Genomic DNA, 72089 nt, shown 5'->3' with positions numbered 1-72089 from the left:
TGTGTAGAGGGCGGAAATGTGAACATAACAATACTATTTCTTTTTGCTATATCCAAAGTCCTGAGTGAAATGTGGGCCTGATGGTTATCAAGGATTAGCAGTGGCTGGTCGGGGGAGCACTCGGTGTGCTGAACTAGATGCTCAGCAAAAGGTCTTCATTGTTCCAGCCAGATCTGGTGGAGGTATCAATTGATTCTGTAGGTGCTCCTATAATAAAATGGTTCTAGTGCTGTATCTAACCCATTGGCAAGGGAAAAGGTTTGATGTCAACATTAGTAGGGACACAACAATTCACCCCATATGCCCCACATAGGGGTAGACTGTGGTTACATTACACGTAGATTGGTCATTTAATAGAAAATGTTGAGTCACAGTACTACTTTAGGACTTCATCTTCCAGCTGCTTTTCCCTTAACCTGCTCTACACAATTGTCACTTGAATTCTGAATTTCCTATGCATAGTTAAATGATACATTAAAGAAAAGGTTCATATAAACATTTGGTTCAACTTAGGGCCTCATTTGTTGTATTTGTAAAACCAACTTCTTCTGATGTAATGTTTTTCAAAATAAACTCATGACCCGATGTGTTGACTTCCAAAGGTTATATTTGTTAAACATCAAAAGAACAACTTCAATTCTGATGCTTCTTTAATTTTAAACTATAAATCATAATTCGGCCCTCAACTGAAAGGCTGAAGATGCACCTGTGTCTTCATTAGTCTCCTCCACTTCTCTGGCCTCCTGCTGTGTTTCCTGAATACAAAACAAAATTAATGGTGACATTAACTTTCAGACAGAAATTTTACTGTACTCATTTTCAGTTCTGCTCTGGCTTTCAATCTGACTGCCAGCCTACAGATTAGTTGCTGAGCTTTTAGACTAAAGCTAAATCTGAAAAATGTCATGAAAAGAAAACATGCCAGTCTGTCTAGTAAAGCAGATGCTAAGATGCTGAGAAGGTCAGTGGATATCCAAATTCAATAGAATACACCTTCTGGGGATGCTGAATGTCTGTACGCAATGTCATGTCATTCCAGTAGTTGTCAAGCTGTTTCACTGAAATATAAAAATCTAAACCTGCTGGTGGTGCTTGAAGAAACATCAATGGATTTCATTCTTTGGGGAAGGATCGGTATTGCCAAAAACAATTATTTTATATATATCTATATTTCTGTATATCTCCTGTATATCTTAATTTTTTGTAACTGTCACCAATTGCTGATGAGTAGAATAGCATGAAAGCGAGGGACAACATTATAAACATGCACCACATAACCGCTTTACTGGCCTCTGCAGTCAGCAACTATTAGGTAGGTAGGTAGGTAGGTAGTTACTTTATTAATCCCCAAGGGGAAATTCTTTCGCTACAGCAGCATTTATAGATACAGGAAAGCAATAAAATAACAGTAAAAACTATTAAATATAAAAATGCACAGTATATACAGTACACTATATATATATCTATATATATATAGATATATATATATTTTTTTTTTTATTTTTTTTTATTTTTTTATTTAAACAAACAAGAAACACAGACAACAGTGTTATTGTTGTGTGATGGATTTTGCCAGAGGTGAGTTATTGTACAGTCTTGTTGCAGTGGGCAGGAATGATCTACTGTATCTGTCCTTGTGACAGCAGAGCTGGAGGAGTCTATTGGAGAACGTCCTCCTCTGTCCCTGCAGCAGGTGGTGGAGAGGGTGGTCAGGATTATCCAATATGGATAATAGTTTGTTCAGCGTCCTCCTCTCCACCACCTTTTCCAGGCTGTCCAGTTTGCAGCCAATGATGGAGCCGGCCTTCTTAACCAGTTTGTTAAGTCTGTTGGTGTCGCCGGCTCCAATGCTGCTCTCCCAGCAGACCACAGCGAAGTACAATGCACTGGCTACAACAGACTGCTAGAACATCTCCAACATCTTGCTGCACACATTGAAGGATCGAAGTTTCCTCAAGAAAAAGAGTCGACTCATCCCCTTCTTGTAGACAGCGTTGATGTTGATCTTCCAGTTCAGTCTGTTGTCGATGGTCACACCCAGATACTCCTCAACTATGTCCACCTCCTCTCCCAGAACTCTCAGCGGTTGTGGAGCCGTCGTCTTCCTCCTGAAGTCGACCACCATCTCTCTGGTCTTGGCCACGTTCAGGAGCAGGTGATTTCTACCCACCCACTCCACAAAGTCCTCCACTACTGCCCTGTACTCGTCCTCCCGTCCATCCCTTATACACCCGACCACTGCAGAGTCATCAGAGAACTTCTGCAGATGGCAGGACTCTGAGTTGTACTGGAAGTCAGTGGTGTATAAGGTGAACAGGAAGGGAGACAGAACAGTTCCCTGTGGAGCTCCAGTACCACTGACCAGCGTATCAGACAGCACACTGCCCAGATGGACAAACTGTGGTCTGCCTGTCAGGTAGTCAGTGATCCAGGAGACGGTGGGCGTGTCCACCCCCACCACCTGCAGCTTCTCACTGAGCAGCAGTGGTTGGATGGTGTTAAATGCACGGGAGAAATCAAAGAAAGTGATTATCAGAGTCACCGGTTCCGTCCAGGTGAGACTGAGCTCGTTGCAGCAGGTAGATGAGGGCATCGTCCACTCCCACATGAGGCTGGTACGCAAATTGCAGCGGGTCCAGTGAAGATTTCACCAGCGGCCTGAGGTGGGCCAAGACCAGCCTCTCCAGCACCTTCATCACATGAGATGTGAGGGCAACCGGTCGGTAGTCATTGAGGCCGGATGGAGTCGTCTTCTTTGGTACAGGAACCAGGCACGATGTCTTCCACAGCACCGGGACCTCCTCCTGCTTCAGGCTCAGGTTGAAGAGGTGTTTTAGGACCTCAGCCAGCTGGACGGCGCAGGTCTTCAGGACCCCGGGGCTGATGCCGTCAGGTCCTGCAGCCTTGCGCTGGTGGGGTCCCTCCAGCTGTCTCCTAACCTGGCCAGTCGTCACAGAGAGAGAGGGGTGGGGGGTGGAGGGGTCATGGCGTCGATGGAGGAAGAGCCCTTTGAAGTTGAGGGCTCTGTGTCTATGCAGCTCACTATTAGTGTCTACTGCAGGGGTGGGCAAACTTTTTGGCTCAGGGGCCACATTGACTTTTAAAATTTGACAGACGGGCCGGGCCAGCACCAGATGCATACATATCAAACATAAACATAAAAAAGGCATTACAGTGTTAATACTTACATTCACTTTTAGTGGGAACAGTGTTGTTGATCACCCTTCTTTGCCAGTGCATCGAAGTCTGGTGTTAGTTTTGTTGTGGCAATTCTCAGAACAGATCTGAGGTGTTCATCACTCAACTGGGATCTGTGAGGTGCTTTGTTGGTGTTCATCACACTAAAAGTCTGTTCACACACGTACGTAGAGCCAAACAACACCAGCATCTTCTGTGCCATCTTCTGGATGTTTGGAAATTTGGCTGCGCTTAATGAAGCATAAAACTCATCCAGTTTAAGAGAGTTGAACTTCTCCTTTAAGACGGTGTCACATTGGTGTCATGTGGTGGTGTTTACAAGGACCCAAATGCAAGCTCACAGACTTAAGTACAAGTTCCAAAGTACAGTCTTTATTGCAATAAAAAAACAAACAAACCAAAAAGGTGGCACCTATCGCGTCCACTTGCTTCCAGTCGGGAGGGCAACTCGACCGACAGATCCAGGGGGACACGGCTGGCAGGGCAGCCGGCAGACCAGCGGAAGGGACGGCGTCAACAATCCTCCGAGTCGGGAGGGCAACTCCACCGACTGGTGACTTTGACAGGGAGATCCGCAGGAGGCACAGAGGCCGGAGGGACGGGGACGGGAACGGGAACAGGACTGACGGAGAGCTGACGGAGAGCTGACGGAGGACGGACGGGTGACTAACAAAATGAACCGACCACCCAGAGGAGTGCAGGGGCAGGGTACATATAGTCTGGGGAGGTGATCAGGGAGATGCAGCACACCTGCAGGTGGTGATCAGGGGTGAGTGGCTGCATCTGCTGGGACTGGTGAGGGGCGTGGCCACAGACAAGCAGACAGGGGACTGAGGGGACACAGGTGATCAGGGGCAAAACAGAGGAAAAAAACCGGACTCCTGACAATTGGAGATCAATCAGTTCCAACTGCAGCTCCTGTGGCGCCGTTTCAGGGTCTTGTGTGAAGGGACACGACACCAGCTGAAGTGACTTGTCAATTTTTCCAAAATCAGAGAACCAATGGCAGAATTCTCCGTGCAGGTTGTCCAGTGATTTCGTGTATTTTTTCACATGTCGAGGGGCGTCTTTCAGCGTAGCCAGCGTGGGGAAATGAGCAAATGACTTGTTTGACATTTGCTTTGAGAATAAAGCTAGCTTGGTTTTGAAGGCTCTGACGTTTGTGTACATTTCATGGACAAACTGGTCTTTCCCTTGGAGCTTCACGTTCAGCTCATTCATGTGTGTCAGTATGTCCTCAGCAAAAGATAAATCACAAAGACAATCTGTGTCACTCAGCTCAGGAAAATCGTCAGCTTTCTCAAGTAGCTCCAAATATGAAATAATCTCCTGTTTGAGCTCCCACACTCGTTGACATACTTTCCCCAAACTTAACCAGCGGACGTTGGAGTGGTAAAGCAAGTCCTGGTGATCAGCATCAGTTTCTTCAAGAAACTTAATAAACTGACGATGGTGAAGTCCCCTCGCTCCAATAAAGTTAACCACTTCTACAACTGGCTTCACTACGTGGTCGAGCTGCAGGACGGATTTACACAGTGCTTCCTGGTGGATTATGCAGTGTAAGAAAATGACCTCCTGCTCAGGGTTGTCCTCTTTCACCCTCTCCTGGATTCTTTTGAGCAACCCGACGTTTTTTCCAGTCAGATTTGATGATCCGTCTGTGGTAACATTGGCGAGCGTACTCCAAGGTAGCTGGAGCCTCTCGATGACCCCCGACACGCTGTCATACAAGTCCTCTCCCCGTGTTTTCCCCTTCAGGGATTCCATGGCCAAAAACTCCTCTGTTATCTCAAAATTGTCATTAATCCCTCTGATAAAAATTAAAAGCTGAGCGGTGTCTTTTATGTCATTACTTTCGTCCAGTGCCAAGAAATATAATGTAAATGACTTCGCTTTTTTGTTTAGCTTGCTAGCCAAGTCTTCGTCAATCAGCTCAACACGGCGAGTCACTGTCCTGCATGACAAGCTAATTTTTTCAAATTTGTTCTTGCTCTCAGGACACAAGATACCTGCTGTCTCTACCATGCACTCTTTGAGAAACTCCCCTTCGGAGAAAGGCTTGCTGGTCTTTGCTAATTTGAATGCCAGCAAATAACTTGCCTTCGTGCTTGATTCTTGGATGGCAGTTTGTCGGATAAAGGTGTTTTGCTGATCCTGCAAACTATCTGGCAACCTCCGAGCGGTCGCCGTCCATTCTTGCGTTGACTGGTTGTTAGCGCAATGAGCATGCTTGGTGGAAAAGTGACGGCTGATGTTGTATTCCTTTAAAACCGCAACGGTTTCTTGGCAAATAAGCCTTCGACCGGACTTCAGTGAAAAAGTATTTCGTCGTCCATTCCTTATTAAACACTCGGCACTCGCTGTCGACTTTTCTTTTCTTTGGCCCGTTCATTGTTGCAGATGGGTTCAGAGCAGCAGCAGAGTAACAACAGAGAGCAGCCCAGCCTCCGCAAAATCAAGTCAATGTATCACTGCGCCTAGTGCGCCACCTAGTGGACTGCCAGGTATTACAGGACAAGGTCAAATGAATGCAGTCATAATTATGATATGATTTGATTTGGGCAATTCTGTACCAATCTTCGGCGGGCCGGATTAAAAAGACCAACGGGCCGGATGTGGCCTGCGGGCCGTAGTTTGCCCACCCCTGGTCTACTGTGTGTTTAAGTGAGTCTATAGCTTGGATATTATGAGACAATTTGATGTTGGACTCACCTACGCATTTTAGTGACAGTTGCTCAGACAGCACATATGATACAAAATAATAACATTGTTTTTTGTATATCCCATACACATTACACGACAACATCACAGTCTGTACAGAGGAAAACGTCTAGGCTATAAACCTTCATGTCACATTCACATTGTTTTCAGAAAATGCTTTTTGTGGATGAGGGTATATATAGCACTATAACTGCTATAAATGTGAATGTCTGCCACTGAATGAGTGATCCAAGTTTCACCATTCACCATCAGCTGAATGCCATGTGACCAATTTAAATTACACCATTGATTGGCCAACTGCAATGACTCACTGTTTCAAATGAAAATCTCATCTCATCTTCTTATAAAGGGTATACAGTAGGGTAAAGCAGAGAAGCCCAGACGCACCTGGCACATGCAACTTCCTCCAACATATCCCAGTGGATCCTGGGACACTTTAAAATGCTATTCCCTTGATCATTACCCAGAGTTTATGTCCCTCAGGTGCCATAGGCCAAAACAATCCTCTTCCACTCTATCAACTCTGTCGTCAATCTCGATGTCCTCAATTGTTTAAATATGTCTCCTGCACAATTTTACACCTTTCTGAAATTCTTCCAGGTTAAGATTACGAAACTTAGGTTGGGTGCTACATCTCATAAACATTTGTTCCATCTCCTCTGTTGTGTTGAATCAGTCAGAGCCTGTCTCCCCCTCAGTTTTTTTTTCCTTTGGTCTCTTAAAAGTGTTGTTTTGCTGTAATTGGTCTCTGTATACTGTCCATTATGAAGGGTTGTCTGTCTGTTGGTTCTGTCCAAGGGTATTTGAAACACTTTGTCCTTTTATTAAGAAGTCAAATTTGGACCGTACAGATCCAGTTAATTTCATACCAATAATAACCTTTTAGTCATTGCTGATGTTGTTGATCCGGCTGTCCAGGTGTTACTTGACAAATTGGTCTGATGACTTAGACCATGAAATTGTATCTCTTGCCGTGCCTGTGGCACCTGACTGATATAATCTTTTCTGTATTAACAGAAGCCATATATATAATATTAATGGGTAACTATTTTTTATCAATCGGCGTCTCAGACTTGTGGGGTACTGCAAGGATCCATTTTGGGTCCAGTTCTATTTCAACAGTTTGTCCCACCACTTGGATTTATCTGTAAAAAAAGAAATAATACAACATTGCCTATCACTTTTATGCCGACAGGAGTCATATACCTACCACTGAAACTTGACATCGTCTCTTCTGTAAATTCTTAAATAAGTTGCTTAGCCGATGTCAAATCTTGGCTCACACAATTTTGTATCAATCTCAATGAAGGTTAAAAAAAGATTTTACTGCTCAATTCAGCTCACCGCCCAGCTGTGTCTCTTGACAATATTTCATCTTGTCTAGATTTTGTAACATCCCGCTGTGTGGCATCCAACTCACGGTAAAAACCTGGTTGTTATTTTTGACTCTTCTTTTAAAATATATCTGCTGATTAAATCTGTTGTTAGTCAGTTTTAGCTGAGGTCAAGCCCTTCCAATCCTTTAAAGACTTTAAGAAGGCCATTCAAGCTTTTATTACTTCAAGGTTGAACTATTGAAATTCTTTGTATGTTGGAATGAGCCAGACGCGAATATCAGCTTCAATTGGTGTAGAACGCAGCAGCAAGGCTCCTGACTGGTACCTGTGAGAATGAGCACATTTCCCCCATCCTTACACTGTTTTTTAAAAAAAAATAATTGTTCGTGCTTAGGAGTGCTTAAATGGAGCAGCCCCGGCCCATTTCTCCGATCTATTGCAGCCCTATACCCCGTGTCGCTAATTCAGGTCATTGTATTAGCAGCTCTTAGCCGTTTCTGGATCTAAACTGACTACCAGAGCCGACTGGCCTCTCTCTGGTGCAGCTCAGAAACTCTGGAACAACCTGCCCCTCCAGATCAGTTCGCCAACCGCTCTACTTTCTGGCTTTTCCACAGTAAACCCCATTAAATTGCAATCACATTTTAGCCTGTGCATGCTAGCGCAGGTGCATGGGGTACAAAAAGGGGGAGACTCACCGACCATATCCCCACAATACCACTGCACTCAGGTACTCCACATGCCTGTGTGGCATTAGACTGAACTGTGATCTGTATTGACTTGTGTATTGATTAGCTGAATGTCAGACCAACATTGGTCTGATATCCAGTCCAGTTGTCTACCTCTGATATGATGGATATGATGCAATATTATTTTATTGTAGAATTGATCCATGCTAGTTTATGATGAGCCTCTGAGATGAATTCATTTAAATTGATCTTTACATATTACTACAATGGCTAGTACATATAAAAAAAAAAAAAAAGATAATAATAAAAACTGAAAATAATTAATATAGAAACTATCAATGTGCTGTAGGTTAAGCCCACGTTTTCCTCAGCATGTTCTAACCACTGCTTGCTGTGTTTGTCTTACTAATACACACCAGAGTAAAACCTCATTCATGATTAAACAGTTAAATTCATAGGGAGGAAGCTGCAGAGGGGACGCAGATTAACATAAATGAACTGTTACAGCATCACAATTCAAATCCAGACTTGCATCTTTGTTCGACGGGGCACAGCCTTTTCAGTGCATTTCAACGTTTGCATGAAAGAAAGCAAATTACAGTTAAACAGCTACATGTCTCCAATTTCCACTTGCTGGGCCACATCAAGAAATATAAGAACTAAATGATGTTTGGTTTGGGGTTTTACATTTCAATTTAGCCTCAGGCCTGGAAGCCATTACAGCCTAATCTGAATCCTGGTCAGTGCTTGCTCCCTGGAGCAGAAAGTATGGTTTTATTAGCATCAAATCATACACAGCACTGAGAATGCACACACACACACACACACACACACACACACACACACACACACACACACACACACACACACACACACACACAGCCCACGCCCAATAATGGCAAAACAGCATCTCATTACTGGCCATTAGATTTGTATTACATTCATTTGAACTGGCAATACATCTCATATTCATAACGGGAACAAAGTCACAACATGATATAGTGACACAGCTGCATGATGGGAGCTGAGAGTCAATGCCAGGAACAAATGATTCATAAAATGAAACAGTTTGAAAATGTCATTTTTGATACGAGGGCAGGATGTCTGTAATTACAGACAAAATGTAATGCCCACTAATGTACTGACAGGTACGGCTACTGTACTGTAGGTAATTAAGTACACAAATATATCAGTGAATTCTGTCCAATTTGTTATCAGACCGAAAATGGAAATTTATGTGTGTATGAGTGAGTTAGAGGAAATAGAAAAGAGGGCAAAGAGAGTTAAACCTCCTCCATCTCTTTGGCACAACGTCCATACTGAGTATCTCTTACTGATGGACACAGCACATTAACTGGCTCATTATCAGCCTCCCACCATATGGACTCAGGCCGGGGTGGGTCAGAGCCGCGACCGCCCCGATCTGCGCCCCCCTTTCTAATTAGGACAATTATGCCATCTCTATCACGAGGGCCAGTTACACAAAATGGTGTCATGCCCTTGCCAAGATTGGTGTCACCAGGCCCAGACTATGAGAGGCGGTTAGAGGAAACTGCAGTGTCGTTCGGCGGGCAGCACAGAGCTCTCAGAGCAATTACTCTGGGTGAGAGGTGGCCGAGTCGGAGGGAGGAAAGAGAGAAAAGAGAGCAAGAGAGGTAGAGGGCAAGTGAAAAGAGAGAGGACAACAGAGAGGAACTGACATAGAGATGGAGGGAGGTGAGGGTTAAAACCTGGGCCTCAGTGAGAGGTTACAGTATCAATGAAGTTAACATCGCTGACTTAAGAATCGATTGGTTGTGAGGCTGTACAGCAGTATCCTACTGGAGAAGGACAAAGATTTTATTCACTCATTTAACTTCTACTGCTACCACTGAAGTAAACAGCCTCTTTCTCTGCAGAACTGCTTATAGGAATAGTTCAACAATTTTGGAAAAATATGCTTATGTACAGAGCAAAACAACCACCCTGGTCATCTGCAAAGTTCAAAAACACACCTGCCAAAAACTTTAAAGTTCTTTTTGTAGTTTTTCAATTCATCCAGCATCTCCAGCTATAGGCAAGGGGGTCCACACTGGATAGTCAGTGAGCAACGGCTTTAGAAAAGGTGTATATTTGTCACTACCAGTGACAAGGTGCTGGTGAATTGTCCCTACCAAGAATTGGTCAAATCAAACAGGCCCAAAGTCCACTTGGCTGTTACCTGGTTTTCATCTCTCAGCAAGCTGATTGGAAAAGAGGCCAGAGGAACCCATGTCTATGACGACCGATCAAGCTAACAGGCTGGTGGGCATGTGAGAGTATTGTATTAAGACAAACTTGAAAATATGAAACTTTCCTTCAAAGGGCTTGGAGAGTAATTTAGTGTTCCATATATGGTAGACAAAAAAAAATATTAGCGTGTGTTTATAATAAAAATGCATTCTCGTTATCTCAATTGTGCCTCGATCTAAATGCAAATAAGTGAGCTGGGACTGGCTGACTCGTCAACAAGAGTTAAGAGGTGGTGGTCGACGTCCTTTCAACTTGCTGGATGGATTTTTTTTTTCTTTTAAAGAATGTGGTGACACATAATTTATTACATTAACTACTGCCAAGATCCACTTACAATCCAAGCCATTTGACCATCTTCAAAATGCAGTCTGACTGATCCGATCCCAATGCATTGTGTACTTACACCTGCTACTAATGTGTGTTGTCCATATATTGGTACAGATTGCAGTTTAATGACAGGTCTAAATGAGGGATCAATCCTTCTTGTGTGGCAAGTTTAAAACACTTCTAGATTTGACATTCTCCATCATTAAAAAAAACAAAAAGTGATAATATGTTGCTGTTTGCACTACAAGTCAAACAAACACTCTTGTTGCAACAAAATTGTTGCCATCACTGGGATCTTGTGGTTTCCTTCTTTGCCCTCCTTACAGACTTTGAAGGCTGATGTTCAAACCACTACACTCAAAGTGTCCAACAACACCACTGAAGAATATGTCACCATATTCCTGCAAAGTTATAATTTGATACAATTGCGCCCCGTCATTGTACGTCCACGAACACCGCTTGCTTTTGCCACTGACAGTCTCAGATTGTTAATATAGCTGTCTGGCAACATTATGGAAAGGATCCCTAACCCAGATCAGAAGTCTTGCTGAAGGAGAATTCTCACTCAACTCTTTCTCAACACAATAGCATTACCTGCAATGAGGCTCTGTTCCAAATTGCACACACTTAACACTCACTATTTTGAGTACACAAGTGGATTTACTTTGACAAATAGAGAAAATGCAGTGCACTATGAGTACTCAAAACAGTCCAAACATAGAGTGTGAAACACTGGACACTTGCCACACTCAACGGTCGCCATCTTGGCTACGCACTGGAAAGGGAGGGACCACCAACCTTAAGTATTTTCAAATTGTGGGTCTAAGAAAGCAGCTGCTGTTGCAGAACACCATGCAAAAATGTGCATTTTTCACTAAGTGCCACTATAGTGCTGTTGGATAGAAGCCATCTGATTTTTTTATGTGTGAATTAAGCAGAGGTCAGGAAAACATGTTCAGCTCTGGGTAAAATAACTCAAGTTGGCAGATATGTTGACAGGTGATACATTTAAATGTCATGGTTATTTCCATTAATAGCAGAACAGCAGTGTGTGATGATGTTGCCAAAATCAAGCACTACACAAGCTGGTGTACTATCATTTGAGTGTACTATATGTGAGTGTACTAAGGGAAGTCTGTCATTTGCAACACAGCCTCTGTCTGCAGCAGCTCTCCACTTCGAATAGCATTTTTCTTCTCTTCTTTGTCCAGCAGTAATCATCCTGGTGCAAATGGTCCCTGCAGATCTGATGGTCTGCAAGGCACTGTGTATGGACAGGAGCATCCATTTGTAGCATACCTAGCCACAGCTTCAGCATGTCTTTATCCAGTAAAGACAGCCTATGAAAACTATGTAAAGTTCACATGATTTGGAAACACAACTACATTGTACTCCCATCCTTCAACAACTTACTTTGTCTGTTTGCCTGTTTTGTGGCTGCTGGCTGTATATACGTATCAACACTACACTGAACTGATGATGCGCACATTTGTAAAAAGCTGTTTGGGAAGGACCATGCAGTTAAAAGCATTCCTTATCCCATTTTGTATAAACTCAGTTAATAGCAGGTATTCAGACACAACGTAGGCTCTATCGTGCAATAATTAGGATACATTCATCATAAGTGTTGTTCCATTGATCTTCAAACAAACTGTGCACCCGACTTAGAGCTGATCTTCAATCCAAAGCAGATCCAGTTTCCCCCAGGTTTCCCTGTGACTATCTGATGTTCAACCAGTGATGTTTTATTTTCTTCCTTTCATAGCAGAATCCTTGAGACTTAAATTAGGCCCTAAGGGTGCCGGTAGATCGATAGGCTCACTGCAGGTGCACGCTGACAGGAAAAACAAGAGTAGGCATTTGCCTCTCCTTTCATTGGAATAAAACACGCTTGATTGAGAGCGATGGGGGAGAGAAATGTGCGAGTTGGTGTCCACCACCACCGCTTCCCAGCGTTGCATTCTGCTCCTTCAGCCTGTGTTCAATTAGCTGGCTGTGGTATTAACCGTGTTGTACAGAAAAACGGAGATCAAGCCGGGTTACAACAGGGACGCTTGAATTCCTGAAAACAAACTGTTATTGATTTGTGTAAGTAAGTTGAATAAGCAGTATACAATAGGTTGCTTTCAAGGCCCAATCCAATGTCAGAAACCCGCAGCACCTCTGCTTTCATTTTACTGCGTGTTGCTGCTAACATTGGCTTCCCTTATTGACTATTTGGAGGATTTATGTGTAAGTGGTGTCCACTTTAAGTGTAACAAGAGTGCACCAGAAACTGAAATAGTAAGAAACTAAAAATCATGGACGACACCCTGAGCTCCTACTTCACTGGAGACTGCTACATTTTTACAAGGCTGATGCACAGGAGGATCTTTTTAAACAGAAGTTACCGACAAGTTCAATATTAACAGGTTTGCTCATAGATATACTCTTGTAGGAAGAAAAGTCCTCTTAATTTGGTACCTGCTAACACGCAGACTAATGAATTCATTTTATGGGAATTATCTGCTCTGTAAAGCACTTTGACCTATTATGCAATGGCAAAATTAAGTATTTAAATGAAAAATGAATTCTCAACATCAAAAAAATGATTGATTAAATTAATTAAATGTTTGATTAACTTTTTTATACAGCGACAGACTTCCCTTATATTTAAAAGGATTGACACAATCTATACCATATTATTGTGTTCAGAAAAGAACATTGCACTAATTAATAACAGCACATTTGCTGCAGCTTCTGCGTAGGTTATAATTGATCAATATTTGTTTGATTTTTTTTTTTTTTTTCATTTTATAGCAATGGGTTAGATTATCTTTTTTTAACTGTTTAATTATAACTAAAAATATCAATAATAATAATTATCAATAACTAATTTAATGTCTTAAACAATGTCTGGACAACGGTTGAAAATCAGCCATTGCCATATTTATAGTGATGTTGATTGAAGTGCATTGGACCTGAAAAATAAACAAATAAACAATTATATATACAGTATTTCATAAGAAAATGTTTGAGAAAATCGCATAATTGTTTTTGCTACTACAATATTTTTTCATAAAGCTTTAATCATCTTGGTACGCCTTAATTATTTTGTAAATCTCTGGTAGTGTCCCAACTTCCACATTTATACTCAGCATTTTAATATACTGGCATATTCGTCATGCCACACATTAATCCTTGGGTTGTATCTGTTCTGTCTGAGCTGTTTTTACCAACTGCTTAACAGACTATCTTCACTTAAAAACAAAACAAAAAAAACAACAACCTTAATGATAAACAATAGTATTGTAGTTAATTTATTTGACAGGAGAAAGTGCCATAGACACAATGACACATTGATCAATGGAAAAAGGAACTGTAAATGAGCTAGAGTTAGTCCTAATGGCTAATTCCTCCTTGTCCCTGGCCAGTTGTTAAAAAGGCCACCTAAAATTTGAATAAAATTACTTTATGGTAAACTTGATATAACATAAGTTCATCTTATAAATAAAATCATAATAAAATGAAGACATTAGCTTTAAAGTGAAGCCCTGGATTTTAAATAAATGATCTTGGTTTAGTCTCAAATAAACAAAATGACATGTTCAGTTTGTTACTCTGTCAGTTTAAGAGCACGAGACTGTATATTCACGCCTCCCTTGCCTCTCTATTGGCTCTTGATTGTTGTGAAACTTTTTCTTGCATACAATTGGCCGTGCGGCGTGGAGGGCGGGACATGTTTGAGGAAGTGAGAAGGATTTGGTTTCTGTTTTCGTACCGGGTATCGGGTAACAACAAGACATCGGCTTTACAAATAATTACGACAGTTTATCAGTGTTTTCCTGAACAGAAAGTGAAGACGAACGGCGTCATACCCTCTAAAAGTCGCTGCATATTTTTTTTTTTTTTTTTTTGGCGTAAGTCATATTTAAGATCCTCTTACTAGTTAAGTCAGCTGTTATTAGCTAGTTATGGGTCACTATAATATTAGTTGTCCAAACGTTTGTCGTCTGCTCAGTTCGTTAAAGCCTAATTTTATCTGCTATACCTGATATTTTTCTTCTGGGTCTTGTGTTTCATTTAACTAACCTTAACAAACTCCTTATCTGCAGTTGTCATATTAACTTGTGTCACTGAAACTGAAATAATACAGAAAACTCATTATACAGAAAACAATACAGAAAACAATGGTCTTATTAAGAATCGCAAAAGCCACAGACGTTTGAAATTGGCACCATGCTTCTGTCTGTAAGAATATTAATGCATAATACAGCGTCGGGATAGTAACGGCTGCTCGAATGTTCATAGTAGGCACCATAAGTGACATGAGTTGGGCATTAATGTGATTTGTGACCTGTGATTTGTGTGAAAGTTAACGGCATGTTTTTGAGCCAAATAAAGAGTCAGTCCTGGAGTTGTGAGGTGTACTGAACCCAGGACCTGAGCTAAGAAAGAGATCATCTCTCTACCTTGTCTCTCGGCTGCATAATCCCTCAACATATGTTATTTGGAAAAATACAATATATTGTGCTACATCTCCACACTTTGATTCCATCTCTCTCCATCTTGTATGCAACGCTTTCTTAACAGCCACACTTTTACATTTCTCACTTGTGCTGAGCTTCTTTGTTTGACAGGTTGTCATCTTTCAGTTTTGGTTTCCTGCCATTTCCATCGGAATTTTATCATAGAATGTCATTGTTTGAATGTTAGAGTTTAATACAAATAGTTAGTGTTTTGAAAAAGAATAGGAATCATAGTAATATAATCATTTGTATAATTTAGACTATTCCCCAAAGGGAAAAAGAGATTACAGAGCATCTTTTTAAGTCATGTTTTATTTGGCTCATTAATTCTGTTTTTTGAAAAAAAAACAAGTTGTTTCGATTCTTTACTATATTTATCCCAAAACACATATAAAAGAGTCAACCTCAGAGCAAAACCGAACTACATGCTCCTCAAATGTTGACAGTCTACCAATAGTACGGTAATTCACACTGGGCAGGAACTAAGCTTTAATTCCTAATCAATTTAATTTAAGTTCATTCCTACACCAGACAGTTAAAATTGACCATTTTTTAAAAGCAGTCTGTGGATGTTGTCACTCACTTTTACAGAGACCTATAATGATGCGGGGAAGCCACATACAAGCTGGACTCAGTGTTATTTCAGTTTTGTTGTCACATTAAGAGATTTCTGTTGCCTCCACTGTACAACTGAATTATCAGCGCTTTTACATTTTTTTTTTTTTTAATCTCAGAAGCGTATGAGTTTGTTCTGAGCTTTGGGCTCAGTCACATCACATGTAATCTGTTTTGCATCTTCTATTATTATTAGAGCTATATATTTCTAATATTTTCTTACATATTTTTGGTAACTTATCCAGTTTTCATGGCGCCACCAAGAAAAAATAAGTTGCCTAAACCACTCCCAGAGGGCTTCGTATTGACCGACACTGAGAAGAAGAAATGGAAGCTGGGGAAAATTATCGGTCAAGGTGGCTTTGGACTGATTTATCTTGGTAATGAGCACCTTGTGTCTGATGACATGCCTACACACACACACACACGCAGTAGGTAAGTACATGCATACAGACTGGTAGAAGAACTCCCTCTCATTCTCTGCCACATTTTGTCAGGGAAGCAGTCACTACTCTGTTTTGAACTGTGAGTTGTGAAAAGCTGTTTGAACAGAACAGATTCACAAATGTCAACACTTTTCATGTACTGCAAACAGTTCACTACCCCTTTAATCTATGAAGACATTTTTTATTCAGGTAGAATTTACTCAAATTTACAAATCCGTTAGTGCTGTGTGTTGTGTTTTTTGAAATTTCCTTCTAGTTTTCGATGCATCTTAATATTCCAAATGGCCTGATCTGAACCATTAACATCTTTATTCAGTACATGCCATATCATCCGAACCCTCTTTCTTCTGTCCCCTTCAAGCATCCCAGGACGTAGACAGACCGGTTGCAGGAGATGCTGACTTTGTCATTAAAGTGGTGAGTATCCGTTCACCAGAAGCAGAAAGCGATTGTTGCCATAGTTATTAACAATAACGTACGGATACATTGTTTGACGCAAAGTGCTGTTTCCTCTATTTTTTTGGGGAGTTCAACTTTTCAAAACAAGATGTGACTTAGTCAGCGCAAGGTGGCATTTTTAAAAAATTATGACCAAATAGAATATTTGACAATGGAGAAAAATGAAACCTACATCAGTGGGATGGTTCTTCCAACTTCTTGCGTATGCACTTCTTGTTATGGGGGGAGGGGGGGGTGTTTTTCCAGGACCCAAATGCAAGCTCGCAGACTCAAGGTTTTCAAGTTCCAAAAATACAGTCTTTATTGTCCAAAAAACAAACAAAAAACTACAAACCAAAAGGTGGCACCGAGCGTGTCCACTTTACGTCCAGTCGGGAGGGCAACTCAACCGACAGCTCCAGGGGGACACGGGTAACAGGGCAGCCGGCAGACCAGCGGAAGGGACGGCGTCAACAATCTTCCAAGCCGGGAGGGCAACTCCACCGACTGATGATTTTGACGGGGATATCCGCAGGAGACACAGAGGCCGGAGGAACGGGAACAGGTACAGGACTGACGGAGAGCTGACGGGGAGCAGACGGAAGACGGACGGAGAGCAGACAGAGGACGGACGGGTGGCTAAACAAAAATGCACCGACAACCAGAGTTGTGCAGGGGCAGGTTACATATAGTCTGGGGAGGTGATCAGGGAGATGCAGCACACCTGCAGGTGGTGATCAGGGGTGAGTGGCTGCATCTGCTGGGACTGGTGAGGGGCGTGGCCACGGGAGGTGAGGAGCGTGGCCACAGACAAAGACAGGGGACACAGGAGGAGAGGTGATCGGGGGCAAAACGGAGGAAAAAACTAAACTCCTGACAGTACCCCCCCCCTCAAAGGGAGCCTCTCGGCGACCAAAACTGGACCGGACGGGAGGAGGGGGGGACCGGAGGAGGGACGGAGGACCACACTAACACAAGACATGAGACAGGAAACCTAGGTGGACGGAAGAAGGCCACGGGGCAGGGAGGCCTGGGGTGACCGCTCTGGAGGACGGCCACGGGGCAGGACGGACTGGGGTGACCGCTCCGGAGGACGGCCACGGGGCAGGACGGATTCGGGGGACCTCTCCGGAGGACGCCCACGGAGCAGGACGGGTTCGGGGGACCTCTCCGGAGGACGATGACGAGGCAGGGCTTCGACCGCGATGGAGGACGGAGCGACGACATTCCTGGAGGACGGAGCTGGAGGCGGGGCGGTGACCGCGCCGGAGGCCAGAGCGACGACCGAACAGGAGGACGGAGCAGGAGGCGGGGCGGCGTCCGCGCCTGAGGCCGGAGCCGGAGGCACGACTTCGCCGGAGGACAGGGCCGGAGGCGTGGCGCCGACCGCGCCGGAGGCCGGGCGCCGACCTCGCCGGAGGACGGAGACGGGGGCGTGGCGTCGACCACCCTGGAGGACGGAGCCGGAGGCGTGGCGACGACCGCGCCGGAGGACGGAGACGGGGGGCGTGGCGTCGACCGCGCCGGAGGCAGCAGGGGCCGGTGGCGTGGCGACGACCGCACAGGAGGATGGAGCCGGGGGCGGGGCGTCGACCGCACAGGAGGATGGAGCCGGGGGCGGGGCGTCGACCGCACAGCAGGACGGAGCCGGAGGCGTGGCGACGACCGCGCCGGAGGACGGGGCTGGAGGCGTGGCGTCGACCGCGCCGGAGGCAGCAGGGGCCGGTGGCGTGGCGACGACCGCACAGGAGGACGGAGGAGGGGGCGGGGCGTCGACCGCACAGGAGGACGGAGGAGGGGGGCGGGGCGTCGACCACCCTGGAGGACGGAGCCGGAGGCGTGGCGACGACCGCGCCGGAGGCAGCAGGGGCCGGAGGCGTGGCGACGGCCGCACAGGAGGATGGAGCAGGAGGCGGGGCGTTGACCCATCCGAAGGCAGCAGGAGCTGGAGGCAGGACGTCGATGACCCGTCCAGCGACGGGGAACGAAGGAGCAGCATTACTGCCGCATAGGCCATGCTGCAGGTACTTGAGGGCCAACGCCCGGGCCCGGATGGCGTCCGGATCTCTCGCCGGCGCTGCGGGGGTAGAGAGTTCGTAAGGGGGACCGACGGGGCTGAGGGCTCGCCCGTAGCGACCGACGGGGCTGTGGGCTCGCTCGTAGCGACCGACGGGGCTGAGGGCTCGCCCGTAGCGACCGACGGGGCTGTGGGCTCGCCCGTAGCGACGGACTGGACTGACGGCTACATGTCCAGAGATTAAGGGCGCAGCAGGACCGGATGGCCGGTGACCCCGGCGTCGCCGCCTCCTTCTGGGGGGGGTCCCAGAAGGCCAGGCGGGTTCCCTCGAACCCAGTCCGGGGTTCAGCGGAAACCGTGTCATTCAGGCGGGCCTGATTGGAAAAATATTGAAATAAAGTCATGTATTTAGGATTCGAGTCTGTGGCTGCTGGGTCCTTCCTTGGTCGGTGCATTCTGTTATGGGGGGGGGGGGGGGGGGGGGGGTGTTTTTCCAGGACCCAAATGCAAGCTCGCAGACTCAAGGTTTTCAAGTTCCAAAAATACAGTCTTTATTGTCCAAAAAACAAACAAAAAACTACAAACCAAAAGGTGGCACCGAGCGTGTCCACTTTACGTCCAGTCGGGAGGGCAACTCAACCGACAGCTCCAGGGGGACACGGGTAACAGGGCAGCCGGCAGACCAGCGGAAGGGACGGCGTCAACAATCTTCCAAGCCGGGAGGGCAACTCCACCGACTGATGATTTTGACGGGGATATCCGCAGGAGACACAGAGGCCGGAGGAACGGGAACGGGAACAGGTACAGGACTGACGGAGAGCTGACGGGGAGCAGACGGAAGACGGACGGAGAGCAGACAGAGGACGGACGGGTGGCTAAACAAAAATGCACCGACAACCAGAGTTGTGCAGGGGCAGGTTACATATAGTCTGGGGAGGTGATCAGGGAGATGCAGCACACTTGCAGGTGGTGATCAGGGGTGAGTGGCTGCATCTGCTGGGACCGGTGAGGGGCGTGGCCACGGGAGGTGAGGAGCGTGGCCACAGACAAAGACAGGGGACACAGGAGGAGAGGTGATCGGGGGCAAAACGGAGGAAAAAACTAAACTCCTGACACTTCTGTTCAAGGGAAGCAGAGAATTCTTCACTTGTTGTTGATTTGTATTGTACACTTCCACTTGCCATTAACAGGACTGGGAGACTTAGTACATTGAGACCGGAGCGGTTAGTTTTAATTTAATTCATTTTGTAAATAAGTAAGTATCGTCATCCCTTGATATATGTTTTTGTGCAAATGATTGGACAATAAAAAAAGAGAACAAAACTCTCATTAAAGCATCTCTCATCTGTTTATCACAGCAATAAAGACACAAATCCACACACAAACTACAAAGATAAATTATTTGTTTCCTCGCAAGCAAAAATGCTTTTTAGTCAAAAACAATGTCCCCAAAATGCTTTGAAACCTTGAGACAAACCTTTCAACGTCAAATGAAATGATTGGTTCAGGTATTCATTCCCTTTTGCTCTGTCAAGTCTATTTTCCACACAAAAATGCACCAACCAAAATCAAAGCTTAAAAAAATATCTCAGTTTGGTTTTACACAGCCGTGATCGATAGTTTGATTACAGCAAGCTCACAAGAACGATTGTAGGAAGTCACTGCCTCCAGCCTGGAACCAGCCCATAATACAACCCCCCTGCAAACCTACTATTGTTTTAGTTGTTGCTTTTTTTATTTCCTCTTTTTGTTTGAATTAAACAAACAATTCAATTCAATTCAATTTTATTTATATAGCGCCAAATCACAAAACAGGTTATTTCATGGCACTTAACACATTAAAGTCCTTACAGCAAGACTTTACAACATTATACAGAGAAACCCAACAATTCAACAATTCCCACATAAGCTAGGAGGGAAAAAAACCTCCTCTTTAAGGGAGAAAAAGCACCAACAGAAGGAAGGAAAAACTCCCTCTTAACAGGAAGAAACCTCTGACAGAACCAGATAAAACATTTTAGTTACATTCCCTTCAGCCCAACAAAGTTCCCTACATTTAGGGGGTCTATACGTAACGGTTAAATCAGGTCTTCGATGCAGGTTGCCAGCGTTGTGCGTTGCGTCGCTATGACGTTAACACTCAAGAGTACGAGCATTGTTCGCTTTTACAACAGCTAAATGTGTCTTAACATTTACACTGCTGGTTGAAGGGCAAGCCAACAAAGGCATTGAGGGAAGACAAATGGTCCTCTCGCTTCTCTTAATCAAAGTAGAATTTCCCCTTGTTTGGATGGTTCATCCAAGTATTTTGGTAACGCTCCCTTTCATATAAAAGAAGAAAGACCAATAGGGAAAGCTTTAAAAAGAAAACCGATTGCAAAGGCAGTTGTATTTCGGCCAAGTGGAAGGATGGTCATTGGTTTAGACAGTAATTCTTATCACAATTTTACTTTGTAAATTTGACACAGACAGTTAGCCTTGTGCAGCTTTAACCAGTGATAATGAAATATTGAATACTGTGTGCTTGTACGTGCAGGAGTACCAGGCGAACGGCCCCCTGTTCTCCGAGCTCAAGTTCTACCAGAGGGCAGCCAAACTGGAGAGCAGTGAGTAGCACCACCCGTCCAGCGTCCCGGCAGCTCGCTGGAGCACGAGTGCGTTTGACTGATGAAGTGGCTGCAGACACAGAGGCTTTGCTGCCTGCCGCACAGTAATTAATAATAAGCCAAAGCAAACATGCACCTCAGTGGCAGTTGCACCCCCCCCCCCCCCCCACACACACACACACACACCTCTCCGTGCTTGTCTGAGCTCTCCAATGCCTTCGTTTGGAGAGGAGCAGGGGAGAGGAAGCCACTCACATGTAATGATGCCCGGCCCTCCGCTGAGCCCCTGACCACCTGCCAGCCTGGTTGAGAGCCAGTCAGGCCAGCCGCCATCAAGCCCTGAGCCAGGCCCACTGCTTTGTCTGGGGCCTCTCTGTGTGTGTATCTGCAGTTGTGTGTTTTTGTAGCCTCAATACTTTTAGATTGATATTTGTATGCAGGCATTCTTACACCTACAAGGACAAATGTGATTTCTGGACAAAACATTTGCCAACTTTTCATAGTTTGGATTTTTGTTCAGACTTCTCGGTGAAAAGGAGTAATGTTCGGGGGGGGGGGGGGGGGGGGGGTGACCGAAAGTCAAGGCTAGACAATCATAAAATTGTAAATGTGTAAGAAGTGGTCCAAAGCACCAGAGTTTCTGCTTTGTCAATGCAGCCATTGTGGTTCTGAGTTTTCATTTAGTTGGTGGTTAGACTCCTTTGACTCCTTCTTTTCAAACTCAAACACCCGATTTAAGAACCTCAGGTATTGGAATAATGGAAATATGCGTAGACGCATTGACGTAATTATTCCTCTTCTAATGTTGTTCCAGTGCAAAAATGGAAGAGAAGCAGAAAACTGGACTTCCTGGGCATTCCATCATACTGGGGATCAGGACTCGCTGAACATAATGACCTCAGGTACTGAAGCAGTCACTTGGTAGACAACGTTACTACCCCACAGCTCCGTTCCCTTTTTAAGCACTAAAACAACATGAGCACTTTCTCTGCATTTTCTGTGTGTTAGCCTACAGGGTTCATACAAAGTGAAACCTTGGACAATACTTCATTTGGATCATTATATTTTCAAGGTTAGAAATACGAGGGTGGATCGAAGCGTTCAGAGACAGCTCCTGTTGCACATGAACGGTGTATAGCACCGTGACCTGTGCGAAAATCTTATATCATCGGGAGAACGTTTCCAGGTTTCTTTGCGTGATCAACATTAGCACCTGAGTTACACACGTTTTTATGACCAGTGGTCCGAGAGCATCTGCCAAAATGTATGCCACCTGCCAATTACCTAACTAACTGAAACCTCATTGACAGAGAAAATCAACAGGTTTGTGCTTTATATACCCATCTTTTTAAATACTATTTGTGGCATTAGGCTTTGTTTATAGTGTTTGCGAGATTTGCAGTCGCAGAAGGTGTCCATGCAAACAACATGCTCCAGCTGTAGTCCAAAGCAGTACTCTCAAAAACGCTCAGAAATCCAGAGCGAGTTCAATCCCTTTTAATCCATAACAATTTCAACCTGTGTTCAATGTCTCCGTCGACAGAACCAGCAGCCAGCTGACCTGTTTTCATCCGGCTGAATCACGGCACAAATTTACTCCACAAAATATTGAACTGAGCCGTCAGGTGACCCCTCACTCTGCTAATACATACAATCAAAAATGTGTATGAGCAGCTGGTAAAATAAACAACCTTGCATTTTGCATTGATTTCTGTGTGTATGAAAGAATTCTATTAACTTTATTTTTCGCAAAAAGCTACACGACTAGACTTTTTTAACATGTAGGATCTTAAGAATAGTTGCTTGGCTCTTCTTCGATCACATTTATGTGCTGTAGTCAAAGGTTTTAATGTTGGTCTGCTTCCAGCCAGAGCTGGTCAACAGCTGACTTTCAAGGCCAGTTCTTTTATGTGTTTGTTTTGACCGCAATAGAAAAATCCAGATCGGAGATATTTCTGATCGGTTGACTCATTCAGTTTCAGATAAACTATTAACTATCCTCGTCCTAGGAATAATGCAGAATGGGTTCAACCTCCAGTATTTATTTTCAAGATGATGTCTATTTTTATTCATGAAATTTGTTTTCAACATTTTATTCTTTTCTCTTGATGAAATGTTTTTTTTTTTCCCTGATTGTCTTACATAATTTTAATCTCTTTTAGAAATATTTAATTATGTCCTCAATGACATTTTATGGCTTTTGTTTGTGAATATGATGAAAAGTATCCCTCTTGTTGTCACTTTAATTTTATTGACTGGGTAAATAAAACATTCTTTTACGGAACAGAATATTTCTAATGAAATTCCAGCAGGGCATTTTTTGCAAGGTCCTTTTTAAAAAACTTTGCCAAATGTCTGACTCAGTTGTACTTTCAACCCAAAAAAAACAGTCTGCATAACAGAAAAAAAAGGTTTTGAGCTTTTCCTCTCCCACTCAGTTATCGTTTCATGGCCATGGATCGACTGGGCAGTGACCTTCAGAAAGTCTGTGGGCGCAACGGAGGTCGACTAAAGAAGGCCACCGTGCTCCAGCTGGGTCACAGACTGGTGAGATAATCATCATGGAACTCCGGTCTTTTTCTGTTATTGATTGCTGGATGGAGCTGGAGCACCAGTTGCTCAGCTCACAAATCCACAGTCAAAGACCAGTTTAACACCCAATGACTCCACACCATGTGTTTTCTCTTTTTTTAATTTTTTTATTGCAGGCTGCTCATCATAATTTTCCTTTTGTCTTGTGTGTTTTTTTGGCTCCTCTGCCAGGTGGATGTTCTGGAGTATATTCATGAAAACGAGTATGTCCATGCAGATGTTAAAGCTGCCAACCTCATGCTGGGTTACAGAGATCCTGAACAGGTTAGACCTTTGTAGATCTCTGGTAATTATCCTGCACATGCATCATAGTAGGGCTTGGGTGATAGTGACCAAAAGTCAGATCCCGACATATTTTGGCTGAATGGAATATTTTTTATGAAGTGGGTTGAACATTCATTTGTAAGTCAAAGCTGCACATGAAATGTCACAAGCACTTTTGTTAACGCAGAGTGTAATTGAAATGAAATACAATTTCCGTGATGAAGGCGAGGCTCATAAAAACACTAGATCGTTAACTACAACAACCTCCAAGGAGCTTGGTTTTGGCCCCTCCCCTCAGCCCAAATATATGTGTAATTCCCAGCATGCCTTAGTTCTTTGTAACTTTTGAAAATAAAGCAATTAAATAAATAGGTCGAAGTGACTGGTAGAAATGATATTTACTTTTTATAAAACATAGTTTTGGAACATTTCAATGAAGACAGATAATGGTACATAAAATGGGCTATAATTCAAAACCTTTGGTGTACAAAATGGAAACAGATATATATTGTTAACAAGCTCCACTCTTTACACGTTGCAAAATAAAAATGTAAATGCAGTGTTTTTATGACCAACACTATAAATTGTGCCTGACATTAATATTAAAACTAAATATAGATGATATCATTTTTGCCATCTCTCAAAAAAACAATCTATATATTGTCAAAACTCAATATATTGCCCAGCCCTATATCATAGGTTCAGAATTAAGCTTTGTGCAAAGCACGGCATCAGCAAATAGTTTTCATCAGCTGTCCATTTTAACGAGGTTAATGTTTTTAAGAAGGCAAAGCAGATATACATTTTTTGCTGAATAGCTTTGTAACTATAATGTGTGTGTCTCGCTGTGTGCTGTAGGTCTACCTTGCAGATTATGGACTGTCCTACAGATACTGTCCTGATGGAGTCCACAAAGAATACAAAGAAAACCCCAAGAAGGGCCACAATGGAACCATCGAGTACACCAGCCTTGATGCGCACAAAGGACTCGGTAAGCCTTCCAATTCAGAAATAAAATCCCTGATCTGTGTGCAGTTCCACATGCGATGAGCACAGTAATGATCGGATTGAGTGTTACATATGATGATCTAGTTGATCATCAGAAATGATGTGCTGCAGAAAGCTTCACAGGACAATAGAGTAGTACCGGAGGTACGGGCCAACAGGGAGGTTTTGATCTTAGTACATCTATCTTAAAACAATACTCGCGTGCCATGTTAAAGTTGAAAGAGTTATCAGCTGCTGAAATTTCTCCTCTCCATACTGGCCATGATTCCTTCAGACTCCAGTAAAAGATATAGAAGACAAAATCCACAGTCCTAGAAAATGCGTTCAAAAGTTTAGCAAAAGCAAAAGCGGTCTGTTCTATGCAGCGCCAATGGCTGTCTTCCAACATTACGATCTATGGTAATGTTTTTTAACATCCTGGAATCTTTCAGCGTAATTTAAATAAATAAAATAAAATAGCCCGTAGTTGTAAATCACAAACGTATTTCCAGAAAAGCATAAGCAATTTGTTTTTGATTATAAGGTATATCCAGGCGTCGTTAGTTCCTATGGTTAGATTCTTGTTAAGTTCCAGACTTTGAAGAAAAAAAATAGGAAATTATTTGTATTAAGTAAAGAAAAGTTCATAAACTAAATAGTTCATAAACTGAAACTCAATATCCAGTTTCCTAGTAAGACTTAACAAAAAAGTCTAAAATTCTTTCTGGCATTGATTAAACCTCTAAAAACTCCTCACTAATCATTAAGATTATATACTCAGACGTTTTTTTTCCAAGACAGAAAATCCCTTAATGCCTTAAAGAGGCTCAGATGTACATCAACTTGACACCTTTGCCTTCATTTAATGTGTGAGGATCTATGAATATGCAAATAGTTCCCGCCTCTATCGCCACCCACCCCCTCCGCCACTCACCTGCAGTGACAACTCGGTGATGAAAGCCCCTCCCCCACTGATTGATGGGGTTGGTTCCTCAGGTTTGGAACGTATGAAACCCCGGCTGTCTGAATCTGACATTTCTACTTAATTTTAACAGACCGAGGGTCTCATTTATACAGTAGTGTGTAGGATCCATACCAAAAGTGTATGTGCACCAGAGCCAAAAATGGCTTACGCCAAAAAATATTAAAAACAATAATCAAATTTATAAAACTGCTCCAACGCTAACCTGAACGCAATTCTCCCTTTATAAATCACAGTCCACCTGGAAATGTGCAGAAGTAGATCGTCCTCATATTCATGCTTAAAGTGAGACGTATCATTTTACATATAATGATTGCATTAAATCTTTACAATCTAGATTCAATTCCCCACCTCACCATCTGCATCGGCAGTTTCACCTGTCTCTAAAATGGTTCTTATATGAAAGGTATTGACGTCAAGTTATGAATTATTTGTCACTTACCTGATACATAATTTACTTTTTTTTTGTCTTAAAACTCAAATAACTTGGAAACAAACTTTCACCATTTCACATGTGTCAAACAGCACAAGTCTTTCTTGGAAGAAATTCACAAAAAGAAAAATACTGGATTTTTATGTCAATATTTGTTGTCAGGACAAAACACCGGCAATCTGTCGACAAACAACTCCCACCACAAAGATAAACTAGACTTGATTTGTGTGTTCCGGATTGCTGATTTCACTTCTTACAAAGTGTAGGTAAAATGAGAGGTATTCACAATTAACAAGGTATTTTTTTTACAATATCTTTATCAACCCTTCTATAAGCTCTGTTCTTTGAGTTTGCAGTCAATACATGCAAAATAGTTTTTCAGCCCGCCACCCTCTGCCTCCCTTAGCTGATATTGGGAACACATTAACTGGCAAATTGCATACATGCTCCCTCTCTTCATTGACCATCGATTCTCCATCCGTGGCCTCCGCTGAATTGCCCGGCCTCGTCTCTGTTTAACAATTCCCTAATTAGCCGGAGTCATAACCTGCATCGTGTATTCATCCCCCCATTAATTAAGGGCTTTGATGTTTGGTTAGAGCGAGCCCGAGCCACAGATAACCTCTATGAGCTCCACGCCGACCAACTTCACTACCCGCCGGTTCGATACTGCGAGTTCGAATGGCTCAGACTGCCTAATCACACCAGCACGGTTTCTATCAACGTGATCAATAACTGAAAGAGGGACAGAAAGTGTCCTGTCAGCAATAACTATCAAATGGAGAGGTTGTCGATTTTAATAGTATTTTGAAAAGAGGAAGGGAAGGAGCAGCGGAGAGGTGAGCGATACAATGTCTGATTTGCTTTTTCGGGCTTTTTTTCTACATGAGGCAACATAATGTAAATGTTGTAATTAAGCCTCGGGCAAATGCTGGTGTTGGAGCTGCACAAATGATGCAATCCTTACACAGACAATGATAATTATTGTCACAAACACACGTCCAAGCCTTTACTGCACTCATCCTTCAGAAAACTGAACCCCCGTCCAGCTATGACGAAAGCCTGACGATGATGTCGTCACCTTTACCACCTGCTCAGATACACGGATGAAAACAAGTCAGTGTTTCCGCTGGGCGTGGAGATTATGACCAAGAACCAGACCCCTATCTGCCCTTCGCTGACCCGACTGGCGTCAATCCCCTACAAAGATGTTGTCACGTTGCCATGCTGAGGTTTGGCGAACACAGCTGGTGAGTGGCAGGCCTGTGAACTCCAGAGCTAAACGGTGTAATTACCGCCATTCGGTGGGCGGACAGCGGACAGACGACCGTCTCCAAACGACAAGACTATGAAGCAGAAGGGTTAAGAGTGCGACACCGCAGCGCGCTTTAGGGAAACGGAATAACAATAGGAGAAAATTAACAGCAACACCATCGCTTCCTCACATCCCTCCAAAGTAGTTAGAGATGGTGTGTGTGTGTGTGTGTGTGTGTGTGTGTGTGTGTGTGTGTGTGTGTGTGTGTGTGTGTGTGTGTGTGTGTGTGTGTGTGTGTGTGTGTGTGTGTGTGTGCGTGCGCGCGCTGTGTTATGTGGGGTGTCATTCATATATGCTCTGTGCATGTCCAAGCTTCCTTTGAGACATGTTTACCGCGTTGTCTTACGTGTACATACATGCAAATTTTCCCGCGTTGTCCTGTGTCATCTCTAATGAGGGCAAAACACATTAAATACAGAAGAGCAGACACACAAAATGCTTTTATGAGCTGCGATAACGCGCCCAGAGCATGCACAGAGGGCAGCGACGTTAAAGTAGTTGTTGATCTTTTTAATTGTTAATTCATTATGGAGCTCTGGGAGTTCCAACACTTATTCCAGTGTTAGTATTGCATGTATTTTTCATCTTGATTTTCCTTTAACGGGTTCTCAGTAACAACGAAGCACAGTGTAATTATTTGCAACCACAGCAAAACCTCACTGTAATACTGACTTAATGCTTACTTTACACTACAAGGGGAAACAGATCTAGCTCGTTATCAAAGTCGTTTAGATGAAGTGGAACAAGGACAGTTTCATATTTGGAGCGCGTGTATTGTTGACACTTGATGCTGTTTTCGCTGTGTACCCATTCGGTTTAACAAGTAGCCATGAAAGCGATCAGGCAGGATAAGTTTCACTGGTGAAATCTCTGTGCTTTGCTCCCCGTGAACAATGATTTAATTCAATCAAGTTAATTTTATTTCTGACTTTATAGCCTATGCAACAAATGACACCCTCACACTCCAAATGTTAAGATCCAACTCTGCAATAGTTATTATTGAGTTATTCCTTTATGCTGGCGACAGCCGAGGCCAGAGGCATTGTGTCTCCGCATTACATGATATCTCAAGAGGGTTTCGAGGGGATTTCTTGAAATTTGGCACAAACATTCACATTGAGTCAAAGACAAACTGATCAAAATTTGGTGATCAAAGGTCCACGTGATCTCACAAACACGTTTGGGACCATAACCAAGACTTCATACAATAATAATGACAAAATTTCACAGTCAAAGGTCAACTTTACTGTGAAATCATAATGGTCTGAACGTAAATCTGAAACCATTCATCAGTCACTTGGCAGTAAAGCAGAGTGGTTTGTTGTTTGTCATCTGATAATGATGGTCAAACAGTTACAGGTTCACTGGAAGGAAGCGAAACAGGATTTCTCTTTTGATTTGTCATGTTGGCACATGGAAGATTGACATCGCAAAAAAATATGTAGAAGTTGTCAAATTAGTTAAGAAAGGCATTCACTGAGGCTAAAATGAGGAACTGTGTAGTCCGAGTTTTGCATCAGATGGTCGTCTCTCAAGGAAAAACACACTCAAGAAAAATGGAGAGAAAAAGTAAAAAATTGTAGCAGAAGCAATACACGTCAACAAATTGTCTCCCACAAAGTGGATGTGACAGAATGGATTATAATCTATCTATAATCTATGTCAAAAACTACGTAGAAACAACACGTGTGTTTTTTTTTTTTATGCTAACATGGAAGATGTTATCCAACATCACTATTCTCACCACCCTTCACCAAATCCAGTTTTGAACCAGCTCCTCCATTCAGATCACCTTCATTGATTGTTTAGCCTCCCTGCTGGGTTTAAGCAGTTTAGTGTTCTGGGATAAACCCTGAGTTTTTTTTTTTTTTTTAGGCACAACATTTGTTTCCTTGAAGTGATTTCCTTTTAGCACCCATTAGATGTTCAGACTGTCCTCACTGCATTCAAATGTCTCCACATTGAAGAACATAACATAGCGATGATAAATCTGAGTACTTCAATTATAAGGAATTTTTCAACATGTAATCAGATTACTGCCCTCGTATCCCTCGTAATCTGGTTGTGTGTGCCATTGACCACGCTTCAATTTTAAACCAGACTGTTGGCTGTGGAGGATCAATGCCGGCCGCAGCTCAGGGAGGAGATTTCTCCCATCTGATGGAACCAGTCGATAGGTAATTTCTCCCGAGACGCGTGGTGGCCGTTACAGTATTGAACTGCTCAAAGTCCCCGGGCTCGACCCCTCTGGATGGACTTGGTCGCTAAGTATTGATAGACCTCACGCATTAACGTAGACCCATGCAGTCACACACACAATCACAATCAAACAGAAATTGCTCTTGACTAGTCTGAAAGAAGTCTTGGGAAATCACACTGGCATCATTCGTAATATTTTGTTCACAAAAATGAAATTCCTCAACATTAATGTGTGTTCAAATCCCTGAAGTACTAAGGTGCTTTTGGTCATGAATTGTAGAAAACCTTCGTATCTCCACACTCTTACAGGGCAGGAACACAGCTGATTGCTGAGACCTTAGTAATTGAAGACCTTGATGTTAAGCATATTTTGGGGACAGTAGTTCTTCACAGTTTGTCTATAGCTGCTCCGTATGAATAGTGCTCTCCAGCAAGAATTTGGCGCTGCTTTTCTCAGTCATTGCATCTGGTGGAAAAAACAACAACAACAACAAACTCCACCAATTTAGCACAATTTAAAAATTTAAAAAATAAAATTTAATCAAAATTTATTCCAGGAATAGATCAAATCTTTTTTTTTTTTCCAGACCTCTCTTTTTCTTCTCACCACCTCCAGGTTACAATGCTACCACACCACTGATAGTTCAGTGGGATATTTGGGTCTGTTATGCTTATGGATGTATTAAAAAAGCTGAATACGGCCACTTAGCCTGCTAATATTTCCCAGTGGTGACCTGCAGTATTGCAACAAAGAATTATTTTTTTCCATAGATCACAATTGTAAGAGGCAGTAAAACTGTTGATGGGGCACCTGCAAGCGAGGTTAGGCTTCACTCATTTCATAAAAAAAAAATTAATCTATGGAGGTCTCTTTTAAACTTTCCTAGGGCAGAGGAAAAGCAGTTTTATTTTTACGACACCACCACAATGTAAAGTCTATGTGATGAGTAATATCCATTTGCCTTTAACACTTCCATGGTCATGCTGGTTGTAACTTGGGTAACTGCAACACAAAGTCTGGTAAACTTTCAATTTGGTACAAACATTCATATTCCCCACAGTATAAATCCTACTGACTTCGGTGACCCCCTAATTTTTCTTCCATCACCACAAAAAGGGTGACATTTTTTGACGAGAGCGATATCTCTCAATAACTATGGGATGTACTGCCATGTACTTTGATGAATACATTTGTGCTTTCCAGAGGATGAATCATGATGAGTTTGGCGATCCCTTACCTTTTCTACCAGCACCACGATCAGGTCAAAATTTCTCCCTCAGAACTAATGACAATCCAGTCAGCCCCATCAGTTTAGGGGCTGATTAGTGAATGTCAGAATTTCTATCACGCATGAAATATGGTCAATATGAAAAACTGTAAACTCTAAAGCTTAGTGTGTTCATCCTTGTTGCTTCTAAGCCTTTTAGCAGGACTGCAATACCAACCACTGCCACTGCCAACGCCACTTTTACATTTACTTTGGGTTCCCCGCAGACCCCTAGAATACAAAGTGAACCTCCCCCACTATCATCACCATCATGCTATTCTACAGTATGTAATCTCACTGTCATTGTTTCTCAGCTGAATTCCATACGGACTAAATGTCAAAACCAGGGATCTACTTTGAGACCATCTTCTCATGTAACAGGTGAATTAGTATCTGTGCTGCTGGGTTTTTGACTGATTCTTCTTTGTTGATCGCTCATTGGCTTTAACTTGACAATTAAAATGGTATTTGCGTCAAATCTTGACAGGACTGTTCTTGGAAAAGATCTGTTGTTGGAAAATACAACGTAGCTCTCTGTGTGGGAAACCCGTATTGACATTAGCGCAGGAGTCTTTTTAGGGTCTTTGTATAATTATTCTTGCAATATGAAAACATTTATTTTACCAGCTGAAGTTTGACCAACAAATGTAAAAGTTTACATGAAACTTGATGGAGTCAGGGCTGATAGATAAACCAAGCAGCATGGAAAATAATATTAGTTTGTGTATTTGTGTATAATATTAGTTTAAATCTGACCACTTCACCTACTTGTGTCTTCACAGCTCCATCTAGACGCAGTGACCTCCAGATTCTGGGTTTCTGTCTTGTTCACTGGTTATGTGGCTCTCTGCCCTGGGACGATGTTCTCAAGAATCCAACTCAGGTCCAGGAGGCCAAGACCAGGTCGGTAGTCAGTCGTGTTCTACTGCTCTCCACAGTAGAGATTAGAGGAAATGATCCATGATAAAACCGCCGAGCCAGTTACTCTCAGGGGAGGGTGGGATGTGTCCTAACTCAGCATTTCTTTGGCACAACCTATCCTGTTAACTGTGTACGTACAGTGCATCCGAAAAGTATTCACAGCGCTTCACTTTTTACACATTTTGTTATGTTACAGCCTTATTCCAAAATGGATTAAATTAATTTTTTTCCTCAAAATTCTACACGCAATATCCCATCATGACAAAGTGAAAATAGTTTGTTTAAATTTTTTGCAAATCTATTCAAAATAAAGAATGAAAATATAACACGTACATAAGTATTCACAGCCTTTGCTCAATACTTTGTTGAAGCACCTTTGGCAGAAATTACAGCCTCAAGTCTTTTTGAGTATGATGCTATAAGCTTGGCACCTATTATTGGGCAGTTTCTCCCATTCTTCTTTGCAGGACCTCTCAAGCTCCATCAGGTTGGATGGGGAGCGTCGGTGCTCAGCCATTTTCAGATCTCTCCAGAGATGTTCAATCGGGTTCAAGTCTGGGCTCTGGCTGGGCCTCTCAAAGACATTCACAGAGTTGTCCCGAAGCCATTCCTTTGTTATCTCTGCTGTGTGCTTCGGGTCGTTGTCCTGTTGGAAGATGAACCTTTGCCCAGTCTGAGGTCCAGAGCGCTCTGGAGCAGGTTTTCATCAAGGATGTCTCTGTACATTGCTGCTTTTACCTTTCCCTCCATCCTGACTAGTCTCCCAGTTCCTGACACTGAAAAACATCCCCACAGCATGATGCTGCCACCACCATGCTCCACCGTAGAGATGGTATTGGCCAGGTGATGAGCGGTGCCTGGTTTCCTCCAGACATGACGCTTGGCATTCAGGCCAAAGAGTTCAATCTTTGTTTCATCAGACCAGAGAATTTAGTTTCTCATGGTCTGACAGTCCTTCAGGTGCCTTTTGATAAAGTCCAGGTGGGCTGTCATGTGCCTTTTACTGAGGAGTGTCTTCCGTCTGGCCACTCTACCATACAGGCCTGCTTGGTGGAGTGCTGCAGAGATGGTTGTCCTTCTGGAAGGTTCTCCTCTCTTCACAGAGCAACGTTGGAGCTCTGTCAGAGTGACCATCGGGTTCTTGGTCACCTCCCTGACTAAGGCCCTTCTCCCCCGATCGCTCAGTTTGGCCGGGCGGCCGACTCTACGAAGAGTCCTGGTGGTTCCAAACTTCTTCCATTTACGGATGATGGAGGCCACTATGCTCATTGGGACCTTCAATGCTGCAGAAATGTTTCTGTACCCTTCCCCAGATCTGTGCCTCGATACAATCCTGTCTCAGAGGTCTACAGACAATTCTTTGGACTTCATGTTTGTGCTCTGACATGCACTGTCAACTGTGGGACCTTGTATAGACGGTGTGTGCCTTTCCAAATCATGTCCAATCAACTGAATTTACCAGGTGGACTCCAATCAACTTGTAGAAACATCTCAAGGATGATCAGTGGAAACAGGATGCACCTGAGCTCAATTTTGAGTGTAATGGCAAAGGCTGTGAATACTTATGTACATGTGATTTTTTTTCGTTTTTGATTTTTAACAGATTTGCAAAAATTTCAAAAAAATGTATTTCACGTTGTCATTATGGGGTGTTGTGTGTCGAATTTTGAAGGAAAAAATGAATTTAATCCATTTAGGAAAAAGGCTGTAACATAACAAAATGTGGAAAAAGTGAAGCGCTGTGAATACTTTCCGGATGCACTGTAATAGGGGCCCGCAGTTTCTATTTGGGTTGAGGATGCAACACAGCATCAAAGAAGAGCCGAGCAGGTATCGGAGCTATTTTTAATATCTAACAGCGTTCCACTTTTAGGCTACTTTTCCCTCGGAGAAGCAATGTTGTGCAACCAAGCAATAATCCCGCTGCACTCCAGCATCTATGGCAGTAACAGATTCCTACGAAACCTACATCACACACACACACACACACACACACACACACACACACACACACACACACACACACACACACACTCACTTTTAATTACTCGTACTGAAATTACACTTACGTAATAAAAAGTCAGTAACAGTGCCACTTCTCTCTTCTAACTGCATTAGAGTGCACTTGCAGTCTGTGATCTTTTTAATGATGTTTATCCAAAACCTCCTGGTTTTTACAATAGTGGACGTGGAAACACAAGGCGTAATGTATCTATGTGATGTAAAGCCAAACGTGTATGGGAAGCTGGAGGTCAGAGGTCAGCAATTCGTTTAACTTTTGGGACACTTCTATTACATCTTTCACTTCTATTACATCTTTCATTTGAATAATTTAAGAATAAAGCTGATTTATAAAACAGGTCATTCTTAGTGTATCTGAGGGATGTTACCAGAGACACGTGTTAATATCGCTGACTCATGGGTGTATTACCTGACAGAGCAGGCAGCATTTAAAATGTTATAAGGTTTTTAGGATTTATATTTAAATCTATATTTATGTCTACAGAAGATTTGTGTGAAAAGTCTTTATGTGAAAAAGACGGTCAAACTTCAACTTATATCACTTGGCTAAACATTTTTACTGAACATTTTTCCTCCCTTTTTATTTTGCTCTTGATGGTTATTGAATGTTCAAAGTAATCCTACAATCAAAATAAATTGTACAAAACACTGAAAAGCTGCTAAAGTCTGTCAAAGACACAAAGTCCAGGATTTATACAATCTAAAGCAGTGCTGCTTACAGACTCTTAATTATGACAATAAATATATTGTCTGTCCACGTTGTTAACCTGAGAGAAGCACTAACACTCTGTGGGACGGCTTGCTGTGACTTGGCTTCGCCTCATCCTCCTGCTGTGTTCTTCTCATCCGAGTTAAGCGCACCTAAAACCTCCGTCCCTCTCGTCTCTGTCTGTCCTCACCTCCTCCCTGTTCCATCTTCCTTTACTCTTCTCTCAGACTGATGGATAATCTGCCAGACTCGGTCCAGCAGCTGTCAGTGAGCGGAGCCAGCACAGGTGAGCCAAGGCCGCAGGGCATCCTCAGATTACAGGACATCATTTACACCTCTCAGGTTAAACTGATGATTATGAAGTAAGAGGATGAGGCTGTTGAGGGGGAGGAGGAGATTCTGTCTCTTAATCTTTTTTATTTTTATGAGAGATCCAGAGGAATGGCCACAGCTTCAGAGTTTACATCGAAATACGTTCACTTGATTGATTTGTAGTTCTTTGGTATCATAAATCGCCTGTATCTATAAATGCTGCTATAGCAAAAAAAATTCCCCTTGGGGATTAATAAAGTAACTATCTATCTATCTATCTATCTATCTATCTATCTATGCGATTAAGAATTGTGGAATTTCATTGGTACTGGTACCAAATACAACATTTCTTGCATTGGGACATCACTACATGGACTTTTGGGAAGAATTCCTGAATAAAGGGTCTGATGACTGCCCAGGCGGGGCTGTGCTCATACAGGCACTGGTGAGATGATGTAATGTGACACGAGTTTGAAGCGTTAGCGGTGGGATTCTTTATAGAAATGAAAGAAAGGGCTGATCCCGGTTCGGCTTGAACACGGTTGAAACGTTCCGGATGCGAACCGAATCTTTAAAGACGGTCCGGACCGCATCAGAACGTCATTCTTCCAAAGTCACAGAGCCGAAGAATGAAACACTCCTGTCTCCCCTTCAGTTACCAGAAGCTCTATAGAATAACACCGTACCAATTAAACATCTGTCCCATTGACATGCCTTTCAAAGTTTGTCGTGTTTTATCTCTCCTCTTTATAAGGAGAGGTCACACCTGTGTGATGGCTCGGTGTGTGATGTATGGTCGGGACCGGGTGCTCCTCTGCTGACAAAGCCCGGCTGCCCGCCACAGATAAGAGCCAGGGGATGCATCAACCGAGTGTGTGTGTGCGCGTGTGCGTGCGTGTGTGTATGTGTATGTGTATGTGTATGTGTGTGTGTGTGTGTGTGTGTGTGTGGGAGGGAGAGATACAAGTCGTACTGCAGTATGTGTCATACACGTCGTCCGGCCAGCGTGTGATACATTGAGGCTGTGTATGACACTTCCACACACACACACACACACACACACACACACACACACACACACACACACACACACACACACACACACACACACACCTAATCTAGTGTGTGTTAGGAGATACATGAGCAGCCGTTGTATTATCTGGACTCTGAGACCTTCAGGTTCATCCTGCCTGTGCTGCTGCCTGACTCAAGTCCCTCAAATGATACCATACAGAGGCTGCAGCGTTACCGAAGCTACTGCCCATCTGAAATAGAAATGGCGGTAAAATCAAATCAAACTCCGACAGCAAATAACTTCACTGCTGTGGCTTCCTCCAGTGTTTTCTGCACCATATTTGATTTTAAAACTTGTTTCTTGACTCCGCTCCTGTCTGCAGATGAGTTGGGCTCGTTCCTCCTTTATGTGAAGACTCTGGACTACCAAGATAAGCCCGACTACAAGCATCTGAAAGACCTGTTGGCCTGCGCCGTCAGCAGTAGACTGGACTTCTCCGTGCCCGACACAGGGGCGTCGGGCACCAAGGATCCTCGCGCCCGGGAAAAGGTGAGAACACGACGACGTGTCAATCGGTGATGACGTGAGATCACAGTACCGATATCTTTTTTTCCTCAGACTGAAATATAAGATTATGAGCAGGACAAGACCGCTTCAAAATGAGGTTTTCTGGTTCATTTGAAGCAGATCGAAAAAGCTAAACCCCTAATAAATGAATCTGCTAACGGTGAACCGTTCTCTCAAGGACATTTGACTAAAATCTTTTCACGCATCCAGAGCAAGCGTCTCCAACCTGTAGCTTGCAAACTATTCGGGGCCCTCGACCCGGTTCTGAGTAGATTGCTGAAGGTTGGAAAACTGTTTCCCACACATAGACTCACTTGGGGCGGTCTGCCCAGGTATGTGGACAGTTCAGCTGAGGTTCAGCTCTGCCCTGAATGAGACACACAGATCAGAGGACAGAAACTGCAACGTGACACGAAATACACAGCAGAGACTCTCAAACTGAGCTGAAAAGAAACGGGTGCTCATAAATTAGGTAAATAACATAAATACAATATTATAGGGAACATTTGTGTACCGTATTTTTCGGACTGTAAGGCGCACCGGATTATAAGGCGCACTGTGAATTAACGTGTCTATGTTCACACATAAGCCGCACCGGATTATAAGGCGCATTAAGCAAAACAACACAGTCTGGTAAATCAAACTTTCTACTTCTGTACCATTGATTCATTGATGTTGAATTCTTTGGCGGCTGCTCTATTCCCATGTTCTGCTGCATAGCTAATTGCTTGGAGTTTGAAACCCGCTTCGTAAGCATGCCTCTTAACAGGTGCCATTTTTGGAGTCCTTTTATGTACACACAAATGTACTGTAATATAATGTTGAAGCACAGTAAGTATTGCGTATAACAAGTGGAGGGGGTAAGCGTACTAAATACTGTTCTCTGATTGGTTTATTGTAGCTAACGCATACTCCGGGCGCGGGCTGCCTCACATGAATGCACTTTTAGTTCAGACATTACATTCCTGTTACGGGCCGTTCAGGTCGTGACCCATCGTACCGTAATGCTCCGAATATCCATCGAGCGGAGCGGCTTCGTTGCTTACCAAAGTCGTACTTACACATTTCGACAGATTTTTGAGCGCATTGTACCACATAAAATCGATCAATAAGCACAACAAGTAACCGTACATAAGGCGCGCTGGATTATAAGGCGCACTGTCAATTTTTGAGAAAATGTAAGGATTTTAAGTGCGCCTTATAGTCCGAAAAATACGGTAATCGTGGTTACAGGAAGAAAAAGAAAAACCTCCAATTGAAAATAAAAGAAATGCAAACAGAAAAAAAAGCATTCACATGCAGTTAAATTTAAGCCGTTGTGATACAAAATGTGTGTTGAGTATCATTTTGTTATTTTTCACCCTTAAAAAAATTCTTAAGCTGGTTTGGGTGGAGTCGATTCTTCTCATCTCACTGAGTCATTTTCTCAATTCTTGGCTGTTTGATTTCATTTTCTTGCTGCTACATTTTTGCAGTAAAGACAGGAGGCTCTACGAGCGTGTTTTCGCTCACCATTCATTTATTTCCTCCATGACAAGAGTCCTCAGAAACGGCTGCAAGTTCAAAGTGGGCTCGCTGACCAAAGACGCGCTATAAACAGAGTGAAAACACTCGCTAGCCAGGCAACATTAAGGCTACAAACAACCCATGATGCATTGCTAACTGCAGAATACGGTCATTACATTTGTAATTTGGTATGTACACATCCACTATGCCACTGTGGAAGTATGGAAATGGCCGCGTGTAAAGTACCTTTGTAACTTCTCTACGTCAAATAGAATATTCTGATGTGATCTATGTGTCGTGCTGTTGCTACGGGAACATGTTGGTGCCGTTCGTTGCTTCATCGCAGATGTTTGTTTACGGCACGAACACAGACGCCCCTCGTTGAGGAATATTTTATTTGAATCACTTCGGTGTTGGCCACAAAGATTCCCGTTTCCTGTGAGTCTCTTCACCTTAGAGTGCAGGAACGTGACAGCAGTGAAGGGGAGGGTTAACCTCCCCCCGCCACCCTCCCCACAGCCCAACAACAAGCATGTCAACCAGAGGTGGTCAGGTCTGAAGCTGAAGGAGGACCACGATTCTCTTCCAATTCAGCAGAATCACATCTTGACACCCGGTGGGGGGGGGGGGGGGCTCTCAACGGCCCAATTTTGAAGGAGTTGATGACACACACTTTACGCAGCGCATGGTGTCTCCAATTATGCTCCTGATTTCCTCTCCTCTCCTTGTGTCATTTAATTTCCATGCTAAAGTGCTGGCCAGTTTGATCTCTAGTTAAACAGAAGTGGCCATTTACTGGCGGGTTTTAGTGGGGAGAGTAAATGTCAGTGGAGATAAAGGCCACTGAAGGGGCATGTTTCGCAGAATCGTTTGCCACTACTGTTCTATGAATACATGATTGTAGTTCGTAGTGAAGGGAAAAGTTGAATTCAAGGAAGCCTCGACAGATATTTATTGAAATACGGCTGTGGAGTTTGAGGAGATTTTATGTGGAGGTTTAACAGACATGGAAACAAGGAATCAGCATGGAAATTGGCACAATTCGAGGAGGAAATGGGGAGTTTCGACTGGGGCTCAAACATTAACCCACAGAGGTTTCATCCAATCTGGACTCACTAATCATGAACTCCCATCAGCAGAAAGCAGGACGAGCCAGAGGGCCGCCCAAAGCCGAGCGTTCGCCTGCTGAGGTGGACGATGGAGCACCCGCAGGGACGAAGACCAAGCAGGTGCCCGCTCGCTATATAAGAGGACCTCCCATCATGAAACCGCCGTCACAGCAGGTGAGCTGTCAAACCAACTCAATGATGAACAGCCGAACACTCGACTCGGCAAAATCAATATCACGATGAATGACGTCTGAAATGACTTTTAATGTATTCGGTCATCTTCAGTGCTGAAACAGGACAAATCAATGAAAAAAAAAGTTCCATTTAATATCTCTGGTGACTTTGATAGTCGGTGGTATGAAGTGCTATCAGTCTCCGGACTGGTTGGAGAACATCACACCACTACGTCATCTGTGTGTGTGTGCTGACCTGTTATAGATGAGTTTGTAATGTGATGGAGGGTCAAATCCACAGTCTTTGATTGCTAAAGCTTCAAATAAACTTTAACACAACAAAGTTAAACGAATGAAGTGGAAATCTTCCAAACAGTGTTTTTTTAGATGAACAATATTACACAATTTCGGTAATGTTGACTCACTTGCCTTGGTCCTGACCGCATCGCCATCGTGCCGATTAATGACATTACAGCACACCCTCTTGTGTAATATTGCAGATTATACAACAAGTTGCCATCTAAATAAAATACGTAATCTAAATGTATTCATATTGTGGAGCAATTCACTCTAAAAATATAAAACCTCTGGTTAGTGCGATCTCCGTTTCCATGGCAATACATTGGTTATGACTTAATACCTGGAAAACAATCATTCGTGTCAATAGACTCTCTTGACCCTTAGCAACCACCTAGCAACAGAGAGGATTTCCAGTCCGTATTAATGCTTTCTAGAGATGGTTCCTCAAACTGAATAAATACCAAACTTAGAAACACTAAACTGCTTTGCTCGCTCAGTCTGGTTGTAACTAAAATATTTGCTGAAAAAGAAATCCATGGACACACATATTTTTAAGATAGTGGTGTCGTGTCACCAGCACAGGTGATATGACCCAATAACCCAATAAGCTAACAGTTCCTCCAGATCATTGTAAAAACCCAAAAGTCAAAATGTATTTAAAAAAGATGTTATCATTCCCAAAATTCAAGTTTTTTTTATCTAACGAAATATTCTGTTCCAATTCCAAATTTTTGAGATGTGCTGTAATACTGATTTGAGCACGTTCCAAATGTACAGTTGACCAATCGGATTTCCTGCTTGTAGCTACCTGCTGTTTAACGTGACTTCCTCCTCAGTTTGTGTGTTGTGTCTCTGCCGAGCTGCGGTGGAAGATCAGTAACACAGAGACGACATCTCATAGTAAAAATGCTGCAACTTCCACTTGATCTGAAACACAGCTTTTCTTTTTTCATTATTATTATCTTCACATAAACTCAATATATTCCTATGAAGAAAGAGGAATTAAGCACGTTAAGAAAGGATCTCTGAGTATGAGCAGGAGGACTGATGGCATGGAGACCAGACTGTTGCTTTAAAACCCAACCTGAAGAACTGTGAACCTCTGCTTTTATGAGGAGACACATTTTAAATGAAACTGCTGCAACTCTGAAACACTTGAAGCAAAACAAAAAACAAACAAACGTGGTTGTTTCCCAGCATTTGATAGAAGGACTCGGAGTGAGTCACAGCTATAGCTGGAGGCACAAAGCAGACGGACCGGTAACATGAGGCCACACGGTGAACTGCTGACTGTGCTGGTGTTTGTACCTCTAGGGTTACGTTTACCATACTCTCGGGTGAAAGTTCCACAAATCTTATCTTATTGACATGCTGACATCAGCAGATTATTGCCGATTCATGAGGGAGTTTGACCGGATTATTACGTGTATTTATATGACGACCAATGTCGAGCTGTTTCTTTCTGTTTGCTGGTAGAAGGAAGAAGTTGTGCTTCCTGTCAGAAGATCGCAGAGGCCAAGGCCTGACCCCGTACACACTTCTGATGAAGACGACAGTGAAACGGAGGAGGGTGAAGATGTCAGACCCAAACACATTCCTGCATGCTACCTGAGAGGCCCTCCGATAAACCCCGGAGCTCAACCCAAACAGGTGTGATGGCCGAGACGCTGTCAGCCGTGCTCCTCGTGTAGAACTGGTTTTATTCTGCTGTGTTAAACTGCTGTTACATTTTTCATGATGAATGTTAAACAAAAGACTCCAAAACAAGTATGTTACTGTCATTAAAACTTTGTTAACATGCTATTAAACCATAAGACATCTTGTTGGGCACCACAGGTCTCCAAAAGGTCGCCGAGGAATACACAAGTATGCAGCTGGCATTTAAATCTTACACGTCGTCTGTGGCGGTTATTAAAAGAGCAAACATTTTGAATCCCCCTCTTCAACAGAAAACAAACTCCAAAAGGAGAACAGACGACCCGACCGTGACCTCGAGGAGACTGGAACGACGACATCGCCTGCAGAGGAGAAACCATCTTTTGGCAAACTGCAACATTAAGAGCCAAACACGCACTGATAACACAGAGAGACGGGATGAAGGGCCACTTCATCATCACACACAGCGGTGGGACAGTCAGCGCTGTTATAAGCACAGAGACCATTCTGGTGAATGGGAAGAGTCTGTTCTCAAAGGCCCGGGATGGGAAGCTGCGTCCATACAGAGACACAGACGGACGTCCTGGTTTGTCTTTTTGGGTGTCGTCCTTTTGATGGCTGCCGTTCACGCAGTTTGCCAAAATCCATTTAAACCCCTTTGAACAGGTAAAAAAAAGTCTCTTTTCTAAACTGCTTCCCGAAAAGTGGAGCCGGAGCTGCCGGAGCACAAAGCCTCTCCTCAGGACTTCTGGGCTGCCATTTTCACAGTAATAGGCTGGAATAGAAAGAGAAGCCACAGTTTATTCTGCCTATTAAATCGTCTGTAAAGTTAAATGTGGTATGAAGTATCGCTTTGTAAAAAAAAAAAAAAGAAAATCAAGTGGGCTCTCGTTTCCGACTCCAAATCACACGCACAAATAAAACGGTCTTTGACTCTGAATCACAGACTTCCAGTATCACATACGTGCTCCTTTATCAGACGAGGAGTAGCTGCTGTAAAAGTGTGTGAATGCAGCACATTGTTGTGAGCGCACTCGGCGGCCGCCCAGAGAAGAAGAAGAAGGCTACGTCGCCGTATGGAGCCGCGGCAATTAAGTATGCTGAATATGTATCGAGTGTGCAAAGGGAGGCCCTTTTGTGAAGCGCCGCGAAGGCAGCTGTCAGTCAAATCGGAGGCACGGACGTACCTTGCTGCAGTAAGGACACTCTCCAAAAACAATGCCGAAGCTCTGCCTGCTGGAGGGGAGCGCCCGCAGCCACTGGAGGGGAAAAGAGAAAGAGACTACTTCACCAAATCATTACCTTGGAGCTGACGTATCGCTGATAATACCACTTGTTTCAATGTCCACTCCTTCCCGCACTCTGTAAAAGCATTATTCAACCTTATGCGACACCTTGAAGCACACTGAGGGCTTTGAAGTAGAACTTTTATAATGTCCTTCTGTCTGTTTTTTTTCTTTTTTTCTTTTTCTCTCGCCTTTAAAAAAAAAAGAAAAAGAGATCTCAGTATGCAGAGGCTCACTGAATACAGAGAATAGAAACAAAGGGATCCGTGCTCATGGAAGATGGAGCTCATGAAGCGGCATCGGTCCACCTCTTCACCTCCGAGTGCCGCGCGGAAAGCTGCGTCTCCGCTCTGAATCGGCGACGGATCACTCGCGTTCTCCGCCCGAGCCGCTCGACAGTTAGAAATCTAATCCAGTGAAATTAAAGTCTTTTAATATGAACTCTCTTTATATGACAAAAAAAACAAAAAACACTTTGAATGTTGCAGCCTTTAAGTAAATGAAAACATCACTGTTATTAAAACAAAACAACATTATGCCAAAATAAGAAACAACTTTTTTTTTTTTTTTTTTATGTTTTCTATTGCAGACCTGCCTGACATGAAATATGGATATTATAAAGAAGAAAAAAAAACATAGCAAGTAGCTTTCAAGTATTCCAAAAAAAACACAACTACAATACTGTCTTCTAAAACTCTCATATTTTTCTCACGTTTTCTGAAAGTCAGTTAGATGAAATCATTAAAAAAGACCTACGACCGTCTGATCAACGACCAATTGGGACTTCAACATTAAATTCACAACTCCTGTTTTGGAGTGTGATGCTGATGTACGTGAATCTGTGACAGCAGGCCGGACGTCCCGTTGGACGAGGCCCTCTGAAGGGGATCTGATGAAACGTTGTACTGTGATTGGATGTAATAAACACATGTAGAGTGTTTTCATGCTGTTTGGAGTCAAATGTATGTTTCGCGCAAAACCAGCTGAGGTCGTATTCTATTCAGTTTACTGCACTATTAAAACCCGAGGAGCCTGTCAGCTGCTTCATCTGTAAATGATTGAGTCCAAACAGAACCCCTTTAAGGGGGACCTTTGTACATTTATATGAATACATGAGAGAACGGTGTCACTCTGGTAGTACAGATGTGACTCAGAAGAAGTGGGAATTTGTCTCTTACGCATCACCTCACCAACAGCATTTTGTTTATTTAGTTGCTATTCCACAATTATTTAAAGACCACATGAACTATTTGATGTTATTTTCTTTTTAAGATTTAATGTCTATTTGAAAAAGACACTGTACAAAAGTGAAGCCGAAATATTTCACAAAGGAGGACTGTCATCTCGCGCTGGTGATGTCATTGGTCAGTACGGTAAGTGATGCGAGGGAAAATTATTTTCCAACAGAGGACGGCTGCTCAGAAGGCGGGACTTCTGCACACTAAATGACGTCACCTGCAGAAAGACCGCAATGCTCAGTTGACATTACCCACAATGCAACTCGACTGCTGAGAGTTGAATCGGAGATTCGGGGGTGTTTTATGAGTAGCAGCTAATTCTTTCTAATTCCTCTGATCTTCAGACCGATAATAACCCAAGTGACTCGATGACATCGATTAGACTTACCAGAGCTTTATACTATTTATCATTTATTTACTAGCAACCGGTCACTTAAGAACTTGTTAGTGTTTTTAGTTGTGTTTCCACTGACATTAAAACTGAGCTAAGTTAAAATTTTCAGGTTTCATCAAAGAAATGTCTAAAAATAAAACAATAATTATTGAGTATTTCTTTTCAGTTCAAACATCAAATATCAATGGGACAGTGCATTTCGAATCTCTGTATCAAATCACATCAAGCACAGTTATATGTCCAGTTTCAAATAACAGGACAACACTGACCCCATTACAAGCAAGTTGTCTCTTCTTGTCATCACTTTTCATTATTCAGCAGTAAAGAGTGTCTGAAGCGGAGGGAAGCCTGCTGACGTAGACGTGAGAATCTCTGTGGGCTGCTCACAGTCTCTGTGTGTGTGTGTGTGTGTGTGTGTGTGTGTGTGTGTGTGTGTGTACTTATACAACTGTGTTTATGAGGACCATTTTGAGTTTTAGACAATTAGGTTCAGGTTATGTAACGATTGGTGGGAGGCACTTAGTTGCGATGGTTAAGGTTAGGAGAAGGGGCGATAATATAGCCATACAAGATTATGTGTGCGTGCGTGTGTGTGTGTGTGTGTGTGTGTGTGTGTGTGTGTGTGTGTGTGTGTGTGTGTCTCCATACCTCATACAGACATGCCTGGTGGAATGGCTGGCCACAGCGAGGGTCATTACACACCTGATCAGGGATGGCAGCCTCAAGACGATAAGAGTAACAGATGCCACACTCGATGTTCAAACTCTGCGCCCCCCCCCCCCCCCCCCCCCCCCCCACACACACACACACACAGAGAGAAAACAATTAATGCAGGTATCCACCAGGCCTTCTTAAATGCTCTTTCACACACAGAGTGGTCACAGATGCTGAAGATCCAGAGAGTCGCACTTCCTGATAAACCTCCACCCTCTTATAAAACCTGCATCACCAAACACCCTGTAGCACCCGCTCTCTCTCCAGTCCCACCATCACCCCTTCAACACACACACACACACACACACACACACACACACACACACACACACACACACACACACACACACACACACACACACACAGACACACACACACACACACTCTCTCTCTCTCTCTCTCTGTTCTCGTTTGCATTTTTCCGTAATGAGAAGCTCCATTTTTGTCTAGAGCTATCCATTAAGAGAGAGGATGGCAGGTAAAATAAAATAAAAAAAAATAAAAAATCAACATCTGGTCAACTCAACTTTTTTTGCACTCCTCTGAATGTTAATGAAGATGAGGCATTAATCACCGCTTCGACAGCGGATAAACACGACGCCCTTTCAACCCATCCGCAGAGAGGGGAGGCGAAAGACCGAGTGTTTAAAAAAAAAAAAAAGATAAATGGTTTTGCGTGATTAAAGCGGTTTGATAGTGCCGAGAATTCTGCCATCTTTGTTATTCTAATGATCTTATCTGTAAACAACCCAATTAAAGAAGAATTTGTGCCCACCTCGTAGAAAAGCAACAAGCCAGAGAAAGACAAATATGGAAATAGACAGAAAAAAGAAAAAGCAGTGGTATACATCCGCCCCCTTATAACTTGAAGCTCCTACAGACACACGAACATGCATAGATGTGAACACACACGCACGCACGCGCGCGCACGCACGCACGCACACACACACACACACACACACACACACACACACACACACACACACACACACACACACACACAGCTCCTTGAGGTAATCGTGATGGGAATGGACATGTTTGAAATGGAAAGGGGGCAACTGTGTGACATACAGATTTTTCGTGGGTGGCAGGTGACGGGAATTCGATCTCCAAAACATCCCGGAGGTTGTGCAAGACGCTCGAGTCCGGGTTCCTGCCAGCAGACCACAGACAGCTCCTTCACACACTAATTAACCACATGCAAATGAGCCTGCAAAGACACTGGGGGATGATTAAGAGACTTTCACCATTGGTACATAAAAAAAAAAAAAAAAAAAAAAAAAAAAAAATTGAGAAATAAGAAGATTTGAGCTGCTACAGAGGTGTGTGTGTGTGTGTGGGGGGGGGGGGTGTTCCTGAGATGTATGTCATGCAGGGAGGCAAATGTTAAAACCCGTGGTGAGGTTTGAAATCTCTGCTTCATTTCAAAATGAAAAGTGATGTTTTTTGTCTTTTTCCCCGAGTGACTCATGAGCAGTTGAACTGGTTCCACTGAGACTCTGATCATTTTGTTGGACGGTAACATTACAGGCTGATTCACTCACAACTACCAAACCGACAATGAATGAGTTTGTTATGGAGTTGGTGGCTGGAAGTTGCTCCTACACAAACCTCGCTTTTTTAGCCTAATTTGTTTTGCTGAATTAGCTGCTGACAGTCTGTTTTTTGCTCTGTAACATCAGATGTTTATGACAACTGTCATTGAATTATTGTGATCCTGAGGAAATCCTGACGATTCTCAGGGAAGTTCTTAAAGTGCTCCAGTTGGTACATGCACACAGTGAGTTACACTGTGGGCTGCGATTTGTTTTTAGCCTTTAGAGCAAATCTAATTCGTCATTTTGATAGTGAAGTAATTTTTTATTTTATTTAAGCTGCATTAGTCCATTTTTAGCGGTTGTAGAAAGCCATGTCATGTAGAGGTTGAAAAAAACACTGTTGCCTGTTTATACGACCAACAGATACAAAGCTGCATTAGCTTCCACTTGGAAGTTGTGTGTGATGCTATTCAAAATGCACAGAAACGACGTTCTGTACCGAACTGTGAATAAATTCAAATGCATAACATTTTTACATCTATTTTCAATACGTGAAAATATTTCCAAACTATACGACATTAAAGTTTTTGCAATCATGGCAATATTGTGACAGTGACTGCAACGACTAACATGGCTGACCGCTTGGAGGAGTTCGTTCTAAAGGGAGTGACTTTTGTTGTGAAGTGGTTTGGTTACATCATATGCACAACAAACTGCAGTAATATGTTCTTTTTTTTGGGCCAAATTTTCCAAATTATCCTGACATAATGTTATATTGTAATTGTATGTTCTTGAAATAAAAAAACAAAAACATTTTTGCAGTATTTTCGTCATCATTATCGCAGAAATGCCCTGAAATATCCTCAAATTATTTTTAGGGCTATATTACAGATTCCTAAAACACATTGCATTTGCATGTGTTTTAATAAACTGTAAAATGTCCACCAGCTGTTTGGTCACTCGGTGCTGCTGGAAACCGACTTCATGAGCCTGGACTGAAAAAAAAAAAAGAGTTCTGGCTAAAGAACCAGAACCACGATCCAAAAGATGCTAAAACGTTCGAAGGAGCCGCGGCAAAGTGCAGACAGATGACGATTCTCCGTGGCTTCATCACTACCGGCGACTCCTTTCACATTATCCAGCGCCTTCGCTTAATGTCTATATAAAAACAGAGCTAAGTTAAAGTTGTACATTTTGCTGGGAACCGACGGGCAACAAACAGAGGCGGTAAAATCCGTTTTGAGTAGATGCACTAACATGACAAAACGGGGAAGGTAGTGAAATGACAATCTTGTAATCATATTATTCTGCTGAAAAAACAAATGATTCTACTGAATTACCCACATAAAAGCTCACTGGTGCGGAGACCCTTACCACAAGTGCATGTTGGCGTTCAGCTTATTCCTCAGCGGAGTCACCACTGCAACGACAAAACAAAGGAGTTATTTGGTAACGGGGTGTAAATTGTATTACTAATAACAACCCCTCTAAAATTGATTTGGAGTCTGTTTTCCACACTTTTCAAGCACCTGCAGATACGCTGCCGTTGTATGTAAGCCCTAGGAAAATTAGACCGGCCTTAAAAGAAAATCGCACTCTGCATCTCCCTCAAACGGCGTCTCTTATTTGACAACGGCCCAGTTCACCCGCAGACAGCGGCGGCGCCGCTGTCAGACGCGAACCGTCATTGGTTCCTCTGTTCCACCGGGGAGCTTTGTCTCCGTGCAGCACTCATCACTTTCACTATTTGTTATTCCTACATGCAAAAAGCAATATTTCTGCGCGACCCCCCCGTATTGGAGGGTCACCGCCTGCCTCCCCGTCTCGGTGGCTGAAGTGTGCATGTGTTTAATATCTTTTGAGTTGCATTGCTAGGCAACAGGCTAGGAGTTGTGTGACCTTGGGTTTACAGAAACAATGGCCGACAATTGACGAGGACTTAAATATAAAGCTGAAGCCGGAGCTCGCGTGGCTGGCTCCTGGTGTCGGCGTGGGGAGAATGAAAATGTGCCATTCTGGAAGCAGGTCCTCTGACATGACAACACAACCAAACAGTCAACACAACCGGTCCGGTTGAAGACGAGACGTGCGGAGATCAGAAAAAAAAGAAGCGTTTATTCCCTTTTTTTTTCATTCACACCCGATGGCTTCGTGCTGATATAATCGGAATAATGGCGGCGCAGGCGGAATTTGTACTTTATTGCCTGGGCTGATCCTTCGGCTGGCCAGATTATAGTGTGAAAACACGCAGGACACACACATGATTACAGTTACACGGGCCTTATGAAGAGGCTCCAGACAGTCAGGGACATTTGTGATGAAACAATTAGTTTTGGTGAGGATGAGGGTTTAGTCTGCGACACTCAGCCGGGGACATTTATCACGATTGTTTTGACATTTTAAAGACTCAAGGTTCAATTTAAAAGATGATTAATTTTGTTAAATAATCCTAGATTTGGACTGAAATCAAATAATTAGATAAAACAACCATTGGATTTGCTGCTAGAGGAGATTTGTACAAACATTTTGCTGGTTTGGTGACATTTTTCATGTTTGCACAGTTCTCAAATTTCCTACATGGAAATTACAGATTTTCATAGTTTTTCCGTATTTTTTTTTTGTTACAACATTTTGGATTTTCTCATTAAAACAGTGTCCGCAACCTCACATATTTTTTGCTTTAAAGACATAAATGCAGTGTAATATAAGTTCTATGTCTCAGTGTGCTAACAACACAGAAAGAAAAGGCTACAATTTGTATTCCTTTGTTCGACTTATCAAAGGCAGAAATACAATCTAATGTGCTGTTTTTGATAGAGTAATAAAAGTACATAAGTACACTACACTTTTTTAAAAATCTAACTCGATTGTATCAGCCTGAATCCAAACCAGACTTTACTTGACATCTGAACTCTGAAGGTAAAAGTAGTCATCAGAGAGCCGGAGTTGAGGGAAGCTATACGACGTTGGGTGAGCTGCACGACCCTGATTCGAGCCGTCACTTACTTTAAGAGGAGAAGCGGATGAATACAGTGTGACCAGGTTCTGTCTGGTCTGGTAAGTTAAGTCAAGCGTTTCTCCTTTTGATGGCTGCCACCTGGCTTCGTCACCTGCAAATCCTGAATGTACTCACAAACCTCACAGTTACCTGATAACTGCATCACAATGAGGAGAGGATTTCCCATGCTATAACACAGTGTGTCACTTTTAGGGGTGTTATAGTGCAGATACACTTGTTATGCTCTTGCACTGCCTGAGAAGACCCTTTGAAGTGTTGCCATGTCTCTGGGGTCCTACCCACCATGCTCGGCTCCCAGAAGGCAGCACTCTGGCAGCATCTTCGGGTGTCTGGGATCCACCTCCACTTTGATGGATGCATTGTTTCCTGCACACACAGACGGCGATGCACTCTTTTAAATCATATGGAGTGATGAGCGTTAGTGTAATTTGAGGGTCCTGTGACCCGTGAAGTCTGAAGAGACACTGTGCCAGTGCGTGTACGACAACTTTACTGGAATTAGCCGCGCGTGTGTTTCACAGTACCGATGGCGATCCGCCTCATGGTGTCGGACCGGCTGGGCTTTTCTGGCTCCAGAATCCAGGTGTTGCTGTCGATCTCATCCAAGACGTCCCAGAACTCTGTGAGGGACTTCAAGACCAGCAGGAACTGCCTGTGGAGCTGCTCCAGGGTACTCTTAACAAACCAGACCAGGCGAAGCACAACACATAAACAACCACTGTGTCATTGATAATAGAGCCAGGCTTTCATTTGGATTCAATTGCAGATACATTTAAATGTGGATATTGATAAGTTACGATTTATCTTTCAATTTGCACAAATTTGAAGCAAAAGTTGGATTTTTTTTTTTTTTTTTTTTTGAAAGATGCACTTAGTTGTTTTCCTTCCGAGTTTGATAAGATGATAAATAACAAGCTCATGTGTCTACAGTCAGTTCACTCCTGGAGCGATTAGCTTAGCAAAAAGACCGGAAACAGGAGAAACAGCTCGCCTGGCTTCGTCTAAACTTCAGAAATACACAAAGTTAAAACGTTCTTTTGGTGTCTCTGTTGATCTGTTTATACAGAAACTACAATTTGTGGTTTTAGCGGGTTATGTATTGTAATTGTTTCTCAGCAAACAACAGCAAGCGATATTCCGGAAGGCTTTCCATCACAGTGAGCTTTTTTTAATGTCCCTCCGCTTCCTGACTGTATGCTATGCTATGCTATGCTATGCTAGGCTAACCAACCACATCCTACATCCAACACCGTATTTAACTCATGAATGAAGAGTGCTATCAACGTGTTACATCGTCGGAGAAAACGATTAAATTCAGACAGTAAACAGCAGCTGATCGATAATAAAAATGAAAAATAAGGTAAATAAAGTTGATAGACGTGTGATGTATGAAACGCCTCCCACGATTGCGTGAAAAGACAAAACTTGTGATTCAGTTTATTAGGAGAACAAAGTGACAGAAGAGCAGAGAGGATCCGTTAATATCATTATTAGTCTGCTGAGATCCGACACTGAAACGCTGCGCATGTTCGTCTTTGATACAACCAAACGCAGAAGGCGTCTGCCGTCGCGTTTCATTTCAGAGAACCGACGTGAACAGAAAGTGCAGATGGCAAATGACCAGTTGGTAAAACTCTAACAACTTAAGGCGCACACACACACACACACACGCTCACACACGCTCACACACACACACACACACACACACACACGCTCACACACACACACACACACACACACACACACACACACACACACACACACACAAACAGAGAGAAGAGAAAGGGAGGCTAATAGAGGTGTGGGAGAGCAATACAGATGGAATGAGAGGGAAAAAATTAGGGGAAAAAAATGAACCAAAAATTATGGGTCATTGTGCCAGCACAGTGCACACAATTAAGCATCGTCCAGGTGCTGAGAGCCTCAGCAATTACAGCCCAATTAATGCCAGTGGTATGATTACAGTTACAGCTCAGGATAACTACGCTAGGCTCAGTTCAGAAAGAAGAAGAAAGAAGAAAAGAAAAAAAAAAAAAAAAGAAGAAAAGCAGAAGAGCTGGTAATCGAATTCCTGCTGCATCTCAGACAAGAACATGAGTGAGAGCGTAGGACTGTAGGAAAGTATGAAAGAGACTGAGATTTGCTCCTTGGCCATCTCAATCAGTCCTCTTTTTCTATTTATGATATCTTTAACTGACCTCGATTTAGCTCCTAAAAGCAGCCAGGATGAAGAATTCACTCCTCTTTAGTCAGATACTGTTAAATGTTTTTTGACCTTTTTTTTTTGGAAAACATTTCTACCTGAGCATCTGATATGTTCTCTATTGTAAAAAAAAAATAGTTTTCCCCTGACTACTCAATCCTATACATTTATATAATTTAAAGATGAGACACATAATGTGGCTGTTAATGGCTGCGTCTAAATGTTTTATAAGCTGCCAACATTTCCATAATCTCTACAGTACAAAGCACAATCAGGTGAAGTAATTAATGGTCTATAAAGTAAGTCAGTGAACACATTAGGTACCTGCACTGTTTCTGTTGTTTGTGATGAACAAAGAGAGTAAAAATGTGTCTGCGTCACAAACACTAATGTTGTATTTGTTGACCATGATTGATAACGTTACATTTGAAATTCTGATTTTACAATTTTATACACGCACATGAGCCAAAACGTCATGGCCACTCACAGATGAAGCCAAACATGTTGATTGTCTCGTAACAATGGCGCATTTTCAAGGTCTGGGATCTATTCAACAGTATTCTATTAACTTAGGAGGCTCCCTGCAATCCTGACTGCAAACCGCCAAGGTTAAGAATAAAGGTGCTCCAATCAATCCAGCCACCGATGGCGAGCGGCCGATATCAGCTCTGAAAAAGAAATCTGCAGTCTCTAAAAAGGCCGATCAGAGGAGGCGATCACGTGACATAAAACTCTCCGCGGCGAGCTAACATGGCTCCACTGGCGTCACCTGTCTGCTAGTACATTCAGATGTCTGCTGAAGTTTTTTCATTTTCTTATTACTAAGAAGGATAAAGAGACATTTCTCCGACGCAGGATGTTCTGACATCCTGGCTGCTGGACGGCGACGCGACCGAGCGGTTCCGAGCCACAGGGAAAGTAGCGCGAGCTGCTTTTCGCGTGCTCCGTACGGCGAATCGTTGGATAACGATGGAGAACATAGTGGCGGCGACATCAGCAGCAGATGTAACTCTACCTGTCGCAGCCAGTTGTCACATGAAGCGGACAGCTGCGTGGGGTTTTTAGCAGGACGATAATAAAAGCTGCTTTTGCAAAGGGACGTGAGCCCATAGGTAGCGATCGACTTTTCAGGCCGGCAGGAAATATTGTAACTGTGAAGAGGAAGAAACTGTCTGCCAGAAAAAGAAGAGATGCTTGTATTTAAGCTTAGAGAGGTATGAAGGATATTAATGATGTATGAATAATACTGATTTTTATTCACTGTCTTTCTCTTTCTGAATGAGCTGTTCCAAATATTTATTTATTTGAATTAAAACCTAACCTTCATTTGTTTTTACTAGTGTGTTGTTTTTTTGTTTGTTTTTAATATATATCATTCACTTTGACATTTGGTTATTTAACGTTATCAAATTCCTACATTTTTAACTGACATCAGTGTCTAATTATTTTGTGGTTTGCAATTTTGAGAAACGTATTGTAGGCTGAGGTTTGTATTTACTGAATAATGCAATAGCAACCAAAATACAATAGGAAAACTGTAGAGTCATGATATGATGTATACAGCAGGGGCATTGCTGTCTACTGCACATACACCCCTCACATTTGTATTCATCCCAATGCTTCCTTCATCAGTTAATAAATGCACTTTTTGGTTGTTAAAAATCACCATTGTGCAGCCTGCAGGTACAATGGACACAAACTATACACACACACACACACACACACACACACACACACACACACACACACACACACACAAAAACACACACACAGAGGTTGATTTCTCTTCCCATTCTAGTTCCACACAAACGCACAGAGTCTTGGCCCTGCAACAGAGCAGGCAATAATTACTCATTCAAATGAACATGTCAGGACTGCCGACAGACAGGCCCTTCCCCCCGCCAAACACACACACACACACACACACACACACACACACACACACACACACACACACACACACACACACACACACACACACACACACACACACATTAGACAAAAACACACTTGGCACAGATGCAAGCACATACACACCCGTATATATATATATACCCACACACACACACACACGCGCACACTTCATGTTGCAGTGTGGGAGAGATCCATCAACGGCCCAGCAGGCAGACAGGCTCCATACGGTAGCGCTGTTCTAAGCTGGTCCTCACTGTACGCCTGCCATGTATCAGCTCAGTAACACACACACACACACACACACACACACACACACACACACACACACACACACACACACACACACACACACACACACACACACACACACACACACACACACACACACACACACACACACACATCTTTGTGATGAAACTCATTGACATAATGCGTTTCACAGCTCCTGTCTCCTCACACTCCAAAGGTCTAAAACTCAAACTGGTCCCCATAAAGGTCGACATGAGGAACATTAGGAAGAACGATCCAGCGAAATACTCAGATATGGACCAGCAGCTCTTTTATGATGGACAAAGTGACAGTAAAAAAAAAAAAAAGAAAATATATAATACACAAGACAAAACAAGACATTTATGTATGTGTATGTAAAGATGTGTGTGTGTGTGTGTGTGTGTGTGTGTGTGTGTGTGTGTGTGTGTGTGTGTGAGACTGAGTAAGCGACACAGACTGAGAGGCAGTGACAGAGATGAAAAGCAGCAAGACGGCAAGCAACAATAACGAGGAGGCAAAGAGATACAGAGAGCCCAACGTTGTTTTTACATCAAAGCACTTTTATGGCAATTATAGAGGACTCAATCTGAGCGGCTGGAGATGTGTTCTGTCAAATTATGCAACAGGTAGCAGAGAATGAGTCAAGTGTATTCTTGTAGGCCTTAATCAGATTGTGAGTCTCAAAGGGCTTCAAAACGTTACATTAAAAAACTCTGAAGCTTTGAGGTTTCACAAAATTGAATTTTCCAATTTACATTTGCAACATAAATAAAGTGACACAGTTGGCGTAGTGGACTGGTTCTCGGATTCTTGTGACATGGCTCTTTCAGTGTTCCTGGTTGTAATGCTACTTTTTACAGTGCGAGTATGTGCCGAGCCAACAGTCAATCACATTGTAAATGAAAGGATTTAAAGAACGTTACTGTAAAGTCAAGCCCTTAATCAGCTGGATTCGATATCTATAGTAGGACTGTTGACCCTTTTGCTCTAAGCTGAATACAGACACTGCAATCTGGTGCATGAATAAAAACACAGTTCACAGTATTTAGGAGAGCATGGCAATAACTGGTATTTTAATAAATTATATACCAAATTCATCTAAAAGGCACGAAGAAGCACTCAGCTTTTACTTTTCTTGTTAAAGTCTTGCTTTTTTAAGGACAAGAATAAATATGAACTAATTGCAACAACTGTAACTACAAAAGAATTTACTCCATCCGCTAACTGTGTGATATGTTTGATCTCCTGAACACAGATTTCCTGACCAGTATTCAAAGTGTTCTGCTCCTGTCCAAAAGTTTTCACTGATATACAGTTATGTGAAGTTCCCACATTCATAAATCAGTAACAGGTTTTCAAAGTGTAAGAATTTCTTTTTTTGTTTTTGTTTTAACAAAACTCACTAAGTGATCAATGAGCAGCATTTCAAATGTGTAAAAAGTCAGTGGATAGATAGTGTATCTGTACGCGTGCACATACCTGCGGTGTCCAGGTTATGGCCAGAGGCACTGGCAGGTCAGCTGAGCATTCAGGGGCGTCTGCAGGGTGCTGTAGAAGGTGGGATAAGTTTTGAGCATAAATTAAAACTTAATTTAAATATGGAAGCTAACTGATCCTCTGAATCCCTGCAGTGATTATATATGAAATGTGCCCCAAAACCATTACAATAAAAACTCCCTGCCATTTCTTTCTCTATAACATCTCCTTGTTACCTCACAGACTCTAGTTTTAATTTATTGTTGATGCAGTCAAAAAAACAGCAACAACAACAAAAAAAAAAAAAACGTAACTCGCTTTGATAAATTCAGAATAGTGTCGAGTCAAGTCACGCTTACCACACTGCTGCTTCTCTTTTTAATAGGAATATTATTTTCAGTGTGTTTGGTGTTTTTTCTATTGTTAAGTGACCGTGTTGTGGTCACTGGTTTATGTTGTGGTCCAGCCAAAAATATTTGATTTGTTATTTACCTAATTAATGAGCACCCATTTCTTTCCAGATCAGTTTGAGAGTCTCCGCTGCATTTTGCAGGCATGTTCCCGGTTGCGTTTCTGTCCTCTGATCTCTGCGTGTTTCTGATCAGACCAGAGCTCGACTCTGCCTGTTCTCCTCTGTTACACTCACACAGTGCTGAGTGGACACAGGTGAAGGAGAGCGAGGGGAAGGTTGTCCACTCGTCGATCGATCGGGTTCGCACATCGCTCGAACCTTCAGTGAGCTACTCAGAAACGGGTCCTGGGCTACTGGTAGCTTGCGAGGAATTTTTGCACAAAGCATTATATGTCACTGAGAGTGCTTGAACAGTTCTATCATAGCTTAGCGACAGTAATTAGGCATGGCAGGCCTGTCAAGATTTGGACTTCTCGACATGCTGAAGCAGTTTGCACTCTGTAGTAGAGATTCTGCACTTAAAGAGTTTAAAGGACTGTGTGTTTTATAGCCATTACAGCAAAATGTCCTAATAAATGGTCAGAGGAAAATACATTGTACTGAATTTATAAATATGCCAAGTGAGTCATTAAAATACAGGCAATCCTACCCCTCCTTAAGGTTTTTTTTTTTTTTTTTTTTGCCCGGCATTAGCAACCCGCTTAGATTGATTTAAAATTGTCTTGCATCAAAGAATTTACAGTAAGCCCTGGCATTAGCGGTGGCCAGCATCAATATCCCGCTAAAACCTCATTAAGAGCTCAATAAGAAGCTCTGGTCAGTGCATACGAGCCAGACTTCCTCTCCCTGTTTCACCTTCAACATCACACTACTCTCTTGTCCTTTCCCTGTGCTCGTCCTCTCTCCCTCCCCCGCCTTCCCAGCCGCCATGCATCCGTGCCAGTGCTGCCTCCTCCCTAACTGTGCCCGGTGAGGGATGACCTGGCGCTGGATCTGGTAGAAGCAGCTGGAGCGCAGAGAGGACTTGGAGCTATTTTTACCCGGTGCCAGAGGGGTGAGGAGGGCCAGGTGAGCAGGTGGGCACAGAGTGGGGTCCCCACCACCCTCCTTTGTCCCCAGTGGATGTCATCTGGGCTTAGGTAAGCACCACCTCACCACGCCACCCACCTACCCAACCACAATGCCCAGAATATGCAATCCCACTCTGGGCGAATTCCACTCTCGCCAGCTACTACAGGCTTCATTTGGACTTGGATATTAAGTCAAAGACAGGACTGAGAAACATTCTTGCACAAGTAAAATCTAACCTTCAAGTATTTGTACTTTTTAAAACAATAATCTGAGTTTATACTTTAAACTTGCAGTGCAGAACTTTTGTCTTCGTCTTTTGCCAACTAGAGCAATAACAATAACACTGTTATTAGGCTCCACCAAAGGCTATCGCTGTGTAATGAGATGTTTTACTGTCAGAAGTTGATCCATTCAGTCCAATAACAGCTGGAAATTGTAGGAGTTGCACTATTGAATTATTTTATCCCCAGTCAAGGCAGCATTGGGTTAAACCAGTTAGCTGACTGGGCCGGAGGAAGTCTCTGCGTGCCCATGCTCATGAATTATTGATTTGTTCACATTAAGCAAAAACAAACCTTCCAATTGCCTATACGATTCCCAGTTTTATTCCACACCATCGTGAGCGATGACCTTTTCTTGGATTCTGTTGGAAGGGATGTTTTGGTTGCAATACTACGGTTGGCCACTGCAGTATTGCAACAAACAATCATCATGTGTTCCTGAGACCAAATGTGATTAAACACAATCTGTTTCCTCTTGTTTTTCAATACGGAGATCCCCGAAATGCAAACATTTCAAACGCCCTGTAATACCCTACTATTCCCCAGGTCTGCATACGCCTTTACCAACACGAGGTAAAGGTTTCGTGCACTTCTCTCGATGTCGGTGATCAGAGACAGCGGGTATGGAGATGAGTGTGGGTGTATTGGTTTTTCTCTATGCATAGAGGAAGGTTTTCCATCATGCTGAGGTCTACGTGGAGATGTTTTATCTGTGCTACATCTCAGTCACAGCGGGTTATCATGTCTCTCCACACCCTCTCCAGTTTGACCTAGATTTAGGGGCACAGATGTAAATCACTGATTTGCTATCAGCAAATTGAACATCCCCATACGCGTTTGGTGAAGATGGCCTGTTTGGATTTGGATTGGCTACAGGTCAACATCAAGTTGTGTTCCATTTAATGAAACATTTTCAGCGAGTCCTTACAGTACTGTGTGGGTGTGTGGGTGTTTCTGAGCGTGCAGGGTAGTGTGTCTCTTACCTTAGACCCGAGTTTAATAGTGAGAATGTGATGCCTCTCAGAGGAATCCTCCGCTTTCAGTCTCAACGTTCGGAACTCTGTGTCTATTGAAAGCAGCCTGAAGATGGACAAACACAATGGATACGCCATAAATCAATATCCGTTCACAGACACTGTAAAGTACAGCAGCCATCATCCGTCATTAATCACAGCTGCAGACAAAATATTGAGACATCAACTCTACCTTGAGATTCATTACTCTAGGTACCAACACTGACATTACATCAGGCTACAACTCCATATTCACACCCAAATCTGAGCAGTGTTTACATCGATCGGATGGTGGCTGACGTTCATTAAGCGACGTCAGACGTATTGTGTCATTTCCCGTTGATTTGGTATTACGCAACACAAACGTTCTCTGTAGAGTGGCTAATTTGAAATTATACAAGGAGTTCCGACGCAGCGATCTGATTGGTCAAGTGGACATTTGGAACATGCTCAAATCAGCATAAAAGCACACCCTGTTCATCACTAGAAATATCACTCCGCCTTCTCGATGGGAATCGAATTTCATATAATGTTCAATATAATGTTGTTTTTACTCGTAATAGGACTATTAAATGTGACCCATTTGGCAAAATCTGGTTTGTTTTGGTCCTTTTTGGTCGCTCCGAGCACCCGTACCGTAACACCACGGATAGTCGAGCACTAAAAATCCTAACAGTGGCTAGCCTGACTTGTTATGTTTTAACACGACACAACGCTAAAATCTTAAATAATACATGACTCCCTCGATATATTTTTTTCAGCGGATATTTTACTTACAACACGATTAAGGTAGCTAAGCAGTTATTTTTTTTTTGTGTGGTATTTATTCAATTTGAGAAACCATATCTAGAAAGCAATAAAACGGACTAGAAATCCTCTCTGTTGCTAGGTGGTTGCTAAGGGTCAGCCAACTTCCTGAAGTGGGAAACATTGCATACATCAAATTCGCTTTTACTGATGCGACTGATTGTTTTCCAGTTGTTAGAATATCCCATGTATTGCAATGGAAACGGAGATCACACTAACAAAAAGTTTCATATTGTGAGTGTGAATTGCCCCACAATATGAATGTATTTTGATAACATATCTTATTTAGATGGTAATTTGTTGTGGAATCACAATATGTATATATAATCGAGGGTCTGCTTTAACGTCATTATTGGCAACTCAGTGATGCTTAATTATAACACTAATTTGCTCTACTCAAGCACCTGTGTTGCAAATGTTTGTGCTAACCATAAACTTAAGTAATATACTGAGAACTTGGACTGGAACATGTCAGCATGTCATTGGGATTAAATGAACTGCACTGGGCTTGTTTAAATCATATTTACAAGATAGATTCCAAATTTGTTAATGCCAACAATGACTTCCATGCACACAAACATTAGTCACAGAGATCAACAGGGTTCTTTACTGGGACCAATATTTTTGTATACTATTACTATACTATTTATATTACACGTGCTTCCTTTCAGCAATATCTATTAGGAAACACTGAAAAAATGCAAAAAAATGGCTATGCAGACGGCACAAAGTGATATTTATCACAGTTGTAGTTGGAGACCAAAGCCGAGATAAAAGAAGAGTTAATACTGGAATGACATTCGTCAGCTCAATAATCTTTGTCTGCTGGATGTGTATACTGACCGTCTTTTAGCTATGTCAATTTCAAAAGGCCACAATTTGTCAAATGTGCATGCGATATTTAGCTTGTTGCGAAGGTTCTGTCTACAAGTGGCCACATGTTCTGCTCAGCGTGTTTATAGGTCAACAAAGTCAGTCCCCATCTGTTATCTCAAGTCACATGACTGACAGTCTGCCGCCAATAAGCAAAAGTTAGAAATGCAAAATGGGAACAATTTCATTCCCTGATCTGCCACATAAATAATTATGTTAAAAATTAACAAAATAGAGTGCAGGTCAGATACTCCTGACTGATAACAGCGTTAACAGCCACAGTGCTGCTCTACTATCTAACGCTTAGCTCCAGGGACGCATTAGTGTTGGAGGATCCAAGTTTAGCATTACCATGAGGGTAATTAGCTAAACCGGACAACTGCCAGACAACAATATTGAGGACTTTTGACGACTTAATGCTGCTGCGTTCACGGACATGACAGACTTGACTTTTCTCTTACTTCAAAGGCGTTAAAGTGCACTTTATTTACAATTTGTGCTGCTTGTAGGGCCGGAAAGCAAATATGCCTGTAATTAAACTGCAGGAGGCTAAATGTAGAGACACAACTGTGTACTACAGCAAGTCTATAATGCATTTTCGGACAGTTACACCACATATTCCCGGTCTACTGCAAGTTTGGTTAGTTTATTTTTAATATATTTCTTTTACCAGAAATTAATAGATTGACGACTAATCATGAACACCCTGAGTGTATATATAAGTAATTTGTTAGCAAAGTTGCACAGAAGAAGTCTGTAGATACTTTTGGTGGTCTCATGACACTATCCTTGTTCACCAAACTGGTGCCTTGAGAATATCTACAATTACAATGTGTTCACCAGGGCAAAATATGCCAAGACACTTCAAAAGGACACATGACTGAATATTTGACTGCTGCCATAAATAAACCTTGGTCAACACCTGAGTGCCATCAGCAGTTACAGAAGTGGGATTGAAGCTCTCGGGAAATATTGCGTCTCTGTTTTGAAGGCAAAATTCACACTTTCAAGCTTCAATCAACATGTAAATCAGAACGTCTTCCTTCCTGAGCTAATTATAACCTCCTGAGTCTAAGGAGACAACACCGATCTGGCTGGAGCATTCACCAACACTGCTGTCAGATTTACTGCTCCTTCAGCTGCTCCAGCACGCTGTGAAGGAGTCAGTTCCTCCCACTCGCCAGTCCACCTCTGGTCGACTGAGACCTGCAGACAAAAGACTGATCGGAGACAAAGGATTTGAACAGTCCTCCTCCAGATTTACAGTACATTAGGATGGAAGCTCTGTGCCAAGGCTGACATGGCTGTATATCTGCTGAGGATTTATGGACCGTGTTGGAGAGGAGTGATGTGAGCGGTGTGCTCCGAGGAATGACGTGCACACTTAGGGAAGTGATGGAATGATGTGAGACGGTGTCCGATGGGCCCGACTCATAAAAGTGTCTGTTCGCTCACACATTTGCAATCGAACTCCCGGAGTAGGGCAACAGTGCTTTAATGTCACACACACACACACACACACACACACACACACACACACACACACACACACACACACACACACACACACACTAGCATCTTGTCATATGCTCACTAGCATCTACACATACAAGCACACAATGCTACGATCATGCCACACACAAACATTTCCCTATGCAGCACTTTAGGAATGTGTGGGTGCCACCTGCTGACAGCGGCCTGCAAAAAGAAAAGATCGCAGCAGTTTAGAACGTCTTGAACAAACAATTCCCTGGCTACTTTAAATTAGGGATGGGAGATGATATTTAAATAGCTGTTAAAATATATATTTTTTTAAATCTGTTAGCATATGGCACGCTCGTTCTTCCTTATTTCCTCTGTTTTAACTGGCGCCTGGTTGTAATGCGTTACTGCCGTCCAAAGGTGGCGGTAATGCACGTAAAAGCTGTCTGCCAGCCACCATTGAACAAGACAAGGAGAAAAAGACCACGTTGCTGCCAGACTTCGATTAATAATCAAATAGTTAAGGGCAAATTTTGAAAAGTAATTTTGCTTGAAACGCCCATCCCTCCATAATATCCTCAGGTGCACATTAATGACGAGTCCAGATCAGTAAAATACCCATTGCTGCACATAACAACAGATACATAAGTCAGTCCCACCAGGATTTTGCAGTGCTTTTTTCTTTTGATAGTTGCAAACAAAACTGCTTGATTTTGCAGCAGCTTTTCTCAAAAAAAATTCTGTAATTTGCAGTGTTGTGACTTCTTTTGCAGTAAACTTGGAGGAAATGCAAATATTCCAAATCAAGAATAAATGAAGAATAAATATAATATAATATATAAGAATAAATGAAGTGATTCTTTTTTTTTTTTTAACTACAATCTAATAAAGAGTCACATGTACTCATTTTGTATGATAATAAGCACTGCGCATCACGGATATAGCCAGAATTATTTTAGTTCTTATCTTTTTTGTTTTTCCTTTCTAAACTTTAGGAATCATGGGATCATAGTTTTTAAATAATAAAGTAAAAATACAAATGAGCTTAATAGCTTAAATAATACTAGTTCAACACACTGTATATACAAAAAAAAAAATGCAATTGCTTACAACTGTAAGTGTGTATAAAATGTAATTCAGTATGATCAGTCTGCCAAAGGGAAGTCTGGAGATTTGTAGCTCAAGAGAAGACCACATTTCCCAAAAACCCTGTCACCTCCAGTTTTTCATTTTTTCCCAGTCAACGACACGCCGTTTGTTTTGATAGGTTGCTGACTGTAAACAAGCTATTTTTGTTAATGTAACAAGTTTTATTTGGAAAGGCTTTGTACAGTAATGCCTTCATTAGAGCTTCTGTCGAAAAAATTTATAGTAGAGAAATGGCGAGAACAAAATTGTAAACTACCATGAATATCGGATAGTACGGTCGAGTTTGCATTTATCATTGTGTTCGAAAGATCGCAAGATGGAGGGACTTGCAAATCAGTCAAGCAAGGCCAGGTAATAGACCGAAATGGACAAATTGATGAGGAAAAAGTTTAATAATTGAAATAAATTTGATTTGTAGAAGTGGTTCACTCAAAATAAAGATAGTCTTTTCTTTAATCCTATTGAAGTCATGACACCTGAGTGAATTCCTTTATATCCATTTGTATTTCTTCAGTTATGTCTGATGCACAAATTTACAGTAGTGTTTGCAGGTTTAAACAATCAAAATGATCGACACTATAACACCTTTTTAAAGCTGCCATGGGATTAAATGAATCTTTCACCTCTCCCTTTGCTACTGCAGGACTGTGTAAAGGTGGTTCATACTGCTGGTAATTCCATAAATACATGAACATCTGTGCATGCTGGATTTATTGAGTTAGGTCCAATGGCACTTGATTCAGTCCAAATCATGTATGAAAGTCCTTATTGAATTCAAATCCTTTTGTCTACCTCATTGAATCAAATTACGTTTCATTAACCTTTGGTTGGCAGAGAATTCAGAAACATAATTTGTGCATGGAATATTAAGTGGGCCATTCTCCTGAAACTGCAAAATCAGATAATTTTACTAGAGAAGTGAGGCAACAATGATTAGCTTGCACAACTACAAAAACACACCATCCCCTCACAACTGCACAGAGTGGTGTTACAGAGAACTGATTCTCTTCTTTCACAAATCATCTTTGGTTACATACAGACACTGATATGTAGGCAGCACTTCAACCATTGTGAAAAAAAAGAACCTCTATAATTCATGTAAAAATCTATTTCTCTCGTTTATAATCGACTTCACCCTCATTGAAAAAACATTTTAAATTTGTTCTGCTTTTGCGGGCTTCAGGTTTTCACATCATGTGGTCCATAAATGACGTTCAAACCAGATGTGATATCACAGAAGCCCGTACATACATGTGTTAATAAACTGAGATTTAAGGTGAGCTCGGAGAAACTTTATCCTTTCAGCAGATGAATGTGAAAACAGCCTTTGAGTATCAGCCTCTGCAACATACATCCTGCTGCACAGTGAGGCTCAAATGTGAAGTAGAAGTAACCACGAGCAAAACAATTATCTGAGTGATAATTAGCTGTAGTTAATTTATTCTGCTGAAGATGATGTTTGAAACTCTAACTCAGCATTGATCGGCACAGGCTAAAAACGACAAGCCAGCGACCTGAATGCAATTCCCCCCCCCTCGCCCACCAAAAAAAAAAAAAAAAAAAAAAAAAAATAGTCAGCTGTTGAAGGTGAAGGCTGTAGAAGCACAACGCACAACGGAGAATATGAGAAAACTTTTGAAGTACGGGGTCTCTAGGGCTGTGAATTTCATCAATAGTCAATTTTTCAACAGGATATTATGGTAGTAAAACAATAAACTGAGTAGAGACATAATATTAATAAGCTGTATTTAATAAAGCAGAAATAATGTAGATCTTGCCACTGAATTAATCGTGCAATCAGAGAAGACTAAACAGAAATAGTCAGAATTAGCCAACTTCTAAGGTTTGGCTGTGGAAAAAAGTCACCAGTTCATTACAAACACGTATATTCCCATCTCCTCTCCTCCGGGGTCTCACGGGCAGGATAGCGGGGACTAGCTGCCGCCCCTACTTGGCCATGATGGAAACAGCATGACAGTCAGACGTCCAGCTGGGAAGACTGATGAGAGCATCCCATTTGCAACTCCACAGCCAAGTGAGCCATTTCCAGACAGCGCACCCCACTCAAATTTGTGTGTGCGCATGTCCCTGATTTTGTGTGTGTGTGTGTGTGTGTGTGTGTGTGTGTGTTGACAAAGTGATTCATGAATGCTGAGATCAATGCATATGTAGAGAGCTTGTGTGTGCTGCATAAGTAACACGCATGCAAAGTAATGGCATTAGCAAGATACGGTAGAGGAAATGGAGGACAACGCAAGTCGCATGCAGACAAATGTAATGCATGTGCAAATCAAATGCACACACACACAAAAAAAAAACTATACTAATTTTATAAAGCATTGAGACCTGTATAACCATTAGCCTGGTTTACAGTTTAACTGTGCCAACCAGGACATTCCCATTACTTACTGAATATGACTGTGGAATTCCCAATGCAATTTTTTTTATGGCATTTATATCACAGGATTGTAGGAGTAATGTATCGGCAGGACTAATAATATAACAAAAACAAAGATGAAGAAAAAAAAAAAAAATCCACGTTGGGAACCTTCAGCCATCCCTCAGCCCTGGGCCTGCTGGACCAACAAAGCCCTGCTGTCAGAGAGCTGTTATAACTGGCCTCGGAAGAGCAGCAACACAGTGTGACGGACCGATAACACCGGGATAAGACGAGACGATGCTCCGCACGTACGCTGAGAGGCTGTGAACATGGAGAGCCAGCTGTGCCCGTAATGAGCCTCCGAGCTTCCAGGGCCACGTTTTGGGGCCATCGAATGATGGCGGCTGACCTACTTGACCTAATTTTCCATTAATTAACACATGGTTTGCCATCTTCAGCCAATTAAGATGACCACACTCTCAAATGCAGAAATGGAGACCACGTGATGAAAGAGAAGAGAGAGAAAGACTCACTTACCTGGCCCAATCAGCAGACAGAATTACAGCTGAAAACCCCTGGTGGCTATTAGCACGGCCCATACCAATTAAGACGCTAAGCGAATCTCGAGTGCTTTGGAGATTGAGGCCCACTGTGTATAATGCCTCCTAACCGTAACACGACACTGAAAATGATGTTGGTCCCATTTCCAGCATAAAGCATACCTTCACCCCCCCCTTCTCCTATTAAAACCTGAGAGTCTTCAATTAGAGCCATTTGCATTTTGCTAATATCATAATTGTAGCCATGGTCATTAATAGGAAAGTGGAAAATGAGTGTAGTAGTCAAGGCTTAATCCGAGCTGGGGGAGAATAGATATCTTCCTACTAACTACCGCCTCCCCCTCCTCGCTCTCTCCTGACGAGTGGAGACAACGATATTAGCCGGGCCTGTCAGCGCACGTGGGCTGAGCTTTATTAAATGTGACCTGGATTTAACTATAACTCAATAACTAAAAATATGGAAGTCATTAAGAGACATTTGTTAATGTGGAGTTGTGTTGTTGCAGGCTCTCATATCAGTTTAGACTGCTGGAGGAGAAGAAAAAAAACAAAAACAGGGACTGCTCCATATAGCCACGTAAAGCGGAGGAGGTTTATACCAATATACTGTATACAGCTTGGAAAGTTAATCTTACCTCTGTGGAAAATACATCAAAGAAAAACAAAATATATCTCCTGAGTTTTTACACCATCAATAACAATGTTTCATTGTTCCTGGCTGGTGAGTTGCTTACAGTTGCTTATTTGTTGCCCTTAAATTGGAGGGTGTACTTGCAGAAGCAACAGAGCTTCTACAGAGAGAAGGAAAACCACAGAGTTGAGATCTGGCTCGCTCCGAGAGAAGCTCCATCAACGAGTAATTCCACAGGCAAATTACTTCCACAGCATCCTGGGACCATGTAAGTGCTGCACAGAACCATGTTACCATGTTGTTCATTAAGAAAAAAATAATTGTTTGATTATCGCATAATTTTCTTTGTAAGCCAATTTAAACAACTATTTACACTGAGTGGGATTGATTCTGTAGTATTGCAGCTTACCGTTTCCAGGGCAGAGCTAAATCTCATTTTTAAAGGCCCACCGAAAACCATATAATCAATCTCATGGACTTTTTTTTTCTGTATTATGGGTCTTGTGTTGTTTTGTTTACTCCTCCGACCACTAAGTTGTGCCTACTTGTTTTGTGAAATTTAAAAACAGTGATCAAGGAAGTAAAGCTTGATCAGAGTCAGGTGTTGTTGATCTGAGAGGAGGAATGCTGATTTTTTTTTTTTTTACCGTCATTCATACTCAGATAAATCTGCACAATAGATATGAACTTGGATGATGAATGGGCAATTTGGTAAAAAAGCATGTGTCACTACAGTTTTTAAAAAGCAGCCACATTGGGTAAAGAAAATAGTGACTGGAGAGGAGAGGAGAGGAGAGGAGAGGAGAGGAGAGGAGAGAAGTTGGAGGCTGTAAACAGGTACTGTATAAGCCATGCTGACACCAGCATCTCAGCCATGACTGCATCCACAGTTGGTTTTTTTTCTCCTATTTTTCAAAAATAGCAAACACAAGTGCAACTAGCAACCGATGACAGTCCACCACCATTGTTTCTAAGTCACATTCAACTACTGAAGTTTCTGAGATCCCAAGTTTGTGGAATCGCCACACAAACGTAATTCTTGGTTCTGCTCTTGATGGAATTGTCTGGTTTGCGTTCTTATAATTAGAAGATTACAAATCAGACAAATCTGTCATTATGTCCGTTGTCTCCCACGTTCAGAAAATGTATAAGGTTTGAAAATCCTCCAGTGTGCACAAGGACTTAAAGAATCAGCCGCTCACGTCTTGGTGCCAGAGGCCACCTTCAGAGGGCTTGCAGAGTCCACGCCTCGGTGGCTCAGAGCTGTTTTGGCTCATCAAGTGCATGTACAGTGGGTACGGAAAGTATTCAGACCCCTTTAAATGTTTCACTCTTTGTTTCATTGCAGCCATTTGCTAAAAATCAAAAAAGTTCATTTTATTTCTCATTAATGTACACTCAGCACCCCATCTTGACAGAAAAAAACAGAAATGTAGAAATTTGTGCAAATTTATTAAAAAAGAAAAACTGAAATATCACATGGTCATAAGTATTCAGACCCTTTGCTGTGACACTCATATTTAACTCACATGCTGTCCATTTCTTCTGATCCTCCTTGAGATGGTTCTACTCCTTCATTGGAGTCCAGCTGTGTTTAATTAAACTGATTGGACTTGATTAGGAAAGGCACACACCTGTCTATATAAGACCTTACAGCTCACAGTGCATGTCAGAGCAAATGAGAATCATGAGGTCGAAGGAACTGTCCAAGGAGCTCAGAGACAGAATTGTGGCAAGGCACAGATCTGGCCAAGGTTACAAAATAATTTCTGCAGCACTCAAGGTTCCTAAGAGCACAGTGGCCTCCATAATCCTTAAATGGAAGAAGTTTGGGACGACCAGAACTCTTCCTAGACCTGGCCGTCCAGCCAAACTGAGCAATTGTGGGAGAAAAGCCTTGGTGAGAGAGGTAAAGAAGAACCCACTGTGGCTGAGCTCCAGAGATGCAGTAGGGAGATGGGAGAAAGTTCCACAAAGTCAACTATCACTGCAGCCCTCCACCAGTCGGGGCTTTATGCCAGAGTGGCCCGACGGAAGCCTCTCCTCAGTGCAAGACATATGAAAGCCCGCATAGAGTTTGCCAAAAAACACATGAAGGACTCCCAGACTATGAGAAATAAGATTCTCTGGTCTGATGAGACCAAGATTGAACTTTTTGGCGTTAATTCTAAGCGGTATGTGTGGAGAAAACCAGGCACTGCTCATCACCTGCCCAATACAATCCCAACAGTGAAACATGGTGGTGGCAGCATCATGCTATGGGGGTGTTTTTCAGCTGCAGGGACAGGACGACTGGTTGCAATTGAAGGAAAGATGAAAGCGGCCAATTACAGAGATATCCTGGAAGAAAACCTCTTCCAGAGTGCTCTGGACCTCAGACTGGGCCGAAGGTTCACCTTCCAACAAGACAATGACCCTAAGCACACAGCTAAAATAACAAAGGAGTGGCTTCGGAACAACTCTGTGACCATTCTTGACTGGCCCAGCCAGAGCCCTGACCTAAACCCAATTGAGCATCTCTGGAGAGACCTGAAAATGGCTGTCCACCAACGTTCACCATCCAACCTGACGGAACTGGAGAGGATCTGCAAGGAAGAATGGCAGAGGATCCCCAAATCCAGGTGTGAAAAGCTTGTTGCATCATTCCCAAGAAGACTCATGACTGTACTAGCTCAAAAGGGTGCTTCTACTCAATACTGAGCAAAGGGTCTGAATACTTATGACCATGTGATATTTCAGTTTTTCTTTTTTAATAAATTTGCACAAATTTCTGCATTTCTGTTTTTTTCTGTCAAGATGGGGTGCTGAGTGTACATTAATGAGAAATAAAATGAACTTTTTTGATTTTTAGCAAATGGCTGCAATGAAACAAAGAGTGAAAAATTTAAAGGGGTCTGAATACTTTCCGTACCCACTGTAGCATGTAGCAGAGCATGAGCATCACATTCATCACACTCAAAGACTATTTTGGACATAACTTTTCCAAACTTTGACCTCACATCAGTCAAAAGACGGCACGTACCCGAGGTATCCCTTGTACACTCTTTTTCAGCTTTCCAAATCTTAAAATGTGTTTGCCTTTGGAAAACTGTGATAAACATTTTTCATCGTTTCTTTTTTTTTTTTTTTACATTTATAAACAAAATGATTTAAAAAATAAAATAAATAAAACAATAAACGTGGTAGTCATAGCCAACTTCCCCAAGACTTCCCAGCTTAGTGACTAATGCTCCTTTAAAGCCGCGTGCCAGAACATGTGTTAGTGTTGCCCACTTACTTGTCCCACCCAAGGGTCTCCATCTCAGAGATGAGCTGAGAGTAATACTGTGGAGGCGCGATGGAGCAGCACTCAAGACGGCTCTTCAGACCCACTTCCTGCCATGACACACAGAACACTTCTCATTTTCAGCCCAGATTACTATACACATCATATCACCACTTCACTCTCCGCCGTAATCTCTCCACTGAAAGCAAACAGCATAAAGGAATCAGAGCCAATAAGTCTTTGTGCCTTTGTTTTACGGCAGGCACATACGGTAGGCGTTTTCATTAATCTAACAGAATGTACATGTAGATGTGTGCGTCACAATCAAGGCTATTGATAGTGCCTGGAGGTTCCCATTTACTTCCTATTCATAAAGCAACAATGTCAAAGTGACCGTGCAAACCACAATGTCATTCTCCTCCTTACCAAGACAGTCTTCAGCTCCAGAATGAAGCTGACAAGATCAGCCGACTGCTGCAGCCTCTGTGAGAAGTCAAACAAGAGAGAAAAGACATCCTTGAATGGAAGGATAATGAAGTGACAGTGTCTATTTTTTTTTTTCCTCTAGCCAGCCTTTCAAATCAAACACAGTGTTTGTGATTAATGGGGGCTGCCACCAGCTTTAATAATTAATGATAGCTTAAAGGCTGTGAAAATAATGAACTTTGCAGCCCGGGGTGAAATATCAATCTCATCCAAATAACCCTGAGGGGCCACATAACAAATAGGGACATTTTCCAGGCAATGTTAATTAAACAGTGAAAAATATTTTTCTCTCCTTCTGAATGAGGCGAGCCTGATGGGTGACAGAGTGCAGGAAAAAAAAATGCTCAATGCAGCCAACACAAAGGAGCCAAAATGACTTGACAAAAAACACAAATGATAAACAGATACACAGCAAACAACATAATCTCAATCATTGATCGCAGATTCAATTTGTCACTAAATATTATGATTCAACAAGCAGCACATTGCTGTTTACCTGCTTCACGATGTGCTCATATCCACGCAACAGGTGTTTCAACTGCCAACAACAGTGCAGCCTATAAAGACAAAATCATACATTTTTGCAACACATTCAGAAAATCATATACTATGTGGCTATGCAGGAGCTTCTATATATCATACTTGTTCGCATAATTTGTAAAGAGAAGGAGAGGAGATAATTCGTACTTGGCCTGCTTGAGTTGGCGATCCGGTGGGAGAACTATTCTCATTCTGAAGTCTCTTTCCTGGAAAAAAAAAAATATATAAAAAAACACAGAATAACTGGAAGTTAAATGACAACATTTTATCAATAAACTGGTACAAGTTTTAATGTGCTGAGATTAGAAAATTACAGTTTTATATGAGCTCTGAAACTAACTTGCTAATGAAGAACGTGTGACCTGCAGAATTCCGTTCAGGAATTTTACAATATAAAGTTTATTTTAGAAGTGAAAGAGATACATTAATGGTAGAACATAACTTCAGAACTAGTTTTAGTCAACACAATCAACTGTTTAATACGGCATGACACTCGTAGTTCCTAACAACTTTCAAAATAAAATATCGCCCGATAGAGTTCTTATACAGCATTGCATGCATATATGAGAGTGGATGCAAATATCAATGATACCAGTTGGCTAAGTTTTATTAAAGCTGGCCGAATTCACCAACTGTCTCTACACATATGTTTAATGTTTGAAGTTTAAGTCTACCAAACGAGTAAACGTGTCCACACCGAGGAACCTTTAAATTAAAAGAGTTTTCAATGCAGTTTGGACTGGAGAAAGAACACTCCACTAATACATGAACTAAGTTACCTGAACAGTGATAAATCCGTCATAGACCGTTTTCTCCTTGTTGAGCGGTAAAAGCAGCGGGTTGTCTTTTACTAGTGAACCCTCCATAGAACTTTATAACGTTATGGGCCCAACTTTCAGCTGTCAAACCAGCACGACTGCTTCCCAGCTAACTTTACCAAGCCTGGCAGGATGGACGATAGCGGTGGGTTTAACTCGGTAACCTGAACCAAACAGTTAATATTAGATGTGTCAGATAATGCTGTCATACACAGGATTAGCCAAGACGTCAGTTGGCTTTAGTAGAACAAATACTAGACGTCAACTTCAGCAAAACCTCCGCATCCCGCCATCAATAACAAAACAGCTGACGTCACGAAGCTGCCTTCAATGACTCACAACGAATATGGGAATTCCCAATCACGCACTTGTTGGTGTGGCGATCAAATGCCAGCGTGTAAATGTTTTTACTGGTGGATTGTGTTAAATCCCAAACTGAAGAGACCCGACTAAACCTGACGTCCTCACATCTACGCCACATCCTGGGTTTGTCAATTTCATGGGCACTCCCAGGAAACAATATAACCCCGCCCCTTTGGCCTGCAGAGCATCTTTCCCTCCAAACACACAAGAACAAAGAGGGGCTCTGTAAGTGAAAATGAACCTTTAATTCCACCTGTTTAAAGTCATAATAAAGACATTTAGTAGACATAAAACACACATGCCTTATTAAACAAAGGAAATGAAAATAAATACAAATAAATAAATAATAATAAATAATTTCCTTTGTTTAATAATTCATGTGTGTTTTATGTCTACTAAATGT

General features: G+C 42.5%; 2 protein-coding genes across 7 annotated transcripts; one reads left to right on the top strand and one right to left on the bottom strand.

The window, feature by feature from the left end:
- Positions 1-14308: 14308 nt before the first annotated feature.
- vrk2 (VRK serine/threonine kinase 2) lies at positions 14309-43819 on the top strand. 4 transcript variants are annotated; one of them, XM_069174756.1, is made up of 14 exons: positions 14309-14442; positions 15912-16046; positions 16474-16529; positions 21104-21173; positions 21988-22075; positions 23612-23720; positions 23937-24029; positions 24888-25020; positions 31996-32116; positions 35093-35151; positions 36575-36741; positions 39402-39548; positions 41324-41497; positions 42996-43819. In XM_069174756.1, exons 2-14 carry the CDS (start codon positions 15917-15919, stop codon positions 43026-43028), a joined length of 1380 nt encoding a protein of 459 aa, XP_069030857.1. In that variant the 5' UTR covers positions 14309-14442; positions 15912-15916; the 3' UTR covers positions 43029-43819. The 4 variants fall into 4 exon arrangements, with proteins under 4 accessions (XP_069030857.1, XP_069030855.1, XP_069030854.1 ...); XM_069174754.1 differs by lacking the exon at positions 42996-43819 and adding an exon at positions 41797-42165 and having other exon boundaries at positions 39405-39548; XM_069174753.1 differs by lacking the exon at positions 42996-43819 and adding an exon at positions 41797-42165.
- On the bottom strand, positions 42194-71741 carry fancl (FA complementation group L). 3 transcript variants are annotated; one of them, XM_069174759.1, is made up of 15 exons: positions 71663-71741; positions 71285-71487; positions 70653-70711; positions 70462-70522; positions 69906-69962; positions 69492-69589; positions 58303-58399; positions 55559-55627; positions 50217-50367; positions 49975-50058; positions 48048-48093; positions 46207-46288; positions 45070-45186; positions 42691-42762; positions 42194-42278 (listed from the first exon to the last, which is right to left on the bottom strand). In XM_069174759.1, exons 2-15 carry the CDS (start codon positions 71369-71371, stop codon positions 42243-42245), a joined length of 1116 nt encoding a protein of 371 aa, XP_069030860.1. In that variant the 5' UTR covers positions 71372-71487; positions 71663-71741; the 3' UTR covers positions 42194-42242. The 3 variants fall into 3 exon arrangements, with proteins under 3 accessions (XP_069030860.1, XP_069030858.1, XP_069030861.1); XM_069174757.1 differs by lacking the exon at positions 71663-71741 and having other exon boundaries at positions 71285-71619; XM_069174760.1 differs by lacking the exons at positions 45070-45186; positions 46207-46288; positions 71663-71741 and having other exon boundaries at positions 71285-71619.
- Positions 71742-72089: the final 348 nt, after the last annotated feature.

The sequence above is a fragment of the Embiotoca jacksoni genome, unplaced genomic scaffold, assembly GCF_022577435.1.
Source record: "Embiotoca jacksoni isolate LCO1_2020_lvr unplaced genomic scaffold, fEmbJac1.0.p SCAF_61, whole genome shotgun sequence".
NCBI lineage: Eukaryota > Metazoa > Chordata > Actinopteri > Embiotocidae > Embiotoca > Embiotoca jacksoni.
The sequence above is the reverse complement of the archived record's forward strand: the minus strand, read 5'-3'. Positions and strand labels throughout refer to the sequence as shown.

What these genes read in the sequence shown, in the direction of transcription:
- vrk2 (XM_069174753.1), top strand. Translation starts at nt 15,917, where the DNA reads ATGGCGCCACCAAGAAAAAATAAGTTGCCTAAACCACTCCCAGAGGGC. An exon ending in GCTGAACATAATGACCTCAG is followed by an intron (nt 22,076 to 23,611) that starts GTACTGAAGCAG and finishes TCTCCCACTCAG; the next exon opens with TTATCGTTTCATGGCCATGG. An exon ending in TGAAACCGCCGTCACAGCAG is followed by an intron (nt 39,549 to 41,323) that starts GTGAGCTGTCAA and finishes GTTTGCTGGTAG; the next exon opens with AAGGAAGAAGTTGTGCTTCC.
- fancl (XM_069174759.1), bottom strand. Translation starts at nt 71,371, where the DNA reads ATGGAGGGTTCACTAGTAAAAGACAACCCGCTGCTTTTACCGCTCAAC. An exon ending in AACGCCAACATGCACTTGTG is followed by an intron (nt 46,289 to 48,047) that starts GTAAGGGTCTCC and finishes GTCTGCTGGCAG; the next exon opens with GAACCCGGACTCGAGCGTCT. An exon ending in CTGCCACCCACGAAAAATCT is followed by an intron (nt 45,187 to 46,206) that starts GTATGTCACACA and finishes GGGGGGGCGCAG; the next exon opens with AGTTTGAACATCGAGTGTGG.